The sequence below is a fragment of the Physella acuta genome, unplaced genomic scaffold (assembly GCF_028476545.2).
Source record: "Physella acuta isolate Inbredline_101_S28 unplaced genomic scaffold, ASM2847654v3 ptg000386l, whole genome shotgun sequence".
Taxonomy (NCBI): domain Eukaryota; kingdom Metazoa; phylum Mollusca; class Gastropoda; family Physidae; genus Physella; species Physella acuta.
The window spans coordinates 473,246-545,334 of NW_026731905.1; the positions used below are offsets into that span (position 1 = coordinate 473,246).

General features: G+C 38.7%; 5 protein-coding genes and 1 long non-coding RNA gene across 6 annotated transcripts; 5 read left to right on the plus strand and 1 right to left on the minus strand.

Annotated features, from left to right (window-relative positions):
* Positions 1-24,493: 24,493 nt before the first annotated feature.
* LOC131942082 (uncharacterized) lies at positions 24,494-26,463 on the minus strand. The gene has a single exon (XM_059301790.1). The coding sequence runs from the start codon at positions 26,456-26,458 to the stop codon at positions 24,560-24,562; it is 1,899 nt and encodes a 632-aa protein (XP_059157773.1). The 5' UTR covers positions 26,459-26,463; the 3' UTR covers positions 24,494-24,559.
* Positions 26,464-32,771: 6,308 nt separating this feature from the next.
* On the plus strand, positions 32,772-34,139 carry LOC131942074 (uncharacterized). The gene is made up of 2 exons (XM_059301782.1): positions 32,772-32,823; positions 33,663-34,139. The coding sequence occupies exons 1-2, from the start codon at positions 32,772-32,774 to the stop codon at positions 33,962-33,964; spliced, it is 354 nt and encodes a 117-aa protein (XP_059157765.1). The 3' UTR covers positions 33,965-34,139.
* A 64-nt stretch (positions 34,140-34,203) lies between these two features.
* On the plus strand, positions 34,204-35,463 carry LOC131942075 (uncharacterized). Its single transcript, XM_059301783.1, has one exon. The coding sequence runs from the start codon at positions 34,297-34,299 to the stop codon at positions 35,461-35,463; it is 1,167 nt and encodes a 388-aa protein (XP_059157766.1). The 5' UTR covers positions 34,204-34,296.
* A 184-nt stretch (positions 35,464-35,647) lies between these two features.
* LOC131942077 (uncharacterized) lies at positions 35,648-36,621 on the plus strand. The gene is made up of 2 exons (XM_059301784.1): positions 35,648-35,782; positions 36,476-36,621. The coding sequence occupies exons 1-2, from the start codon at positions 35,648-35,650 to the stop codon at positions 36,611-36,613; spliced, it is 273 nt and encodes a 90-aa protein (XP_059157767.1). The 3' UTR covers positions 36,614-36,621.
* Positions 36,622-40,980: 4,359 nt separating this feature from the next.
* Positions 40,981-43,029, plus strand: LOC131942083 (uncharacterized). The gene is made up of 4 exons (XR_009386706.1): positions 40,981-41,269; positions 41,898-42,010; positions 42,297-42,354; positions 42,593-43,029. It is a non-coding gene; the product is annotated as an uncharacterized LOC131942083 (long non-coding RNA).
* Positions 43,030-50,304: 7,275 nt separating this feature from the next.
* LOC131942078 (uncharacterized) lies at positions 50,305-56,493 on the plus strand. Its single transcript, XM_059301785.1, has one exon. It carries the CDS (start codon positions 50,305-50,307, stop codon positions 56,491-56,493), a length of 6,189 nt encoding a protein of 2,062 aa, XP_059157768.1.
* The last annotated feature ends 15,596 nt before the right edge of the window (positions 56,494-72,089 follow it).

Here is a 72,089-nt window from a genome sequence, read left to right on the forward strand (position 1 = left end):
TTTCGTCGAAATTTTAAAATTAAACTGCTTGTTTCTTAACATTCTATCCGTCATTATAAAATTTAAACCATATTCGACAACCATTAAACATTTAAATTAATTCCATCGACCGCTATAATTTTCTTCCAAGCCACATATTGATTAAAAAGTTTATTTTCTCCTGAATTCCCGATAAAAGAAATTCCACCTGATGTTCACAGTTAAGACATGCATCTTTCACAAATCCTTCTTGCGGGTTCCTTTATATCGGTAACCATGACAACAGTGTGCCCAGGTAGCCAAGGTGTGTAATTAGTGCGTCACGTTGGTCAGTGGACACGAGCTGTGGTGACCTGCTCGTTAGGACCGTCCATGCTAATTAGCGTCCACAGCAGATATCAAAGCGACCGTGGTCAGTGTGGTCGATACGTCAGCTGACCGCCAATAAAGACAGGTCACTAATTAGGGATGATTGTGGGGTTTTTAATGAGCCGTTGGTTGTTTGTGAGGCGGAGTGAGCTGTTGAAGTATTTATTAGACGCGGGGAAAGTAGATTTACTCTAAGCTTGGAAGTACTGGAATTAATATAAGGTGGGAGGTGTTTGTTTTTTTATCACTGAAGGACAGGAAACACCTAATTGTCTGTTTAGAATGTGTACAGAAAAAAAAGGAAAAAAAGTTGTTTGAACTAAAGTGGTTATAATAACCGAGCAGATTCTTTCGGCGGCAGTAGCTGTCGAATTAATTAGAGGTTGTTTTTTTTTTATAATGTAGGGAAAATTTGTTTTTGTACTTTCACTTGACTTTTGATCTTGTACGTCAAATGTAAATGTCAGGCAGGGTCGTCTATAAATGGCGTTGCTCAGGCTAAAAATAATTATGTATAGACCTACTGCTCTGTTTTTAATTTTTTATTTTTTTATTTTTGTATTTATAATTTAATTTTCTTTTTTAAGATTGTTTAATTGTTTTAAAAATTAATTACTAAAAGTCTTGACGTATCGTTATACAAAACTACGGCAGTAGGGGTGGGAGGGGGATCCTTTAAACACTTTTTTCATAATTTGTTAAATTCAAACTAAATAAAGTTTCACTGACGTTTAATGCTTGCTATGTGAGATTGAAAAAAAAAATGAAATTTCGCCTTAGGCGGCCATTTTTTGTGTATGATTTTAACAGGTGTGTGTGCCTACCTGTCAGATGTAAAGATACGTCACTTCCGCTACCTGTTGTCGTGTTTATTCTATCACATTGATCAACCCTAACCTTCCCATAGGGTAACCCACGGCTAAAGCACCACATCCACGTCCACACCACCACATCCACACCCCCACATCCTCACCACCACATCCACACACCCACATCCTCACCACCACATCCACACCACCGCATCGACACCACCACATCCACACCACCACATCCACACCACCACATCCACACCACCACATCCTCACCACCACATCCACACCACCACATCCACACCACCACATCTACACCACCACATCCACACCACCACATCCACACCACCACATCCACACCACCGCATCCACATCCACCACATCTACACCTAGCCAGACAGAACATCAAAAATGGGGAACCTGCATTGCGGCTTTGTGCATGTGGGGGGGGGGGAGGGGCTGACTCCAAATTTTAAAAAGTAAAAAATTTACAAAAAAAGTCTGATCTAGTTAAAAAAAGATCAAATGGTGAAGGCTGAAGGCTAGAGGATGGTGACACCTCGGGCTGATGGGTAGAGGATGGTGACACCTTGGGCTGATGGGTAGAGGATGGTGACACCTCGGGCTGACGGGTAGAGGATGGTGACACCTTGGGCTGAAGGCTAGAGGATGGTGACACCTCGGGCTGAAGGCTAGAGGATGGTGACACCTTGGGCTGATGGGTAGAGGATGGTGACACCTCGGGCTGATGGGTAGAGGATGGTGACACCTTGGGCTGATGGGTAGAGGATGGTGACACCTTGGGCTGATGGGTAGAGGATGGTGACACCTCGGGCTGAAGGCAAGAGGATGGTGACACCTTGGGCTGATGGGTAGAGGATGGTGACACCTTGGGCTGATGGGTAGAGGATGGTGACACCTTGGGCTGATGGGTAGAGGATGGTGACACCTCGGGCTGAAGGCTAGAGGATGGTGACACCTTGGGCTGATGGGTAGAGGATGGTGACACCTTGGGCTGATGGGTAAAGGATGGTGACACCTTGGGCTGATGGGTAGAGGATGGTGGCACCTTGGGCTGAAGGCTAGAGGATGGTGACACCTTGGGCTGATGTGTAGAGGATGGTGACACCTTGGGCTGATGGGTAGAGGATGGTGACACCTTGGGCTGATGGGTAGAGGATGGTGACACTTGTTTAGCACAAGGTATCTCTGTGCAATAGGATACTATGTGTACTTTAATTTGAAACAGTTTCAAATCTTTCTTCATTAAGTTTTGCTTCAATTATTTAGTAAAAATGACATGAATTTTGTGAAATTTAGCAGTCTACGACATGAATTTTGTGAAATTTAGCAGTTTACAAACTTCAAGTCGATTTTAGACTGGTTCATCTTTAGAGTATGTATAGTCAATAAATGGCTAGCTCAAGTCAAGAAATGGCTTATTGAACTCAATACCTGCTAGATAAGCCGAACTTAAGTTTGGCTTAGACGATTTTCGTGCTGTGGTAATTATTAAAAATTGAGAATAAAATACTTAGAGTTTGACTAAAAGACCGGCAATTCTAAAATTTGTCATCTATTTTCAGCAATTACTCAATAAATAAAGGGTTTATACAACGATAACATGAGAAAATACCCAGTAAATAAAGGCTTTATACGATCACATGAGTGACTAAATGATGATGTTGTTGTGTGTAGTGGTAAATTGATGTTTTATTTGATGCCGTTTTATCAATGAATACCGACACACAATGTAAAATAAAATTAACACAACGATTTCAATATAAAGACAGTGTCACGCTTTTCATCCAATCTAGAGGTATAGCTTGTTCATGCTTCTTCAACCTAAATTATAAACTGAGACGGTTCAGAAAATAAAACGAATATTTAATTTATTTGACAGTAAAATTTATCTGTACTGTTTTTTTTTAAACATCTTTTTAAAATAATTATTGTGTCGGTATTGTATTTTAAATAGCGGGTTAATTGTACTAATTTATCTAATTAAATTGGGAAAATTTAATCTTCGCCGGCAGGAAATGAAAACTTAAAAGATGACGTTCGTCATTATCTGTGGACGAATGTTGACTCACGTCAAAAAAAAAAAATTCTTGGTTATCTCCGCGCGGATTAATTTATTTTCGATTCCGTGATGGACTTTGGATTTCTTTCATGTCCATCACAAGTTATCTCCCATTTTTCTTTTCATGGTCATTATCTCCCTTTGTTTGCTCGCGCGGGCTGGCTGTTTAGGTAGTTGGGGCCGTCAGCTCGGGTCGCAAATTGTCCAGGTGAGGGGCCGAAGGGGGTGGGGGGCCCGGTCATGCATACACTGGACCAACGTCTTGAACGGCGTGGTTGTCATGGCAACGGATGTAATTATAGCCATAATAAGGAAAGATAGCAAACTGGGTCGCGGTGAGAGAATTTTTTTTTTTAGAGGAGTTAATACTCACCCTGACCACGTGACGGGTCGATACACGCGAGGAGATAGCAGGGTGGACAAAGGCGAGTGGTGATAGCACCCGGGGAGGTTTTATGACAGCTCACGCGGGTACTCAAGGGGACCTAACCCGCCTGATTATTTTATACGTCTTAAACTCATGTGCTGTTTATGTTTTATTGTTGGTGTTTTTTCTCGCTGGCTGTGATAAGGGAGGGGTGGAGAGGTGGTTAGATGAGGTGTGGTGGACGTGTGGTGATTTTGCTAGAGAGGGATTAGATAAATAGTAAGGGGTGGCTCATTTTATTGTAGTGTTGACTTAGAAAAGTAGTTAGGCCTGTGGTTAGATAGGTATTCATCTGGTACCGTTGGAGCTCAAGACTTCCTGGTTATTAGTACTAGGCTCTAACAACCAACCACATCGTACCTTAGTAATTGGTGAATTTTTTTTAAACTTCAGCATGGAGTTTACTGTTCAACGAATTAACGTGAAAAAAAATCAAATATTGCTATTACTGTCACAATTTCTGTTTTCTGTTTCCTAAACCTTTTAAATTGATTTTTTTTTCTATTCTTAGATTTGAAGGTTCAAATACTACAGGCTTTATTTATGTCGAATTAGAAAAACGAAAGTAACCTTGTGGTAAAATAGGTAAACTTTACTTCACCTGCACACAATGAAACGTCTCTGTACGAAGTTAATTGAATACCGATACTACCCATACTAGAACATAAACTACCTTTATTGCCTTGAAATAGATATACTCTACTTCACCTGTACACAATGAACCCTCACTGTGTGCCCCATGTAAAATACCGATACTACCCATACTAAAAACATAAACAATCTTTATTGTCATGAAATAGGTCTACTCTACTTCACCTGTAAACTGTGTACACAACTTGTAGAATACCGATACTACCATTCTACAAAAACGTGAAGTATCTTTAAGCGTCGTCAGTGCCTAGTGTGCTGAGTCATCCCCCCCCCCCCCCCATCCCCTCCCTCCTCTCGTGGAACTCTGACGATGAATCACTCCGCGAAGCCGCGGCACTATTTTCAAATCGAGGCGCCTGCTAAACGTCGCTTGATTAGGGCGCTTATTACATCAAAACGAGGCACACAAAAAATCCGTGTAAAGTGTTACACATTTTTTTCTAATCATTCCTCCGTGCGTGCATTAAACGGGATTTTCCTCGACTAACATAATGCATTGCCGTTCTCGTTTTACTAATCCGCTTGGCGCGGTTAAAACACAAGACAATTTTTAAAAACATCTTAACGCTATAATTCTAAACGCACGATTTTTAAAGACGTTTAGTTTGGTTTTTTTTTCCTTAACGAAGCAGACCGTATTCTCGAATTGTCAAATGCCTACCAATAAAACGTTTTCAGTGTTGGTATTTTTCTTGGGGATAATAAATCGAGACGGGGATATTTGAAGAAGGTTTTCCATGTTTTTAGATGGACCCCTAAAAGCACGACAGATCTAATTTTTTAAAGTGCTGTGCACGACTTGTTTCCCTTGAATAAAAGACTCACTTGTCAACATGGCAAGGAACAACTTACAAAAAAAATAACATTATTAAAATGCCAAATTGGCAAGTCTGTTTGCATCAGGAAATAAGTCACCTGTACACAACGGTTTAATAACCGATTTATCTGGCCAGATTTTTCAGTTCGTTTCTCGGTAAAACACATACTAAATCTTAGCATACAGCAAGTTTATTACCGCTATACCGTAAGCCGATTTGCCGATGGTTACTAATCCAGCAAATGAGGGGTTTACCTCGCTCCGCTATCTTTAGCCGGTTGTAATTATTTTAATCCCAAACACACTGCTTCCCGACAGACGCGCCGGCTAAAAGTAACCGCTAATCCAGTCCACGGGTCATGTGGATGAGTATCCAACTCCAATCCATCAAAATTATCAGCCATTTTCCTAAGCGCGTCCATTTTCGGGTCGTACGGCCGTGTTGATCCTTTGGCGTTAATTTGAGGATCGCAATTTATCAGCCGTCTGCCCAGAAAGTTTCCCGGGACCCGCTGACAAAGACCAACCTTCCGTTGGATATTTTGGCGCGAACATCGGCAGACGATGAGCGGAGGGATACCAACCGGAACTTGTTTTATGGCGCGCGGCGTGTGTGATCGGGCTACTGTTTCGGCTTTAGTAGCCTAAAGCGGCCGTAAACTCTCACAACTGTCTAGTCAAAGTCCCAAGGTCACACACTCAAACTCTCAAGGTCGCCCAGTAATAGTCCAGTAAAACCGGCATAAGGCTAATGTGACTGTAACACTTGACTTTATGACTTTTGTAAAGCTCCATAAATTCGCTGCTCGTGTCAACTGAAGTCACCTCAGCCGGTGAGGAAGATAACCGGAAGTGTTTTCTGGATACACAAAGAAAACCTGCCGCCATTTTTTAAGGAGTTTGGATTGTAAACATAAGCAGAGAAATGTTGAAAGAACCTCATTAATAAATGTTAATGATCATGTTTTAATTAGATTGTAGCTCATTTATTGGTAAAAGCAAGTCAGACAGTCAAATATTTGTGTGTGTCTGTATGTGTGTTTGTATTTGTGTGTGTGCGTGTTAGTGTGTGTATCTGTGTGTATTTTGTTGACCTTCTGTACATAGCAGATATATTGTAAGTATATATCAAAAGCTCAGGTTATTTGACATACATGAGGCATATGCCCCTATTTATGCCTATTTGAAAAATGCTAGGCATATGTCCCAACCTTTGACTATTTAACGAATGTTAGGAATAAGCCAAATTGGACATTCAATGGATTATAGAACTATCTATAATTCAGGTTAAAGTTAGATGAATAGCTTGTTAGTTCCCGTGATATCAACTCTGTTTCATATTTATTTTTATTTTATTTTTTGCCTCAGACATGTAATTTACAGCGTCAGATGCGTGTGTTCGCTTTAGTATTACAGTTTTCATCACCGGCTTGTGAGGACTGATACAGATTTTCATAAAATCATTTATCATTTCATCCACCAAAAGGTCTGACATTATCGTTGTTAAACTGACTCACAATGTTCTATTGTATTTTAGCTGTCAGTATCTTATAGTGTTCTTTTTATAGAAAGTCATGAGTCATGATAAGGGTTATGATCATTATGTTAAAACATAAAAAAGTCTGGTTTATTATGTTAAAACATTAAAATAGCTACAAAAAAAATAGTATGTCTTCCAGTGCGTTTATCAATTTACTCAAAAGTTTAAAGTATAGTCAATTTATGAAGTTGTCTCCCTTTTACGATCCACTATGGTTTTTACAGCAACAAAGAACGGAGTTATACTCTCTACCTGATTGACCCCAAGGTTAATCCTAGGACAAGTTCATCACAATATTAAAACTGTCCGGCAATTATCGGATTAGCATTGACAAGAGAAACTACTCTGTCTGTCTTACTGATATAATTATAATAAATGTTCCTTTTGTAATTGAAAGTGATTTGACCAATAACATTAGCTGGATTTACAGGGTGGGGTGGGGGTAGTTATTGCGTCCACGTGTTCTCAGTATGGACATGCGAACTGTTCTTTATGTGATGTTGTGTACAATGTATGTCTCCATCTACGTATATGTCCTTTTTTTTCAAATGTCCTTATGTCTATTTGACCTTTTGTTTCCTTATGTCAAAATGTCTTTGTCTTAATGACCTAATGTCCATAATATGTCATTTTGTTCTTCTTTCTTCTTCGTCCTTAATTTTATTGTTTGAAGGGATCCCTTCCAGCACAATTAAGTATACGTGTCAACTGAGGCGATTGACGCCGATTTCAGCCTGCTTTTCTTTCCAATTAACAACAAACGACAAGGCAGCAGTTGGTTGGTTTTGGAGTTGTCTCTCATAGAAGAGTGGCTGTCCCCAGCTAACGGGCCTACTCTGCCCTGGGGTTCAAACTCGAGACTTTTTGGTTTAGCAGCCATGAGCCTTACCGACTCGACCCTTTCATTTTGTTCAAATATCCTTATGTCCAAACGTCGTTTTCTTCAAATGTCCTTATATCCTAATGTGTTTATATCTATATATCTTTTTGTAAAAGTATTTGTATGTCCTTAAGTCTAAAAAGACATGTTCATACAAGCCTATGCCAATGTGTCCATATATATTCAAGTGTCTACACATCCAGATATCTATATGTTCATACGTTCAAGTATCTATATGTTCATGTCCATATGTCCATGACACTTGACTGACAGTACGTGTATGTGGCTGAGAACTAACATTGTACATCGGCCATATCAGCGTCAGTACAATATGGATGTCAGAAATCTTAAGCTCATACCGACTAATTAGTTATGTCTAATTAGGAATAAATTAACACGGATTCAAACACACGAGTTAGACACAGCAACACCCTCCACCCACACCCTGCAGTTTAACAAGTATAAAGGCTTGTCAGTCTCTATCCCGATGTGAAAAACAAATCTAATTCTTGCTGGGGTGGTGAAATGAGGAGGTGAAGAATGGAGGGTGTTGGAGGCAAGAGGAGGAAGAGGTTCCTCGGAGGTTCCTCGGAGAAGCCCAGCTTTCACACCTTGCCAGCCGGGCTAAAGCTGGCAGCCGTAGATCATGTATAATTAACCACCGGCTTTGTGTGAAGATTCAGGATTTCATACCTTGATGTCAGCAAGAGCCGGTGCTAGAACCGTCGGATACACTAACGCGATTAGCTCTGGCGTCACTTACGTGAGTCTCATGCCAGTGCTAGTTAACAACAAAATATGTGAAGTTAGTTTTAAGTGTTGTGTAGATGGTGGGGGAGGGGAGGTTGTGGAGAATAGGGGTGGGGTGCGGTATTAAGTTGGTTGGTATGAATATAAGCTAGATGGTGGGTATTTCGAGTATAATTTTGTATAGGGTGTGATGGTGTGTGTGGTGTGATGGTATGTATGGTGTGACGGTGTGTGTGTTGTGTAATGGCATATTGGGTTTGATTGTAAATTCGGTTTGATGGTATACGGTATGTCATGGTATATGATGTGTGATTGCATATGGGGTGTGCTAGTATACGGGATGTAATGGTGTATGTGTTTTGATAATATATCGGGTGTGGTGGTTGGCGAACTTGAACAGGACCTAGGACCTGACAACTGTCACAACATTAGATGTGATCATTTACCTGTCCTCTTATAACCTACAGGTCAGTACGTCTAACACAATTGAACGTTTCAGATCAGCTGGTGATTAGAAAGAAAATGTTCAACGAACCGTGGACTTTGGAGCCACTGAAGCTGAAATACAAAACAGAAATGTACTTCTGTTGTCTTTATGTCGTGATATAAACCTACAGGTTTTCAGGTTTGTTCGTGTTTGATCGTGTTTGTAGCTAATTCACGTCAAACAAGAAAATTGAACCTGAGTTGGGTTTTTCTAAAAAGTTTTACCTAGATAACCTCTGTTTACCATATTTAACGAAACGAAATGAATCCATGCTTATGCAGCAGAAAAATGTTTCCTTATACCTGAGCAAAATGATGCGTTGAGTACGTTTGATGTTTACCTGAAGTTTTCCTCTAGGTTGGTAATAAAATCGCAAATTACTAGCTACTAACGAACTGCGTCCAAATTATTTATAATTTGAAGGCGTAGATCTGGATACCTGCCTTAGGGTAGTGGGAAACTAGGAATTATATTTTATGCCAGAAAAACAGGTTTTTTTTTTTATTTTACTTGTGTTAAACTTCCTAATTTTTAAAAGAGTTAAATTTAGACCAGTTTCTATTTTTATTTTAACATTATTAAGCACAAGCTTTTAAAACTACTATAAATTATATAGAAATTATGTTGACAAAATGGACAGAAGAAGACAATAGTGTTTCGTTGAAACAGAAAAAGTACTCAGCTACGTGGTGTTAAACCCAATGAGCAGATATTGTGAAATTTGTTGACGTAATTAATCATGTCCAACCACTACCTGGTTTTACGTTGAGCTGATTAGTTCAGGTAGATAAGTATCCAGAACACCAATTAACTAAAGCTAGGTAATTAGTAAAGTAAAACACATCTCAGAGTTATGAGTGATGAAAATTGGACGGGGTCGAGTCCTTAACCAGAAGTCTACTAGATTTAGAGCCGACATACCCACTCTAAGTAGACATGCGACACAGGCTATTCATCCGGTATCAAAAGTAAATGGTAATTATCCGATATAAACAATAAATTAATAGCACCAGTATTGTAAATTTTAAACTTGTGAGTATTAATTCAGTAAAGTATTATACATTTTTGTATTGAATATTTGTTGGTTTTAATAGAACATGGAAATTTGACCAAAAAAAATGGTGGCCAAACCAAATGAAGAGGATTTTCTTTCTTTTCAAGCACCATGATTGATACACCGTCCGCCTAAATAGCCATGGTACTAGCATCCGTTAGTCATCTTTAATAAGGCGGCCCAAACGGCCCTAATGTTTATATTAACTCCAAACGGCTCCCACACTCACGACGGTGGCGCCTACTCAAATGGGCCGCTGGGGACCCGGGGGGTGGGGATCAAGTCAGGCGTTAGTGTACGGAATGAGTTATGAAACTTTTCAAAAGAGGACTATCCATTTTAGGCCGGGGTGCCCAGGGACGGGAGTGAGTACCGGACTACCGGGGAACCCCGCCGCGTGCTTATGACCGTTATGCCAATAGAAACCAGGAAACGGAACGCTTGGGCGTAGGTTTGCAGATCAATCAGGCTAAATTTAGCATCCTACTAATCCGTTTAGAGCCTCTAAAAGTTCAACATTTGCAATGCAAATTAGCAAATGTGATTGTTTTACATGTCGTAAATCTAACCATCTTTAGGGTGGAATTTTTTTTTTTTTTTTATTTATTTAGGAGCCATCGAAAGCGTTAGAAGAATAAATATTTATTTTTAAAAAAGGAATTTTAGAGATATTCCTAACACAATGAATAAAGCTATAGAATTAATAAGAAAAAAGCAACATTTTTATAGCATTCACATGGCAACTAAACAGTGCTACACAGTTTTGGCGGCTATCATTTGACATTTAAATGTAGTTTTCTTAATTTTATAATCGAAAACAAAGTTATAAGAGAGTTCAAATATTTTAGAAGTCTCTCAGACAAACAACAACGTTTGGAGAAGCTTATAATAAAAAAATGAGCGAGATTTAAAGCATGTGAATTTTAAAAAGTGTTATGTATGAGTCATACACACTAGTATAAAAATTATTTTATTCTTTGTCTTAACCAATAAAAAGAGCTGTGACCGTTAAGTCATACACTGACAAAGGTTGATCTTGTAAATAAAGCTGATTGAATTTTGAAGTCTGCCTCATATAACAACAGCAACGTCTGCCCCATATAACCACACATCACAACAGCAACGTCTGCCCCATATAACCACACATCACAACAGCAACGTCTGCCCCATATAACCACACATCACAACAGCAACGTCTGCCCCATATAACCACACATCACAACAGCAACGTCTGCCCCATATAACCACACATCACAACAGCAACGTCTGCCCCATATAACCACACATCACAACAGCAACGTGTACCTCATACAACCAACCACTATAACAGCTAAAGCTTTCTACAAGAACTTAAGCAAATCATTCACTAATTAACAGAAAATAGAGTTGTGTTGTGGCATAGTTGACACCTTTAAGGGCAGAGGAAACTAAAACAGTAAACCAAGCAAGAATGTGTCTACCACAACAACATTATATATATATATATATATATATATATATATATATATATATATATATATATATATATATATATATATATATATATATATATATATATATATATATATATATATATATATATCCTCATCTGAATGCTCCTCTGATACTAGTGTGAGACAGATGTACCATCACAAGAACTAGCCCTGACAAGGCCACCAGACGACTGATTACGTGCTGACTATCTCTAGCCCGCACGGCTATCTGTTGGCCGATCGCTAGCAGCCCCGGTACTCTCGCGTACCGCGGCGAGATCTCGTGAGACCCACGGCGCTGCCCCACCCCCAGACCTCTTAAAGGCCATTAGTGCGGCCTCAAGAAGATGGCCTCGCTGATGCTGGACACTGTCTGATATGAAGGGGGTGAGGGTAGGGGGTGGAATTTATTTCCATTTTAACCCAATCGCTTCTGTCATGAATGAAAAGAGTATCAGTCCCTTTACTGTGGGCGATAAAGGGTTGATTGTCGGTACAACTTGTGTACCACGTGACTCACAATGGCGTTGTCTGCATAAGCCAAAGGAACTGTCTATTTCAATAACCATATCCTATTGTTTGTCCTTGAGGGGGGGGGGGGGGCGGAGGTTAGGGTAAACAATTCTTTTTGTTTTATTTTTTATTTATTCATAATCATACATAGCCAATAACCTGAAAATGCATTTTTATTTGCATATGTATTTATATGATATATATATTTTACTACTATATATATATATATATATATATATATATATATTTATATATATATATATATATATATATATATATATATATATATATATATATATATATATATATATATATATATATACAGTGGCGTAGCGAGGTCGGGTGTCACCCGGTGCGGCACTTAATGGTGTCACCCCCCCCCCCCCCCCAGAGGCATAGAGACCCTTCCCAGGGACAAACTTTCAAATTTTCGATTTGCACCCTCCCCCCCCCCCCCCTCAAACTTTCGATTTGCACCCCCACCCCTCAAGTTTTCGATTTGCACCCCCCCCTCAAACTTTTGATTTGCACCCCCCCCCCCCCACCTCAAGTTTTCGATTTGCACCCCCCTCAAACTTTCGATTTCCACCCCCCCCCTCGAGTTTTTCTCTATATATTTTGCTATTTTTTGCCTTGGTGTCACCCCCCTAAATGGTGTCACCCGGTGCGGTCCGCACCCCCCGCCCCCCCCCCCTCGCTACGCCCCTGTATATATATATTTATATATATATAAATATATATATAAATAAATATATATATATATATATATATATATATATATATATATATATATATATATATATATATATATATATATATATATATATATATATATATATATATATATATATATATATACAATTTGATTAGAATTGTTTTTATGCCGCTTCTTTCGACGTATACGAAGTTAGGTTGCAATCAAATCCCATTTTTATTGAGGGAAAAAACAAGGGCAATAATTTTCACACACAAAAAAAAAAAAAACTAGTTGTGATCTGGGAAAATAAAATAAAAAAATGTGTGTTAAGCAAACTAAACTTGTAAGAAAACTATCTGGGCTTGAAATTGTTCTGGCAAAGTCCGGGAAACCTCAGAAATACGAAGGTGCCCGATGATTGCCGAGCTAGTTTCAAAGGCTTCCTGCGTCTCTCTTGCTTGTTGCAACCCATTAGAAGCATTCCACACCCAGGCTGGATATAATTAAATAAACTAGTAAACTCCAAGTGGATGCCATGCAAATGGGAAAGTTAAAATTGCATTTAACATTAGGAATTAATTGCTCGTTAAATTAATTATTATTATTCTTGATTGCATTAATTGTTCTCCATAAAATATAATCAATGCCTTGTTGTTTTTTATCTTTCGAGTTTTCGAGCAAGTTGATACAGGAATTTTTTAAGGGAAATTTCTGAATTTTCGGGTTTGTCTCTTGAATCTTTTATTGTGTCATTTGACCCAATCTCCGGACAAAATTAGAATACTTGACAAGGTCCAAAAACTTTTTTCGAAAACTCAACCACAACATCATCACATTTTTCGAAAACTCAACCACAACATCATCACATTTTTCGAAATCTCAACCACAATATCATCACATTTTTCGAAAACTCAACCACAACATCATCACAAACATTTTTCGAAAACTCAATCACAACATCATCACATTTTTCAAAAACTCAACCACAACATCATCACATTTTTCAAAAACTCAACAACAACATCATCACAAACATTTTTCGAAAACTCAACCACAACATCATCACATTTTTCAAAAACTCAACCACAACATCATCACAAACATTTTTCGAAACTCAATCACAACATCATCACATTTTTCAAAAACTCAACCACAACATCATCACATTTTTCAAAAACTCAACCACAACATCATCACAAACATTTTTCGAAACTCAATCACAACATCATCACATTTTTCAAAAACTCAACCACAACATCATCACATTTTTCAAAAACTCAACCACAACATCATCACAAACATTTTTCGAAACTCAATCACAACATCATCACATTTTTCAAAAACTCAACCACAACATCATCACATTTTTCAAAAACTGAACCACAACATCATCACAAACATTTTTCGAAACTCAATCACAACATCATCACATTTTTCAAAAACTCAACCACAACATCATCACATTTTTCAAAAACTCAACCACAACATCATCACATTTTTCAAAAACTCAACCACAACATCATCACAAACATTTTTCGAAACTCAATCACAACATCATCACATTTTTCAAAAACTCAACCACAACATCATCACAAACATTCACGGACATGAGACAAACGTTAATCATCAGCAGGAACCAGTAGCGTAGGGGCTGGAGTGGGGTTCTAAAGCCCACAACAAAACAACCCCACTCCCTCCCCGTGGTCCCCCAAAAGCGTTACCTTACGGTAAGCTACAACTGTTGGCGGCGGTGCACTCCTGTCGCATACATGAGGACATATACACCTTCATATATGTATACCCCCTCCCACATGAATGACAACATCTTGCCTACGCCCCTGGGAATAACTAACCCCACAACAGCCAACTACAAGACTTAAACAATCCTCTATCATAGAATAGTGCTCCCGCCAAGACAGACCTTAGTTTCGTATTTTACCACGTTTTTCTTAACTCAGCTTCGCGTTTGTTTATGGATTTGTTTGTTGTTAAAATTGACAACGAAAATTAGCCCACTTCTGATTGCTCTAGAGATCTGAAATTCGGCATGCAGGCTATTTTCGCCTAACAATTTCAGATGCAATCATAAAAACTAGCAATTAGAGACCTAAATTAGCTTAATTAAATTACGCCCCTTCTCTGTTTAAAGCGTATCGGTCGCTCAAGATTTGAAAATGGGCCTTTCAATAAAAACTTTTTAAAAACCACATTTTTCATGTGTAGCAACGGACTAAAAAGGAGAAAATAAAATACTTAAAAAAAACTTTTTAAAAAACCACGTTTTTCTTGTGGACTAAAAAGTAGAAAATAAATTTTTCTTCCGACCCTAGGGGATCTACCAATGACTGCTCGTAGATTTTGTGCTTCCTCGAGTTGTGCAGGTTCTTGTGATGACTGTTCATACATTTGATGACAAAAAACGTGGGTCGGGCAGATTTATGATTAAAGCGAAAAGCACACAACACACGAATTTTGGAAATTTGATGGTGAACGTACCCACGTTTTTTGTCATCAAATGTATGAACAGTCATCACAAGAACCTGCACAGCTCGAGGAAGCACAAAATCTACGAGCAGTCATTGGTAGATCCCCTAGGGTCGGAAGAAAAATTTATTTTCTACTTTTTAGTCCACAAGAAAAACGTGTTTTTTTTTAAAGTTTTTTTTAAGTATTTTATTCTCAATATTTATATCTACATGCAACTATTTTTGTAATTTAAAAATTTAGCTTGGTTATTGCTCTTGTCCCCTTTAACAAAGTCCAAATGTCTCTTGAATATTTGAGTGAAGCATAGTCCAAAACCTTCAAATAAAATTAGTCCGAGTGATACCAACGCCGCCAGCTACTATACCACTGATGTCATTTACATCCTGACATCTGCTGGCATCTAGAACAAAGGTCCAGTCAATGTGTCATCATCTAAAATGGACACCGTCAATCCAAACTCCCCGGGAGATCTGAGACCTCGGTACTGGGTGTCGGAAGGAAAAAGTTAATGTATGACCGGCGTACGTACTTCGTCAGCAATCCTCACAAGGGGCGGCAACCTTGGTGTTATTATACACGTCACTTCCTCTCACCAAAGACGGCTGGTGGATTGTGGGTCGTGGTTATTAATATTAGCAATTAGTAGCAGATTATTGGCTTCATTGGACGTTAAGATTATACTGGCGTAGTGACAGGCGTTTTAATGGTGCGCTAATTCGCGCGTCAGTCCGTCTGTCATGGGAATTGAGAGTTGGTCCGGCAAATTACGCCGGACGACTTTGTCCGGGTTATTTTTATAAGGTCGGGGAATAAAGTTTAAATCAATGTTTATTTTAGGGAGAATTTTCTTGTTGTTTTAAAGTAAGACAATTTAATTAGATAATTGATTTTGTGTTAAAATTTATTAGGATACTGATCAGATTTACGATTAATGTTCTGGATTTGATATTTTCCTTTTTTTCTGTTAATCAATAATTAAAATCTGATATGTAGGGACAAGGTGAAACAAAGGTCAAGAACAAACCGTGACTTACAATACTTATCTACCACACCAGCGGTTGCACTCGTTATACGACAAACGTTGTTACTTAAACTGTAGTCATAGCACACGATCTGGCCTAACAACGCGTTTACATTTGCGACATATATAGTGTACATGTCTATATACATGTCTAGAAACAAAAACTTCGCAGTAAGTGAGTTCCCTCTGTAGGCCCTACGTGTTCTGATAAAATCATCTTACGACGAAGTTTATTTTTTGTTCTAGACGAGTATTGCATACATGTCGTAAGTATAATTGCGGTGTAAGTTCGCTTCACATGACAGCATTCAGCTACCTAAGCTCAGGCTTATTAGATATACTTTAGGGCTATTTTAGCTCTATGTAACTACATTGTGCTAAGTAGACTCTCAAAAGAACTTCATTAGAGTTTGTAAGATCTCTTTGTGATATACAATGTGAAATTTAATCTTTTCGTAGGATATATATTCAGCTTTTAAATTTCTAGTCGGGACATAACCAAGTATGTTTGCCCATGAGGTAATACTCACTACTATTTTAGCTCAGGATAATTCTATTTCACTTAAGATGATAGTCTGGTCAGACTTGTGGACCCAGGTAACATAGACTAAGTGACCACCAAACTTTAGACATCTACACCTTAAACATGAAAACTTTAATTGTTTATATCATTTTCTCATGTCCAAACCTAGAAATAATAAAAGAAAAACCCCTATTAAATGCGTTTTGAAACTCCCACCATCCATCTCATATTTTCACCTGATATCCCACCATCCATCCCATATTTTCACCTGATATCCCACCATCCATCCCATATTTTCACCTGATATCCCACCATCCATCTCATATTTTCACCCTATATCCCAACGACGTGGTCAGCACCTGTCATTATGACAGCAGGCTAATTACAAAACGGTCAAGCATCATCGCTATCGTGTGATGAAGTCTCAATTTCCTCCATCGTAATTCCAGAAAACTATTCAATTTTCTGCTTTAGATTATTTGCCGCTGAGCTTGCGACGCTTCAGTTAACAATTCGAGGCCGTACAGGGTTCAAATCCAAGTCGGCGCGTGGGACGTGAGTGATCGAGGACCGATGTGGGACCTGGGTGGAATTAAAACCAAAAATTAGCCGTATCGAATGTACTCCCCCGCCCCACTCACACACACATCCACATACGGTGTGAGCACGCGGTGAACTCTGACCTTTGACTGCACCATCTGGCAGTCGTGTACTCACATCTTGCCAATGACGTCATAGAATATTCAACGTCTGATGAAGATGTATGCTGTCACGTGGTTCAGAGACCGGAAGTGGGATACTCCCCGGGCTGCCCGGGGGTGGGCTCTAGTAGTTACACCAGTAATTGCTGGAAGATTGCAGTAGAGTGGCGCTGGACGGAACAGCCCCGGGGGTAGAGGGATCTCTCACCATCTTTCACTGTGACCTCATGTCTTTGACCATTGTCCGAGTGAGGCTTTGTTATCATTGACCATTGTCCGAATAAGGCTTTGTTAACTGTCTTTGACCATTGTCCTAGTGAGGCTTTGTTAACTGTCTTTGACCATTGACCGAGTGAGGCTTTGTTAACTGTCTTTGACCATTGTCCTAGTACGGTTATGTTAACTGTCTTTGACCATTGTCCGAGTGAGGCTTTGTTAATTATTTTTTACCATTGTCTGAGTGAGGCTTTGTTAAATGTCTTTGACCATTGTTCCAGTAAGGCTTTGTTAATTAAAGCTCTTTTATCTTTGATCACTGTCCGAGTAAGGCCATTGTCCTTCCAATCATCTGTCGTCTCGTGATCTATATAAATAATCAATCGCCCAATATCGATCAAGTGTATTGATTTTGGGTTTTTAATTGTTGGATGTTTTATTATGTAGGACTCTTCCTTCTTTAAAAAAAATGTCTTTATTTTCAAAAGAGCTAATAAAGACGTTAATATCAAACAAATAACCTTTTATTTAATTATTTTTATTAATTATTAATATATCTTATTATCTGAATATTTACATCAACGCTAACTGATGTTTGTGAAAAACTTCATTTTGATGTTAAACAAGTTCATATTTAAGTTGGTTTTCAGATATTAATAAAAGGTATTTACATCAATTATGACCTAGTGGTGGAGCGCTAGACTGCTAACCCGAAAGTCTCAAGCTCGAATTTAGGTTCAAGTCAGTCAAAATGTCCCTGAGTCCACCCAGCTTTAATGGGTACCTAACTCACATTACGGAAAATAAAGGTGGCTGGACATAGAGCTGACCACAATATTTCTTCATAGCCCGAGGTCAATGAAACAGTTTAACTCTACTTCATCTGCCCCATGTGTCTTAACCACGATCTGAAAAAGATGATGATATACATAAATTAGGCAAATGTTAAAATAACGAGTAAACCTACCCTTTAGAACCTGGTAGTCTATGGGGGCAGATGAAGTCAAAGTGACGTGTTTATGAACCTTGAATACGCCACAAAGGCAAGTTCTAATCTGCTCAAGTTACTGAGAAACATGAGTTTGTTAATTAACAACTGATTTTAATTAATTACATAATTAAGACAACGTTTGTCATCATACTATATGGAAGGGGTGGGGGTAAATTTTTAAGATAGAACAATTCAATACACCACCACGCATAACACAACACCATCCACAACCGCTAGTTAGATGGCTAACACCTGGATTTTCCGAACCGGATGACACATTACCTAGACACGCCACTGTATACAATAGCACATCGGGAATTTTAAATAGTGGGAATTTAGCTGTTTATAATCGTTATTTAATTTCAATCGATATCAAACTTTATTTTCAAATGTTTAGACTTTAGATTGTATTTACCCTGCTTCCAAAATTACTCGACTTTCCTAAACAAGTCCGATAACTTTTGGAGCAAAACCGACCTCGTCTGCTCAGTGACGTCACTACCGGTTTACGGACCCCCGGTAATTTCTGTAAACAAACAGCGCGCGCCCTGTGTACATTCTCATCCAACCGTTTACACGGTAGACGTGACTCGGACTGGCTGACACCTCGTCAGATACCTCGCGAATGGCGCGCGCGCATGCGCGAGTACGTATCACTTGACATTGTTTTTGTTAGTTTTATCTGGCAATATTTTTTTAAACAAATATTTATTTTACCGGTATTAGTACACGCAGGTTAGCCGCGTGATGTATTAGTATACACAGAAGAGTTGGTAAGGGTCTCCGTAAATGGCGTCACACGTCGTATGGAGTGTTTTTAATTTGTGAAAACCAGAATCCTCAAAGATTATATGAGGGGAGGGGGGGTGAATGTGATGTAACCGAAAAGTTCGTAAGAACTAGATTTTTTTTTTTCTAGAGAAAACGATATCAGGAAAGCGGTAGTTGGTGTATGGCTAACTGTAAAAGGGCAGGGATGGTTTCGGTTTGATTAACGTTTAATTTGGCCCACCTTAATTACCGTTCACATCTTATCCCTTTTCTTAACCTCACACTATGATCGTCGCTATACCTAAATTTTATCTTTAATCTGATAGTTGTGGTTAGGTTTAAATTTGAAATGGGGTTAGACTAAGGTTAGATTAAAGTTAGATTAAGGAAGACAATTATATTTAGGGTAGACACACAAGCAAAATATAATCTACTTCGCCCTACTGGAATCAGTACAAGCGCCAAAAAAGTTCTGGTGGGATTGGACCTCTTCAATGCTGCATCATGGGAATCAGATTCCAGACCAAACGTTATGTTACGTGGGACACCAAACATAATATTACATGGGACAACTGCAGGGTGCCATGTTTTCAGACGACATTGCCTCGTTTTGGCTGAAATCACGTAGACTTAAAAAAAAAAATTGGAAAAAAAAAACTTTTTACCCCCCCCCCCCCCCCCCACCTCCCGGAGCCCATGTCAGAACATCTTGACCTCCTAATGATTCCGGCTGAGAGTTTCGATGACATCTTCTTGCATGCCCTCCTCCATTAGCTCTACATTACAACTGGCGTTAATGAACAACATGGCTGACCACGTCACGTCATTAAGCCAGATTGTTAATTGCGATTGTTCATCTGTATCCTATCTCAAAAGAGAAAAAAAAATAACTGTCATATTTTTATTTTTAAATGACAAAATTAATTTTTAAACAACTCTCATTTTAATTAAACCTAGTGTTAATTTTTTCATCGGTTTTAATTTCATGTTTTTAACAAATTCGAAGCATATAAAAATTATTTTAAAAATTACTTGACTGTTATTGTATAATTGCATGTTAAAGATAATTGCAAGGAATTATTTTCGGATAAAAATTAAGCCACTCCAGAGAGCCAACACAAAAATATCTTGTGAAGAATGAATTTTGATTGCTGGCGACTGTGTTTCGGTTGACAAAGAGAGAATACGACTACGATTACATTTGTGAAGGCGGCTAGAGGCGAATACGACTACGAATACATTTGTAAAGACCGCATCTGCTTTAAACATGTACCTGTCTGAACTACGAAAAGTCTCGAGTTCGAATCTCGGACTCCATATTTAGGACGTCACTGAGTTAACCCTGCTCTAATGAGTACCTTACCTACATTATGTAAATGAAGGAGGCTGGATATGTGAGCTAAACTATCTTTTCATGTGTACTGTTTACGTAAACAGATTAACTCTACTTCGTCTGCCCTGTTGACCTTCAAATTTCGAAAGATTAACTTTACCGTTTGATTGAAACATGAATTTATTCTTGTGTACAACTTAACCGTTAGACCGAGGAATGAATTTATTATTGTGTAAACTGTTATTGCAAGTAACCGGACGTAGGGCCTTAATTAATCATAGCCTGGGTAATCAATGCAATCAAATGTTTTAAATCACCTTCACCCTCATCTCATTAATTATGCACATTTCATCACACCAACTGGGAGTGGTTCAATTTTTCATTTATTCACTAAGGTGGGGGGGGGAGGAGTGCCACCAAATATTATCATTACAGACTTTAATTACACACTTTTGTTTCGTCCGGTCAAGATGACCCAATCAGCGGCCATTGGTCTGGTGGGCGTGGCTCCACTCTCGACCGCACGAACATTGGGCTCTAGGGACCCCAGACTTTCACGATTCTTCCTGTTTCTTCGGGCTGAAAGTTAAGCGAAAATTGAAAAACTATCCGGAAACGCGAATTTCAGATCCTCGACACGTTGCGTTAAAAAAAATTTCCGCGACTGAAATTTCAAACGTTTTAAAATGTCAAGTTTTTTTTTATGATGAATGTTAGGGTTGCCACTTTTGGACTAGATTGTTCTTTATAGAAATGAAAGCTGGCTGCGTATTCCAATAGCTGAGTCATAAGAGAGACACCCCGATATACATTAAAGTATATTAGAAGTGAGATTTGAACTCACAAAAAAGATCAGACTTAATATTATATTGAAAAGATTCAAAAAATGAAAAAAATAAATGTAGGCGGAAATAACCCACAAAGAGGCCAAACGGATGTTATGTTGATAATATATTCAAAATGGAAACAGATATCGAAATTAGTGCTAATTAAATCTAATTTGCATTTGCACTGTTTTAAGATACTAGAATTCGACACTTTGAAATAAATCTTGCGTGGTTACTACCTTCAAAAGGTTCTAAATAGGATTCCAACTCCAAAACCAGGAGACTGGACACTCTACTGACCAGTCTAAAGGTGCCAACAGCTTTGGGCAGAATGAAATCTGGCATATATTCCAGTCTGACCTTTGACACCCGGCTCCAGAGCTGTGGAGAAGGCCGAAACGGATTTAATCAACGGTCTTGGTGACCTCTGGCTGGAGCAGTTTGGTAATCAGGTTTTTAAAGTGCAAGGATGGGTAACTCTCCCCTCACAGTGTCCCTGGAGTTACGGGGCTTTGGGGTCAGAGGATTTGATGAGGTCCACTCAGAGTTTAAACACTTGGTGAATAATTACCTAGGACTGGCCTTGGTTAATGTGAATTGGTTCATGTGAATTGGTTTATGTGAATTGTGTTTATGTGAATTGGTTCATATGAAATGGTTCATGTGAATTTGTTCATTTAAATTGGTTCATGTGAATTGGTTCATATCAATTGGTTCATGTGAATTGGTTCACATCAATTGGTTCATGTGAATTTGTTCATGTGAATTGGTTCACGTGAATTGGTTCATGTGAATTGGTTTATGTGAATTGTGTTTATGTGAATTGGTTCATATGAAATGGTTCATGTGAATTTGTTCATTTAAATTGGTTCACGTGAATTGGTTCACATCAATTGGTTCATGTGAATTGGTTCACGTGAATTTGTTCATGTGAATTTGTTCATGTGAATTTGTTTATGTGAATTGGTTTATGTGAATTGGTTTATGTGAATTGGTTTATGTGAATTGTGTTTATGTGAATTGGTTTATGTGAATTGGTTCATGTGAATTGTTTTATGTGAATAGGTTCATGTGAATGGGTTTATGTGAATTGGCTTATGTGATTTGTTTTATGTGAATTGGTTCATGTGAATTGGTTCATGTGAATTGATTCATGTGAATTGATTCGTTTGAATTGATTCATGTGAATTAATTCATGTGAATTGTGTTTAATAGTTTGTTCGGGTTCTTTAGTTAGTTAATATAGAAGTCTAGAATACGGAGTTCAAATAGTCAGGATAAAGATGTTAGGATAGTGAGGATATGTGACAAGATAGGTGAGTAGGGTTAGGATATCCAAGTCTCTACGGTCTAGAATATGGTGTGGTAGGGTGTGGCGAGGAATGTGTGGTTAACTGTGGTCAAAGAGGCATGGCTAGAAGGGTGTGGTTGAGAAGGGCGTTATTTTGTGTTGCTATGGAGATGGGATTGGGTTTATCAGATGGGAGAGTGGAGATGAAGACGTTTGGCACGGATGAAGTGAAGTTCATGCAAATTGTTTCAGCTGCTTTAATTTTGGTATATCTTAGTTTTAAGCAATAATATATATCAATCTATGGTACCGCTAGTCTATGATTACCTGATAAACTAATACTGCCTAAACAAATACTTTTATTGATTAAAACAATGTTTATTTTATTGCGTTGTTTTCCATTGAAATTATTTCTTTCTCAAACATCCCTTCTGCAGTCGTGGAGATCTGTTATCGCCTCCCCTCATCATTCTTGTCGTTGTCCGTTATCTTGCTGAAGCCATTAAGGTAACCTAAACAGGTCACTGTGACATTACACGAAGATTCCCCTTCCCCATTATAACAATGTGTGATGAGTTTCTAAAAATACACGATGTGTGATGTCATGAAGCCCAGTACAGTATTTAAGTAGAGTGAAGGGAGCCGTGTGACCCCCCCCCCCCCCACCACTCCCCCAGTCACACACACACACACACTCACCCACACAAACTCACACCCAATCACTAGAATCACTAAATTTCTCATTTATATTTTTAAAATTCATTAAATAAACTTCAAAACCAATAAAACCTAATGAAATATTAGTTCATAAGCCCTCTCCCCCACTGGTCCTGCTGTTACTTCCCCCTCCCCCACCGGTCCTGCTGTTACTTCCCCCTCCCCCACCGGTCCTGTTGTTACTTCCCCCTCCCCCACCGGTCCTATTGCGACTTGGGGAGGTAACGCCAGGCGGCAATAAACATGTGCAACACCATTTTTGCGCGCCACATTTAGGCCTAGGTTGTATCTATAATTTACTGTTATTTATAATTAAACCATATTTTTCTAAAAGCATCAACTCGGTTACACTTTTATTTAAAATTATGTTTAATTTATTTTTAGTTAACAAACAAACAAACAAAGACACACACACACTGAAGCACTCTTGCGCCAAGTTTTATGAGACAACTATATACTCCAGCACGCCTGTCGTATGCACCTTGAACCCGGATGTTTCTTCTGTCGTCCTTACCTTGGCATATGAATAATTTTAACATGGCAGCAAAACATTATGTGAGCTTTAAATTATGTCAACAATTTACCTGGCCAGGTGGGTTGTATCATATGAGTCAGATTTTCCACGAAATGAATAGACTACTAAATATGTACGCAAAGAAGCGTTGTTGTTGTTTTTTTTTAAATATCTTTAATATTTTTTGTAAAGAGCTTGTGACAAATAAAGTTTGAAATATTTACTGATATAGTTCATATCTACTGACATTTCATTCGTCATTTTTTTTTTTCTTTTAATTTGATTTTACAATATAATTGTAGATACACAAACTGCTGATGTTTTTAATTTACATTTCATTTTATTAGAACCAATTTAAATATTGACATAGGCTATTTAACTTAGGTAATCGTATTTATTAGTAGTATTTTAGCCCCTAAATAAAAATAAGATTCAATTTCTTGAATAATTATTGTATTATTTAAATTTCTTCTTTATTAAAATTTAAATTTTTAATTTGTTATTCAGTTTTTATTCATTTAAGGTTATCTTTAAAATGTACATTTTTATTTAGAAATGTTACTATTTATTCGAGTAATTATACAATAATTACACATTTTTAATAACAATTCACATCAAGGTCCCGTGTGTTAGAACTTATCAACCGGATGTGGTCAACTTCTCCAACTCGCCACGGTTCCTCACCTTTGAGTTGACCACTGGGGGAACCAGCTTGACCACAGGGGGAACCAGCTTGACCACTGGGGGAACCAGCTTGACCACAGGGGGAACCAGCTTGACCACAGGGGGAACCAGCTTGACCACAGGGGGAACCAGCTTGACCACAGGGGGAACCAGCTTGACCACAGGGGGAACCAGCTTGACCACAGGGGGAACCAGCTTGACCAGAGGGACGTCGTTGGGACCGGCCTTGGCCACGTGGCTAGACTTCTGGAAGATCTCATCCGGAACCTGCACGTGACGGTCGGCCGCTCGCTTGCGTAACGGCACGGAGTCCCAGCGGAACTCGGCGTGTTTGCCGATGACGTCATCAAACATGCCGGAGACGGTAAAGACGTATCTGTTTTCATCGCACAGGTCGTCGATTAAACACTGTGCGTTAGGGAACGCACTTTTCATATCGTTCCACATCCAAGGATACGCGTTGGTGTTGCTCTGTCGCCTCAGTGCCGTGTAGAAAGGAGTGCTGGAATCGCCGAATTTGTATTTGAACGTTGGTCGATTTCCAACACCACGATACTGGTAATAGTAATTGGTATCGTTACTGCCAGCACGTCCATTATAACGCAAAAAACCTTGATGTTCTAAGGAAAACTTGGCAATAACAGTAGCCATGTAGGTTGTAAAGGTTCTAGTTTTGGAGAGTACAAGACTCCACTTTGCTGCGGTGTATGGTCTCAGAGTTTTTGACGTGATGACTAGCAATTTCCGTGTTTGTTCTGTCTTGTGTTGGTCAGATGTTGCGGTTCTGTTCTCGTAGTTGAACGTGTAGCCGACAGACACCCCAACGCCACCAATCGCTGAGGGAGGGGTGTAGCTAATTTTAAGATTGAGTTCTTGGCCATTTTTCCACGAACTGGTTGTGGTGTGGGTGACGCTACGGATACTGGTCTCTAATCTACTTATATATTTTGTCACCTCCATTGGGTCGTTGTTGTATATCATTCCAGAGTCAATCGTTTCCGGTGCCAAGTCTTGCGTGATAGGAGTGCCGTATCGGATGTCCTTGACCGCAAAGCTCCAATCACCATAGGTCATGCTTAGACGAGTCTCACTCTTGTAGCCCTCGCAGCGTCCTCTCGTATCCGCCTCCCAGCGGTAGCCATTTCTTTTAAAATCTTCCCCTACGTACGGTGACCTACAGCCCGAACACCAGGCAAACCCAAGATAGTGCGCCAACGTTGCCATCTCCTCCATTGTGGTATCCATGATGCGACTCTTCACATCGAACACCTCATCCAATGTTTCCGGCGCCGATGCCGTCTTACAACAGTGAAGCGTATCTAAACAATTAAGCTGGTCGCAGTTACCGCGAAACAATCCTGTGATGTAATAGCCCGTATTACATGTACACCATCCCATTTCATCAAAACAGCTGGTGGTATCTTGGTCGTAGCAGTGTCCGTAGAATGTAGGGTGATCTGCGGGCTTGGAGCATCGCCCCTCTTCTATGTTACTCAACAGTCCCGTCGTGTTTTCACTCCGGTACACACCACTAAGGAAATAACCAGCCGGACAGACGGCCCAAGAGTTATTTCTATCCAACAGGTACCACCAGTCGGAGTAGACAGTTTGGGTTGTAGAGTTTGTCCAGGGCGCGTTTCTAGCGCAGCACTCCGCCAATTCTAACAAATTCAATGGGTCCCTGTCCCAGCTAGTTCTACCGTTTCTATAGAAACCATAGAGGAAGTCCTTCCCGTCGTTACATTTTGAGACTCCCTGTAGGTCCAGACTCCGCCCCCAGTCAGAAATACTGCAGTCAGCGTCAGCCACATAGACAAGCAGGGCTAGACACAGGGCTGTTATGGTCAAATACATTGTCAATGACAGCCCTGTAGAGATGAAAACAATTATGTTTTAACAACAAAAGCGACAAGACTATGGACTAAGGACAACTGGTTAACATTGTTTACGTGTATGGTGGAAACGTAGGCCCTATAGTGCTGAGTAAATTGTATTTCCACAAAATAAATATAGCAGTAGTTAGCAGTAGTTTGACTATCACACGAGGACATAGGTGGTCGGCATTATTTCCAGGCCACGTTAAGTTTAGTAACACAGCGTTCTCGTATTTGCTTCAATTGTCAACACTGGAATCCCATACATTTATACTCGCTGTTAACTTCAAATAGCACGGGAAAAAATTTTCAAAGAAATGTTTTTAAAAAATTTAACTGTATGTAATGGCACATACAGCTTTTTCAATTGACACATTTCTCGAGCGTGCATAGTTAAACATTTGATACACCCATTTTAGAATAATTTTTTGCAAAAATAAAAATAATTAAATGTTACAAACCCAGGGGCGTAGCGAGTTGGGGGGCGGGGGGTGCGGACCGCACCGGGTGACACCATTTAGGGGGGTGACACCAAGGCAAAAAATAGCAAAATATATAGAGAAAAACTCGAGGGGGGGGGGTGCAAATCGAAAGTTTTAAAGTTTGTCCCTGGGAAGGGTCTCTATGCCTCTGGGGGGGGGGGGGTGACACCATTAAGTGCCGCACCGGGTGACACCCGACCTCGCTACGCCACTGTACAAACCTCCTAAAAATGTTTAATTTTTATTAAGAATAATACAAAATGTGTGTTTGTGTGAAAATACTAAAAATGTTTATTAAGGTGTAAGATAAATTTAACATACCGTCTACTCAGGGTCTGACTTGTAATGATGTAATTTAGAATATTAGCCGGAAAGTTAAAACCAAAAGCATACATCTAGTCTACGAGGAAGTTAAATAAATATTCATAAGATAAACAACAACAACACAAACATGTAGCCAGCATGACAGATATTCTAAGTACAAGGTATTTTTATTTAAATAATACATTCTCCATTTTAACACAGCTAGACGTTAATATATATATATATATATATATATATATATATATATATATATATATATATATGTATATATATATATATATATATATATATATATACATATATATATATATATATATATATATATGACGTGATGTTATGTGTGTGTGTGGTTGTGGTGTTGGTGATGTGATGTGTGTGGTTGTGGTGTTGGTGATGTGATGTGATGTGTGTGGTCTTGTTTTTGATGATGTGATATGTGTGTATATCTGCGGTCTTGGTGATGTGATGTGTGTGTCTGTGGTGTTGGTGATGTGATGTGATGTGTGTGGTCTTGTTTTTGATGATGTGATATGTGTGTATATCTGCGGTCTTGGTGATGTGATGTGTGTGTGGTGTTGGTGACGTGATGTGTGTGTGGTGTTGGTGATGTGATGTGTGTGTGGTGTTGGTGATGTGATGTGTGTGTGGTGTTGGTGATGTGATGTGATGTGTGTGTGGTGTTGGTGATGTGATGTGTGTGTGGTGTTGGTGATGTGATGTGATGTGTGTGTGGTGTTGGTGATGTGATGTGTGTGTGGTGTTGGTGATGTGATGTGTGTGTGTGGTGTTGGTGATGTGATGTGTGTGTGGTGTTGGTGATGTGATGTGTGTGTGGTGTTGGTGATGTGATGTGTGTGTGTGGTGTTGGTGATGTGATGTGTGTGTGGTGTTGGTGATGTGATGTGTGTGTCTGTGGGGGTTGGTGATGTGATGTGTGTGTGTGGTGTTGGTGATGTGATGTGTGTGTGTGGTGTTGGTGACGTGATGTGTGTGTGTGGTGTTGGTGACGTGATGTGTGTGTGGTGTTGGTGATGTGATGTGTGTGTCTGTGGGGGTTGGTGATGTGATGTGTGTGTGTGGTGTTGGTGATGTGATGTGTGTGTGTGGTGTTGGTGATGTGATGTGTGTGTGGTGTTGGTGATGTGATGTGTGTGTGGTGTTGGTGATGTGATGTGATGTGCGTGTGGTGTTGGTGATGTGATGTGTGTGTGGTGTTGGTGATGTGATGTGATGTGTGTGTGGTGTTGGTGATGTGATGTGTGTGTGGTGTGGGTGATGTGATGTGTGTGTGGTGTTGGTGATGTGATGTGTGTGTCTGTGGGGGTTGGTGATGTGATGTGTGTGTGTGGTGTTGGTGACGTGATGTGTGTGTGGTGTTGGTGATGTGATGTGTGTGTCTGTGGGGGTTGGTGATGTGATGTGTGTGTGTGGTGTTGGTGATGTGATGTGTGTGTGGTGTTGGTGATGTGATGTGTGTGTGGTGTTGGTGATGTGATGTGTGTGTCTGTGGTGTTGGTGATGTGATGTGTGTGTGTGGTGTTGGTGATGTGATGTGTGTGTGGTGTTGGTGATGTGATGTGTGTGTCTGTGGTGTTGGTGATGTGATGTGTGTGTGGTGTTGGTGATGTGATGTGTGTGTGGTGTTGGTGATGTGATGTGATGTGTGTGTGGTGTTGGTGATGTGATGTGTGTGTGGTGTTGATGATGTGTGATGTGTGTGTCTGTGGTGTTTGTGATGTGATGTGTGTGTCTGTAGGGTTGGTGATGTGATGTGTGTGTCTGTAGGGTTGGTGATGTGATGTGTGTGTCTGTGGTGTTTGTGATGTGATGTTTGTGTCTGTGGGGTTGGTGATGTGATGTGTGTGTCTGTGGTGTTTGTGATGTGATGTGTGTGTCTGTGGTGTTTGTGATGTGATGTGTGTGTCTGTGGTGTTTGTGATGTGATGTGTGTGTCTGTGGTGTTTGTGATGTGATGTGTGTGTCTGTGGGGTTGGAGATGTGATGTGTGTGGTATTGATGATGTGATGTGATGTGTGTGTGGTGTTGATGATGTGTGATGTGTGTGTCTGTGGTGTTAGTGATGTGATGTGTGTGTGGTGTTGATGATGTGTGATGTGTGTGTCTGTGGTGTTAGTGATGTGATGTGTGTGCCGGACAAAACCCTAAAAGAAATTTTACTTATTTCAGAGACATCACTCTATATCGCCATATCACCACACCAAATGGTAATTTTAAATGCTGTAACTAGTGTCACAAGCATACAACATACTAACATATGCACACAAACGATCTATGTATAGCGTATGTTATTGCCTTTTCGTCACAAAAACTTCCGAACACATAGACAAAATCTGATTTCCAAACACGCGATAATTGTTCGAAACACGCATGCGTAATAGCACTCATCCGCCCTCTGTTAAAATAATCATATGCTAATATTACAAGGGCGAGATTTTTAAAACCCCGAGTCGCTCCCATGGAGAGGGCGATTCAACAATTATAGACCTCGCTTGATGTCAAATAATGACAAAGTGATAGCACTATGATTTCTATTTCTCGTGGGCTAAAATCTTCATCAGTTTCGTGTCTAAAAAAATACATAATGTGCTATGTTGCTAATCTAATTGTGTTCGTATATTATTTCAGAGTTGAGAAGGCGCCCTGGATACTGGATTTTTATAAGTGATAGCAGCTTGTTAATGTATTGATCGGCTTTAGATTAAGTGCGGAATTTACATCTTTATACAATTAGAATCCGGTATTTTTTTTATAAAACGATTGAATGAATTATTATAGATCTTTTAAATTCGATTAAAATAGAGCACACTGGCTATGTAATGCTGCTCTAAGTATAAAATAAAATTGCCACTAGGGGCGGGTACCCCCCTTCACCCTACCATAGCAACGCCATAGGTTCTGAAGCTAAAAGAAGACGATGGAAGCTTCACCACCAATATATATGTCTATCTAAAAACTTAATATATTTTTAGAAAACATCATTTAAGCTCAAATATAACTAGCGTGATGTTGTACTGAAACTAAAGCGGGAGTTACCACCCCTAAACTTTCTAGTATATTCTGTATGACTGTGAGGAAGATGGCACTATCAGTGCAATCTGGATGAAGAAGTGTTTCTTTTATTAATTTTTACAAGTTTTTACTTAACTTGCTTCCTCGTCTGTCGTTCTTTTGTCTGTTGTTTGTTGTCCGTCATGCATCGAAATTGGTGAGAAAAATTTTGACAACTTCTAACCAACAAATTTATCTGAAACTTCGTACGTGGGTTAAACCCGATGACAATGCAATCTGACACCAAATTGGAATTTATTGAGGGTTGTTTAATTTTAAATAAATAATTGAAATTTCCTACATGAAGTGCTATTTACCTCTCCATTATATTATATGCACATTTATCGTATGTTCATTTGTTGAGCAATTGTTTTTAGTCATGCAGCTCTATTGTATTAAAAAATTTAAAGTAGGCCTACACAAGCTTTTATTTTTTGGGTATTTAGATAGTAGTTCATCTTTATATATTTAATGAAAATCATTTACTTTCTGCTTTTTAGTGCATAATTATATAAAAGCTTGTTATTATAAACGGTTTCTTATGCATTGTTTTAATACTTGAGTTGTTGTTGTTGTTCTTGTTTTAATAAATTAGAATTGAGCAGAAATAGTAGCGGACTAGCAATTACATGGGTAGGGGTGGACTAGCAAATATATGGGTAGGGGTGGACTAGCAAATATATGGGTAGGGGTGGGCTAGCAAATATATGGGCTGCGGACTAGCAAATATATGGGTAGGGGCGGACTAGCAAATATATGGGTAGAGGTGGACTAGCAAATATATGGGTAGGGGTGGACTAGCAAATATATGGGTAGGGGTGGACTAGCAAATATATGGGTAGGGGTGGACTAGCAAATATATGGGTAGGGGTGGACTAGCAAATATATGGGCTGCGGACTAGCAAATATATGGGCTGCGGACTAACAAATATATGGGTAGGGGTGGACTAGATAATATATGGGTAGGGGTGGACTAGATAATATATGGGTAGGGGTGGACTAACAAAAATATGGGTAGGGGTGGACTAACAAATATATGGGTAGGGTCGGACTAGCAAATATGGGGTGGACTAGCAAATATATGGGTAGGGGTGGACTAGCAATTACATGGGTAGGGGTGGACTAGCAAATATATGGGCTGCGGACTAGCAAATATATGGGTAGGGGTGCACTAGCAAATGTGGGGTGGACTAGCAAATATATGGGTAAGGGTGGACTAGCAAATATATGGGTAGGGGTGGACTAGCAAATATATGGGTAGGGGCGGACTAGCAAATATGGGGTGGACTAGCAAATATATGGGTAGGGGTGGACTAGCAATTACATGGGTAGGGGTGGACTAGCAAATATATGGGTAGGGTCGGACTAGCAAATATGGGGTGGACTAGCAAATATATGGGTAGGGGTGGACTAGCAATTACATGGGTAGGGGTGGACTAGCAAATATATGGGCTGCGGACTAGCAAATATATGGGTAGGGGTGGACTAGCAAATATATGGGCTGCGGACTAGCAAAATATGGGTAGCGGACTAGCAAATATATGGGTAGGGGTGGACTAGCAAATATATGGGTAGGGGTGGACTAGAAAATATATGGGTAGGGGTGGACTAGCAAATATATGAGTAGGGGTGGACTAGCAAATATATGGGTAGGGGTGGACTAGCAAATATATGGGTAGGGGTGGATTAGCAAATATATGGGCTGCGGACTAGTACTACAAGAGTTGCGAAAATATACATTAGAGCAATATATAGGCCTAATTTACTAGATGTTAGAAATAAAACATTAATATTTTAATTTAGTAAACATGTATACATTTAAAATACAAATGGGAAACAACCGATTGCCCAGTTTTAAAAATACACCAAGGTTAGATAGTAATACAATGTAATGGAAATCAGTGTTTGTTTGTTTTGATTTTATGCATAAACTTTTTAGAAATTATTAATGTTGAATGTGAATGTTTTTCTAAAGCATTTTTTTATTTAACTCAAATCTTAATTTATAAAACTATTAGCTGAAATACAAACAGATTTTGTACACTATTGAAACTTTTAGTATACCCAATACTTTCTGAGGTTTAAAAAAAATTATCATTTCACCTTATTTTGGTCCAGTTGTTATGCCATTTTAATTTCTCCATTCAATTACTAATATATACATTTGATGTTCATATCTTTTAAGCTGTGTAAAACTACCAAGTAAAGTATTATTACCATTTTAATTTTTTAAAATAAATAAATAATTTTTTTTTAATTTAAAAAAAAAAGAGAAGAATGTAAGATTTGATGTGTCTCGGTTCTCTCAGGCCGATGATGAAAACTGTAATACTAAAGCGAAAATGCATGGCAAACTGACGCTGTAAATTACATGTCTGAGGCGGAAAAAAAATATCATTTAATTTTATATTTCTGACCATGGGTCGCCACAAAGTCCAATTTTGGCTTCAAAGAAGAGGAAAGGGCAACAGTGAACATAGCCCTCGGAAGTAATAGAGTTTCGCGTTTGATTGGTTGTCTCATTTTACTTGTGTTAGCCGAGGCGAGAAATTTTAAACCGATATGTGGAGTATAATAATGCATAGGGGCAGTGGCGTAGCGAGGTCAGTTGTCACCCGGTGCGGCACTTAATGGTGTCACCCTCCCAGAGTCGTAGCGACTCTTCCCGGCCCCCGGGGACAAACTTTCTATTTGGCGCGCTTTCTGGATCAACCTTTCCATTTTCAATTTGCCCCACCTCAGCGGGCTTCGTCAAATGTGCTCTTAAAAGACTTTTTAACACTCGAATTAATCACTTCATTAAGTGGAATTATCATTTTTCTCTATATATTTGCTATTTTTTGCCTTGGTGTCACCCCCGTAAATGGTGTCACCCGGTGTGGTCCACACCCCCTCCCCCCCCCCCTCCTCGCTACGCCACTGGATAGAAATAGTTAACTTAATAAATGAAATAGAATATTAATAATATTTTATTTAGTTATCATTTTTTATTAATTCTAAATAAATAAGGGAAACAACTCACAGCGTATCTCCGTTAAAAAGTTTAAAAAACAAAACCCCCAAAACTAGACAGTAACAAAGTAGAAATGTAAATCGGTGTTTATAATTTTTGTATACATAATAATTAAATGTTTTGAATGAGTTTTCTTTTTTAATTTGTTAAGTGTTCGAGTTGTTTTTTTACTTAAACTTTTATTGAATAGCGGTAGCTAAATTAAAATTCTAATTTGTAGAGTTGTAATAATTTACTTGAAATAATTACTACGCATAGTCCAGCCAACTTATATTTAATCATATTGTTTATAAAAGAGACCACAGAGCCAATTGTAGCAAAGACAGTTGAAGATGTGAAAGGCAAAGTTGATGAGGCTGATGCTGAAGCAGAAGAACAAACAGAAGAAAACACAAAAACAGAAGATTCAGAAGAAAATACAAATGAAAATGCTAGCTCAGAAGAGACAGAATCAAAAACAGAAGAAACAACAGCAGAAAAGCGATCTGTAGATGAAAAAGAAAGTGAAGATGCAGAAGATGAAAGTCCGAAGAAAAAGGCAAAGACAGACTCAAATGAATCATCGAATGGCACCACAGAAACAACTGAATCTGCTTAGTTCTATTATATATATAATTTTTTTTTTCCTTTTCATTTTGAACTTAATCACAAACTTGTAAAAATGTGTTTATCATCATGTTCAGGAGAAAACTGAGATATTTATAGTCAGGTTGTACACTTCATCATGGTTCTCATCATTTGTACTGTTCTTGTAATAAACATCTTAATGTAAAAAAAAAAAAATATATAAACAATTAATTAGATTTCAAGATGGATGCGCCCTTGCAACGGGAGTGATAAAAAAAGGACGATATTTTGAGTCCCTCTTTGAGTCATTTGAATCCCGATCAGAACATCCCCCCGGTGTGGTTTCAACCAACTGGCAGTATTATGAATACTACACAGTTGACCACTTCTGCGTTTATAAAATTATCAAGGACCACATTGCTGCAAACATATTGTAAAAGCTCAAATTATGTGACCTGCGTGTCACAAGGTCATACCACTAACTTGTTAATTGGTAAACACAATCCGTCCATTGCACTAAGATGCAATCAGAGACCATTCTCATCAACACACAGATCATCAGCTTTGTGGAAAAAAGAAAATCCAGAAATAAACACAAGCAATGCGGTTCATGATGGAAGAAGTTTAGTTGATAGATATATTTTTGTTAAGCTATTAAGTAACTTTTACCAAGATATTCCTGATGGAATTATATTAGACACAGCATACGCAGACTCTAGACCTGGAGAAGATTTTGACCCTCATGTACCTGTAGTGCTTGGTCTACATGACACACCTGGAACTCATCATGACCTTTTACCCATTTTAGGAACTTTTGCCAAATTAGGATGTCGAACAATAGCTCCTACTTTTCCAGGCCATGGAGAAACGTATGGTCTTATGAGAGGTTTTGATGACATCTTTGCCCATTCCACTATAGAAAGGGCCATGTCCATTCATAATTTTCTAGCCAATATTGACATTGAGAAAGTTGATGTTGTTGTTGCTGTTGGAGCAGCCTGTTACCCAGCCATGCGCTTGTGTGTGGGGGAAGACTCCAGTAGTATGTACAAGTCCATGGCTCTCATCTCTCCTTGGCCATTCAAGAGACCCAGGTATGACACTGCTACAGATGCAGCTAGAAAAATTCAGTTCTGCTGGGACAGACCGTTGTTACGACAGCCTGCCAAATTCTTGTTGCTGCCTAAATATAAGATTGGTAAAACTACCAGGGAGAAAGTGACTGCTGTTTTTTTGTTGAACAATCTTGACCTGAGTGAGGCTTCAGGGTTTGCACTGGCTATGAGTGTGGCAAATACTCCTCGCTTAGTATTCTTTGGAGAACAAGACCAGGCAGTTGAAAAAGAATTGTATTACGATGTGGTGGATAAGCTTGATATTCCTAAAAGCAGTATCACTGTATTCAAAGGAAAACTTGATTATCCTTTAATGCCAGGCGTTGTTGTCTTCCCCAACGAGTCCTATGATATTCATAAAAAAACAGTCTTAGAAATGGTTAAACTTTTCCACCCAGGTATACGATTATTGTAAGTTAGATTTGTCTGCATTAAAAGCCCACATCAAGAAATCTGTATAGAAAGTCATAAACAGGAGTGTCTTAGTAAAAAAAAGATTGCTAATTAAATTATGCCACAATTTAAAAAAAAAAAAATATATATATATATATAAACAATTAATTAAACATTAGCTACCCTTTTATTTTAGGATAGCAATCATGGCACAAGGAAAATACAAGGCCTCAAAACATCAAGTAGGAGGCGAAAAGAAAGAAAAGCATGGCAAACCTAAAGGAGTTATGAAAAAGGGTCACGTACAGATAGCACCAAAAAAGGCACGCCTAGTAGAAGCTGCAAAGTTAATAAACCGGTAGTGATCTCCCCTAAACTTTCTCGAATATTCTTATATAAAACAACAGGGGATGGTAACTGGGGATATAGTTATGATTTTTAATCCATTGTAAATACTTAAACTTTTAAAAATAGAATAGAATCTCATAAAAAAAACATTGCGCACCAAGCAAACGCCGAATAAAAACGCGTATAATAGTGCGCAATATTATTAGTACTTTAAAAATTTACATTAGTTTTTTGAGAAATCGGAAGTAGCGTAAATTACTACTTCCAGTCAACGGAAATTACTCAAAATTTAACAGAAGGTAGGGAATTAGATCTTTTACTTACATGTGAAATTTCATTTATCTATCTGAAATAGTACTCAAGTTATAGGCTTTTGAAAAAATTCAAAGTAGGAAAAGTACCACTTCCGGTTATCGGAAATCGCTCAAAAGTTGATACGGATCTACGATTTTGATAAAATACTTATATATGAAATTTCATCAACCTAGCTGTAACGGTACTCAAGTTATCGTGTTTACACACAGACACACACACGGACAGACACACACACACACAGACATACGGACAAGATTGCAAAATTATGTTTTTCCGTATCAGTGAGGTGTAAAACGTCGAGATTTGTAAAAATCTCGATTTTTTTTTTTTTTCACGATTACAATACTTTCTCTATACTACGTATATACGAGAAAGTAAAAAAGGATTTGGAGAAGGGTATCAGAGCATGTATTGAAGAAGTTACAGCAAAAACAGTTTCATTGGAACCACGATCTTTAGCAATGTTAAAACCTTCCACATCAAAGAAAGCAAAGAAAAATAAATCTTGATTTTAATATTACTCAAAAAAAAAATTATATTAACAATTATAAAAAAAAACTTTCTTCATTGCACAATGTCCCCATGCTACTGACATTTATTTTAGATTTAGTTGAAAGCCAACTCACCCCCCCCCCTCCCCCCCCCCCCCACCGAAATAAAAAAAAATGCCCTTAAATTTTATTTTTTTTAAATTAAACAATTATTTAAGCCGATTTAATTCAATTATTATAACGTCCAGGTAGTGCTTTATTAACTGTCTACGGTTTAGGCACTTTAGCTTCGCCTAAATGCAGAAGGTATGTAGAAGTCGTTATGAAAGATCATTCAGGTCGAAATGTGTATGTTAAAAAATATCATAAAGATGAAATGTGGATTTTAACAGAAAAGATATCCATATGGAAATGTCGATCGAAGTTTCACACATCAAAAAAGTAGATGTCAGTAGAAAAATAATGGTGACTGAAATGTGGGTGGCACTTTACAGAGGGCACACATAATTATATATGTCACATGGGTGTTACCTCGAGGTTATTTAGGTCATGCATGAATGATTACCTATGTGGCTGAAATGTGGGTGGCACTTTACCGAGGGCACACATAATCATACAAGTCATATGGGTGTTACCTCAAGGTTATTGAGGTCATGCATGATTACACATGTCATATGGATCTCACGTTTATGCCGCATCAGTGAGGCCATACATGCTTACAAATGCCATACGGATGTGACGTGGATATCTCAAAAAAGAGGTAATGTCTGCTTGTATGTGTCATATGGATGTCACAGGTACGTCATGTTAGTGTAACGGGACTTTTACGTACGTCACTAAAGTTATTTCTCATTATTTCCAGGTGTATTGTATGTGTCACGCATGTATCAGGCCTCAACATAATGTACTGTAGTGTCACATGCACACACATATACCAGGCCTCAACATAATGTACTGTAGTGTCACATGCACACACATATACCAGGCCTCAACATAATGCACTGTAGTGTCACACACACACACACACACACACATACAGCAGGCCTCCACATAATGTACTGTAGTTTTTCTCCGGGGGGGGGAGGGTACTTGATATTTTCGGGGGTGGGGGCGGACAACATTTTCTGGGGGGGGGGGGGCGGATACTGGTTAAAGTATATGTTTTATATATAAATTCCATTTCGTTCTGGGGGAGGGGGAGGCGAAGAGATGCCTGGAAGAAACTCTGACTGTAGTGTCACACACACATACACCAGGCCTTAACATACTGTACTGTAGGAGCACATACACACACATACAGCAGGCCAACGTATCAGAGGCGTAGCGACCCTTCCGGCGCCCGGGGACAAACTTTTCGATTTGCACCCCCCCCCCCCCCCCTCGAGATTTCGATTTGCACCCCCCCCCCCCTCAAACTTTCGATTTGCACCCCCCCCCCCCTCGAGATTTCCATTTACACCCTCCTCAACCTTTCAATTTATTTTTCCAACCCATTTTGGCGCCCCCTAAGGTCGGCGCCCGGGGACATATGTCCCCCCCGCCCCCCTCGCTACGCTACTGCAACGTATACTGTACTGTAGTGGCACATACACACACATACAGCAGGCCTTAACATACTGTACTGTAGTGGCACATACACACACATACAACAGGCCAACGTATACTGTACTGTAGTGGCACATAACGACCGATTGGCAACAGACAAGGACAACATTTACGTACTTATCAATTTCTCAACTATATGACGTAGCCTTCCCACTAAGCCACCCCCCCCCCCCCCCCCCAGTTTACAACAGGCCATTCTTCCCTCCATCATACTGTCTGCCTATGCCTTCCCCATCAACTACGTCATTATTACTTACCTCCCCCCATAATCGGTGAATTCATCCGCTCTCTGCAGAGATCTATATCCCCCACCCCCGTTCCTAACCCACCCGCCCCCCCCCCCCCCCGCCTCTCGATTCCACTTGACGCCCCCATGTCTTCATCATCAAATTCTCCAAATCCACTTTATCCGTAATCCAGCCTCCATTCATGCCTCCTTGCCCACCCACCGCGCGTGTTCCTGCACATGCAAACACGTGCATTTTTTAACTCACAACCTTAGGGTTGTACATGTTGCTGTTTTTATTTATATTTCGGTTTATTTTATTACACCTCCGTTTTACCATGTGATTTGTAATCAATTAATGTGCGGTTACATAAACAGATAAACTCTATTTCATCTGGCTTAACATAACACTGACCACATAACTGCCGTACACGCCGCCGTTACATAAACAGATAAACTCTGCTTCATCTGGTTTAACATAAAACAGACCATACCACCTTCAATACGCCGGCGTTAATTAAAAAGATAAACTCTACTTCACCTGGTTTAACATAAAACTGACCATACCACCTTCAACACGCCGCCGTTAATTAAAAAGATAAACTCTACTTCACCTGGCCCAATATTCCAAGAGTACCTATCTTTTAAGAAAAGCACTAAGACATCAGAAGTGAACTCAATGTACTACTGCATGTATGCATTAGATGGGTGTATGTTCATTAAAAGAAATAACAATCTTGTCGGATTAATTCAGTATAAAGTTTACCATTTTAGTCAACTATCCTAATATATAAATCCCCACGTTCGCACATCTCTCTCTCTCTCTCTCTCTCTCTCTCTCTCTCTCTCTCTCTGTCTGTCCGCAAACACCCCATGCGAATGGCTATCTCTGTTTTTGTCAATGATCAGATCACTGAGTAACTAATAGATATACCCGCACTTCCTGTGTGGATCAGCCGACTAACTCAATGATAATTGCTCCGTCTCTAAGCAGTTTGAATCTATAAATAGAATAACAAAAGGAAGGAAACGCAATTTTAAACTGATTTCCGCCATTAAAAAAATAACTTGAAACCTACAGTTCACGACACATCGCATAGGAATTTAAAATAAATATTAGGCCTATAGGTTTAATACATATTGCATAGAATATAGAAATTTAGATCTAGTGTTTTGGTTAGTAGTTATTTCATGTTTATTAGAATATAGTCTAGAATCTAATCATACGGCTGCATAAAAAGAAAGTTTGAAGGAAATAGAATAGGAATCTAGAGAAGCGGAGGTAAGAAGGTTAAATTAGTAATTTACATGATTTTTATTGTAGTTTCACTGTTTGTTAGGCCCAAATATTAAATCTTTAGATCAGAGGTCCAGCTTGATCATGTGTGGTATCTATTGTGGTGCATTGGAATGAAAAGCCCACATACTTAAATATAGAATCTAGATCTAGTAGGCCTATACTATAACTGTACTGCCCTATACTTTAAATTTGTTGCCACAAGAAAAAAGCCTATTTACCATTAGGCCTATTAGTTATAATTTAATTAAATTGAAATATTTGATTATTTTTATAGTTTATAGTGAATGCATGCTAATGAGCATTATTCAAGCTGCTGTTATATTTAGGCTCATAGGCCTATATACTCTATAGCTTAGGCTATATACTATAGACTATATATTATCAGGGGCGGAACTACAGTGCCGCCAGACCCCGCAATGCGGGCGGGCCCACGCCATTTAGGGGCTCCAGCCGACCAAAAGAATTATTTTATATTTAAAAAAAAATTATTTCCTTGCTTTTTTGACTTGATGGTTGTTTTTTTAAAAAGATTACCGTAGCTTAGTTTCTATAGACACCATCCCACGCTCTTGTATATTTTTCCCTTTGTTTTTAAACCACTGTGAAAGCCACGTCCTCTTTCTCCTACAATCAAACTTATCAAAGCTAAGCAGACGTTCAAACCACTTCCATGACTTATTTCCCTTTTTTAAATAGTCAAATAAGGGTGCTCATAAGCTCCTTTTAATAGATTTGTACTAAACAAATTAAAAAGCAATTACTTCTCTTAATTATTACTTTTTTGTAAAGTACTTACTTATGAATGACAATGTATAAAAAGGAAATGTATTTAAAATTAATAATATAAATTCGAAAAAAACATGAAAATAAACATAACACGAGACACCATAACTTACATACAAAGCTGTCAAGTTTTATATTCTTTTGAACGACTAGAGGTTAAGAGGTATTATAGCAGAGATAAAATAAAACTGATTTTTACAAAACTCACTAATGCACTTACACACATGGCATGATGTAATTTGTTTTAAGTGAAAAAAAACACATTTTTTTTCAAAACCCGAACAGGCCAGAAATGAATATCCTATGTTTGTATGTCGTGTTTGATAAATATATATATATATATATATATATATATATATATATATATATATATATATATATATATATATATATATATATGGGGGGGGCCTAAAAAATTTTTGGCGGGGTGGCCCTTTTTTTCTAGTTCCGCCACTGTATATTATATACCAATATTGTGCATAAAACTTAAAGCATGTAAGCATACACAATAATAATTATCATTAGACCTATAGTAACTTAGACTCGTACTATTTAGTACTTCTTTAATAGTACCTTTAAACTATTAGGCATAATGAAATAATGATTAATGATTTCAGTGTTTTCCGCACTCGAGAGGAAAGAGGTTGCAGGGAACTTAGAGACTAATCTTTGCCAACATACTGGATTTCTGGTGATGACAATAGCAGCAGATAGTATGCGGCTCAGTTAATACTAAAAAAATTGATTTTACTAATTAGTGGTAAGCTCTTTTTTAAAATAATATATTATAACGTGGTATCGCAAAGGTTCAGGTTGTCCAATAAATGGTAATTAGAGTCAGGTTTAGGACTATAGTTTAATGCTTGGTTAGTAATATGCATCAAGTTGGGAAAGACATAGAAATGGAAATACATAGAATTTAATGTGTTCATTCGCAAACGTTACTATTTAATTTTTTTTAGGGCTGCTATTTATTGCTGAATAATAAAATCACTATACTTATCCACTATATTATGTTTAAATAAAGTGAGTTTAGATCAGTCGAGTAAATAAATTTAATAGCAAGACATAGCTAAAATTTACAATGAATATATATATATATATATATATATATATATATATATATATATATATATATATGTATATATATATATATATATATATATATATATATATATATATATATATATATATATATATATATATATATATAATTTGATTGCTATTTTAAAAAAGTATGTAAATCACAGACCAAACATTACTTTGTATTGTGTCTACAACTTAACGAAAAATGCTACTACTTTGATGGTTTGCACTAAATAGGGGTTAGCTTTAATTTAATAATTTGTGAGATATTCTTTCTAATCTATTTGTAAATTGCTTTTCAGGACTATGAGTGTGTGTTTGGCCATCCAGATTTCATAACTACAACTGATGTTCAATTACAAGGGATATTAATCAGTCTCTGTGGACTATACACTGTGCCTAGTTTCATCCTCAGGTAACTGTACTATAGGCATAACCCATTTTTTAAAGTAATTATTATAACAAGAGATAGCATTGCATGTTATAATAAATATAATGGATTTTAATCCAAAATATTTTATTAATTATTGTCTTTTTTAAAATTCTAATAAATCAGTGAGTGTACAACATAGAGGGTATTATATTTGAATGATAATTGAAACACATATTGTTATAGAGCTCAAAACTATGTACTTATCTAAAATAATTAATATACTGAAACAGTTTTATTGAAGCATATTATTTCATATTTTACCACACAGAGACTGATGTGTAAGCTTAAAGTAAAGGCATCAAATCAAAGTATCAGCCATCAAGAGGGTAAATATTGATAGTCTACTTCATTAATCTTCAATATGAATGAACACAATTTTAAATCTATAATCTTTGCTGATAATGTTTGTTTCTTGTTATTCATCATGTTCAGTGCTTTATCTTTTCAAAGTAATTAGTTATAGTAAAGAAATATTAGAGATAGTAATATAAATTTGTAATTTATTTTTCTTGCAAGTTCCACAAAAGAAAGTATCAAAATATTTTTCCTTTATTTCATTTACAGAAAAACATTCAAAATCATATTGTGATACACAAGTCAAGCAAGTCTGACCAGCATTTTGATACAGGCCAAGAAAAAGCTGGATACTTGATTGGAAGGGTTGCACAAAAAACATGGGTTATCACTAGGGAAACAAGCTCGCAATACAGTTCACTGTTAGGACAGCAAGCCAAATACTTCTAAACTTATTTGAATCATTTTTGCTGTTTATTATAATTCATCCAATTGTCTTATTAAATATATAAATTTATATATATACACAATTCCTAATATAGAATTTCTAAAAATGTTTTATTATAATATTTAAAAATGAAACAAACATGTTCCCAGAACACAGCCACATAATGTCAACATGTTCCCAGAACACAGCCACATAATGTCAACATGTTCCCAGAACACAGCCACATAATGTCAACATGTTCCCAGAACACAGCCACATAATGTCAACATGTTCCCAGAACACAGCCAAATAATGTCAACATGTTCCCAGAACACACAAAATGGCAACATGTTCCCAGAACACAGCCAAATAATGTCAACATGTTCCATGAACTCACAAAATGGCAACATGTTCCCAGAACACACAAAATGTCATTATGTGCCCAGAACACACAAAATGGCAACATGTTCCCAGAACACACAAAATGGCAACATGTGCCGAGAACACAAAAAATGAAAACATGTGCCGAGAACAATGCCCCTTACAGATGACATGTTCCCAGAACACAGCTGTAGTTGGTCTGCCATAAAAACTTAACAATACTTTACTTTTTCCTTAACAATTTTACAAGCAGGTAATAAAGCCTTATATCTTTACTGTGGATATAGCCAATAAATAGGGTAACCTTCACTATATGCAATTTGTAGTTTTCAATGCCTGTCCCATGCATATTATTTAGCCTATTGTTTTGGGCCTTGCTTCATTTACTCAATAAATTATATAGGCATGAGAATTTCCATTTTAATCTGCAAAAGCTACATTCTGTACATTATTATTTTCAAACTACATCATATATTTTTCTCTTCTCTGATAAAAAATATTCCTCATATTGTTTGTGTCAAGTATTTTATTTTTATCTATGCAATGCTATATTCTTATTTTATAATAATTAATTATATACAAATTCTTTTGAAAACTGTTCTTTATTGATTTGTATCATTTTCTTTATTTCTGAAAAATAAAACTTTGTTTGGGAATCCTTTTTTTTGTTTCTGTACAAATTAATAAACATAAATACCTGCCAGGCTTAATATCCAGCAACATTAAACAATTAAGTAGGGCCTATTGTTAGTAATGGTAAATTATATACTAATTAATGTGATTTCTCCTGGCCACCTTGTTCTGAATACCTTCAACTGTGTCAATGTTGCTACCAACTCAATAATTAAAACTGAAGCCATTTACTATGAAGTAAAACTTGGGTGTAATCCAAATCCACCCAGTTGCCGGGGGCAAGGTACCAAACATGATGTCCAGTAGAGGGTTAAGAAAGTATCATTATTAAATCACTATTAAACCCCTCCTCGCCTACGCCATTGCTTGTATGCATATGGACGTTATCGGAATTTACTGTATTGCTTATAAGTCGAAAATGCGAAAAAGACACGTTTAACATTACTAGTTTGAAGAATAACATTCATGTTAGCCGAAACAGGTGTATTCTAAAGTTGTTTAAATTCATTTTATTGTTCATTACGATTATGATGTCGTAAAATATAGGCCTATTTAAAAAAAAGCATAACTAAAAAGTGTTTAAACGCATTTTCTTCTTAGAAAAGCCGCACATGCATGATATCATTAACATTACGGCAAATCAAACCCTTGAAGAAGCACCATCAACCATTCAATTATTACGATGGGCAACAAATAAAACGCCCGCATCAAGGTACAGTCCTTATGCTATCGACATTAGCTCAACCCCGGCAACTAACGTGTCCCAAAACCAAGAATTGAAATCTTGACCCATTATTCTGATTAATTAGTGGTTAAACATCTTTAGGCATCTGAAAACGTTAGTTTTTAATCTAGTGTACTCAAAAAGGAACAACATAAAGCTTTATGCCGCCTTAAAAACCCAATCCCATGTTACGCAAGGCGTCGATAGAGAAAGAATAAGGCTTTGAGTCAGAACAGGCAAGGGCTCAGATAACTGCCAAAATACCTAATCTGTAGACCTCACAAGTCTAGACGATATATTTGTGCCTCTGTTTTTAGACTTTCAGAACAAATGCATGTGATGTGGTCAGTAGGCACATAAAAGAGAAAAGTAGTTTTAATCTAGAGACTTCAAACATTTCTGAAGGACCGAATTTGAACTTGTAGGCCGTGGTGTCGATGCCAAAGTTTAGCGTCGTCCGCAAAGATAAGCTATCGTTATATCATCTCTATGCCCATATTGTGACAGATATTTACAAATGTGTCTAATATAGGACAGAATACATAGCTACTCAACAGAGATAAGCGCAATCACTTGTCCACGACTTAAGAAACCACTGTACTGCAAAACCCACCTAAATGGAAAATGTCTTAGATGTGTTTTAATACAAATGTGTACCTCGTCGCGAGTTAGGACCTGTAGGTAGTCTGTTACTACTCTATATCTAAAAACAATAAAAAAGATAACGTGAATTTTATTTGTTCAATTTCTTGGTTAACTGTATTTGTTGCATCTTGTTCAATTTTGTTAATATTGATTAACCTAAAGGGTTCAAATGTAACAAAGAAAATTGTGACTAAGTTTCCGGGTCTGGGTATGCGGACACTAGTTAAAGTAGGCCCTATATATCTATTTATATTTATAGAAATGAAAGTATGTTTATCTGTTTGTCCTATATGAATTACTACATCTTTTTCATCGGACCGCCATAAAACTATGTGAACAGAGGTTTTTCCAGGAATCTATTCGGAGGGGGGGGGGGGGGGGGGGGGAAGCAGAGCCCCCCCACCCCTCCGAAGAAAGTCTATCGACCCCCCACCCCCGAACGAAACGGAATTTATATAGAAAAAAATACTTTCAACAGTGTCCGCACGCCCCCCCCCCCCGGAAAGATTTCGCCAGGGCGGCACCCTAGCAGGAAGCAGAAGCGTAGCAACCTATTCCGGCGCCCGGGGCGAACTATCAATTATGTGCCAACCCTATTCAAACGCTGGCAAAAAGGCGCCCATCCCTACATACACTCCCCTATATAAAATAATTGAGGATATCAGCCATGTATAAATCTGTTTTCTTAAATTTTACTGAAGAATGAGGATTTTTTTAAAAATTGTCTACCCCTTTTGGCGCCCCATTCGATCTGGGGTCTCTGACAGGAAGCAATGCAATTTTTCTCCATAAAAATAAAAGCCAGATGCAATTTGACACTGTTCGTACGAGAGTCATAAAATTTTGGGTAGTTGGTGAAAAGGGTTTCGAGAAAGAAAAAAATTCTTAAGTGTGGCACCCTGGGAGGGTTCGATTTTTCTAATTATACGATTATGAGCTCAGAATCCAGAGGGGAATCCAGAGGGGCTATCTCATCAATTGCGGTCATAGGTAATACTAGATTCAGCAGAGGCGCAGCGAGGGGGGCGGGGGGTACATATGTCCCCGGGAGCCAACCCTAGGGGCGCCAAAATGGTTGGAAAAATTTTAAAGCTCATTTTAGCTATAGTTTTGCATTATAAATATTTAAAAAATACGGGGGGGGCGCCAAATTGAAAGTTTGTCTCCGGCGGGAGGGGGGAGGGCGCCAAATTGAAAATTTGTCCCCAGGCGCCAGGAATGGTGCTACGCCTCTGAGATTCAGTGATAAAACTACACCAGGTTCATCCGCCAGCTCCCCGGCGGTTGAGTGGCCCAGAGCGGCCAAGACCCATCTCGGGCGACCCTACGGTTTAGATGGGCTACTATAAATGTTCACTAAGTAGCATAATGAGCGCCCGCCGGCGCCCTGGCAGTTGGCGACAGCGAGCGCCCCGGCAGTTGGCGACAGCGAGCGCCCCGGGCTCTACAGAGAGTGCCTCCTTAAAGAGCACCCTACAATAGGGACACGGTGGCACACGACATTTTATAATTAAACCGAATTAGGGGCGCCCTGGCAGGGTTCCATTTAGCTCCCCGGGTTTTCCCGTGAGTACTATGGTACCTTTGTTCGTTTTAATAATTGCAAAACGCTATGAATATGATGGGCTACTATAATCGCTCACTATACCGAGTGAGGCGCCTTCCTACCTACGCCCACCTACCTACATACCTAACTCCCTGCCTACGTACCTACCTATCTACTAACCTGCCTGCGCTGCTGTCTGCCTACCTACTTTCCTACCTACCGTTATTCCTGCCAAACTGCTTTCCTTCCACCCCGCCTGTCTACACACCTCACATCCTACTTACACACACACATATCTTCGTATGTATATATGTATGTGTTAGTGTGCTCTAGGACTATGTATTTTTACATTTTTGTTGTTACGTAGAACTATTCAGTATAAAGGAGTTTCCTTTTTTTTTTTTTGACGTTGTAACTGCCGCTAAAATATTCTTTTTTGTATGTGTGCATAAAATAGTGTAGGTTTATTAACAAAAGTAAATTTTAGTATGTATTTAAGTGTATATAATCATTTTCGTCAAGCTAATGTGTTCACAATCTTAAATTTAAAAACCCATGAAACTCGATAGCCAAAGATTTAGAATGAGAATAATTGCTATTTAACCAGTAACACCTATTCTAATTATTGTAATAATATTTTTTAAAAATAAATATACACAGAGATAGATTATTTTCTTATATAATTTATTTAAAAAGTCAACTGTATTTCATACCGAAAAATTAACACAAAATACATTCGAATAGAAACTGTCAAGGGAGACTACTCTAATATTTGTAGGAATAATAGTTTTTATTTAGATTTTTTTTTATTGTTAGAAGAAAAGTTAATCATGTAGGTTCTATAAAAGATTACCTTGCATTTAAAAAAAAAAAGATATTCGATAGGTTTAGAATGAGAAATAGTCAAAATTATTTATTACATTCATTAGTTGTGTTTTTTTAATAATATAGTACAAAGACCTGTTTTAATTATTTTTTAAAAATCTTATTTTAATTAATAAATTATAAATGAAGATCGAGGATCTATATTTAAAAAAAATAGTTTAATTGTCCCTAAACAATTGTATCAATCGCTGAGAAATTAAGAATTAGTAATTACGTTTAACGCTTTATTAATTAAACGAGTTGAATTATTTCCGTTTTGATAAACTCTCTCTCTCTTTATAACTACTAACGCTTTATCATTGAGTTTCTTAAGAGAAAAATACAGGAGAGCGGTAGTTATCATTGACTCTGTCATTGAAAATTTCATTGAGTCTTTCATAGAAAATAGTGTTTGATCGGCTGCCGCAAAATATTTTCGCCGGACATCACGTCAGAATCGGCAGCGATATATGAAGAACTTTTTACGGACTTTTGTTGAAAATAATATGTTAGATGTTTTAAATGTATAACCACAATTTTAGTTAAAGAAGAAAAATAAAAATTAAAGGCGTATTCGAATGTAGAGAAACAGTATTATTTATGCAACCGGAAAAGCATTAATATATGTGAAAAAGAACGCATAAAACTGTGACGTCACTATTGCTTATACATTAACTAATGACGTCATCTGCCGTGTTTAGAATGAAAAGAAATGAACTATTTCATTCAAATTTGATTTAGATCTACGTACACTATGAAATGTATACAATACAATTTTTCCGGCCTAAACTCATAAAATTTATTTTATGTATTTGGATTCTAGATCTAGAGATTCTAGATCTAGACTAAATCTAAATCTAAATCTACGCAATAACTAGATCTAGACGCAGACGCTAAGATCTAGATTTAGACTCTAACTTCTCTAAAATCAATTCCAAAAATAAATTTCTATATTAGGACTAAACTATTTCAAGACTTATTTATTTTATACAAAATCTTTGTTTGGAACTGGCTAATTTGGGATAAAAAATTAATTTGAAAGAATAGGCATATTCGCGTAAGTGAAGATTTTAAAATACGTGTTTCATTCTCCGTATTTTATAAGGTGCCTAAATAGCGGAGATGTTAGTGTACATTAAACCACGCAGGTGGTGCGGGTTCGAGACACAGCAAGTCAACTTGGTTAATGTACTCTTTTTAGCGCAATTTCCATTCTGGAGAATTGCGTTTATTAACCCGTCATTTCTGGATGTATGAATGAATGGATGGATGGATGGATGGATGGATGGATGTGTGTCCGCAGCTTTAAGTCGTATCTCCTCCTCAACGAAGCAATATCGATGACTAGTTCCAAAAGCAATTTTGTTAAGCAAGTTACGAGAATGAACATAGGCCATAAAAATTCCGGGTTTCTTTCATGGATTTCCCAGAAACGCCAAAAAACCTCGAAAAAAATAAGTTTTTGGCCCATATCTCGGCAACCAGACCACTTAGCGACTTGAAACATGTACCAATCGATTCCTGCCATAATTTAGAACAATATTGCCGAAGAAAGTTTTCAAAAATATCCTTTCGTTCGGTCACAATTGTTTTTTAATTAATTAAAATTTGGACCGAATTAGTAGGCATTTTTTTCCAACCACACCACACGCGTCATCACGTTCAATAGCTGCGCCATCACGTTCTATGGCTGCGACATCAAGTTCGGTAGCTAGGCGCGCAATGGTTTTTAGTCATGTAACTCTATTGTAAATAAAACATGTAAAATACTGAAAAAAAAATTAATAAAAAACGTTTTAATAACCAACCAATGGTTTTACTAACCCTGCTCTTGATTTACGCTACGACAGAGCTATTTTTAGATAACATAAGGAAATTTTCCAAAAGCAATTGTGTTAGGCAAGTTACGAGGATGAAGATAGGCCATAAAAATTCCGGGTTTCTTTCATGGATTTCCCGGAAAAGCCAAAAAACCTCCAGAAAATGCAGTTTTTTTGGCCCATATCTAGGCAACCAGACCACTTAGCGACTTGAAACATTTACCAATCGATTCCTGCCATAATTTAGAGCAATATTCCCGAAGAAAGTTTTCAAAAATATCCTTTCGTTTGGTCACAAAATTTTTTTTAAACTTACATTATACAGAATACACTACAGTACTATATAGCAATATATAGATATCTATTTTTCGCTATCTTTTAGATCTTGCTATAAGTTTATTTATTTATTACTTATTTACTTATTAATTCAAACGTTTACCCTATTAATTTATTTATAATTTATATGAGAGTGATAGGGAGTTACAATTACAAGGTTTTGTTTCGCTAGGCCTAATCGTTTTTTCACATTTTTTAAAAACAATAGAGTTATATGACTAAAAACCATTGCGCGCCTACTTTTTAAAAACAATAGTTATATGACTAAAAACCATTGCGCGCCTACTGTTTAAAAACAATAGAGTTATATGACTAAAAACCATTGCGCGCCTACTGAACGTGATGGCGCAGCCATGGAACGCGATGACGCATCTATTGAACGTGATGACGCGTGTGGTGTGGTTGTATATACATGCCGGAAGTAGAGATCTACCATCTTAATGATTATCATGTTGATAATCAAGTTCAACTAATCAATGGTTTTAATAACCCTGCTCTTGATTTCAAGGTACTTAGTTTAGTTAGTAGTTAGTAGTTAGGTTTATTCCCTTATTGCCTTTGGGCAACTTGTACACAGCCCCCGCCCTTCTGCTGGTCTCTATAAAAATGCCTAAGAAACGCTCCTCATCACTCACCAATCGGAAAAAGAAAGTATACAAGTCATATCAAACCAAAAATGTTTCGCTTCCTGATCTAAGTCACTTGGTGGATCCTGAGGATGACGATGTAGCAACTCAACCAACTTCCAATGAGCAGCCGGCATCAATTCAAGCTACTGTGTCACTTCATACGCTTTTTCATCAAGACGCTGGTCCAAGCAATATTCGACGATCCTCTCGAAAGTCTGTGCCTACAACAAAAGCAGCTGAGTCATGGAAGCAAGCAGAAGCTAAACGAAAGGCTGAGAAGCGGGCAAACAATCCAGAATATCGAAGTGCTGAGAGGCAAGCAAATACACGACGAATGGCTACCAAAAGAGCAACTGATACTGAATATTATGAGGCCGAGCTGGAATCAAATTCTAAGCGTCGTGCAACTTATCGTGAAGATCCCGACTATTTTGAGGCCGAGCTGGAATCAAATTCTAAGCGTCGTGCAACTTATCGTCAAGATCCCGACTATTATGAGGCCGAGCTGGAATCAAATTCTAAGCGTCGTGCAACTTATCGTGAAGATCCCGACTATAATGAGGCCGAGCTGGAATCAAATTCTAAGCGTCGTGCAACTTATCGTGAAGATCCCGACTATAATGAGGCCGAGCTGGAATCAAATTCTAAGCGTCGTGCAACTTATCGTGAAGATCCCGACTATTATGAGGACGAGCTGGAATCAAATTCTAAGCGTCGTGCAACTTATCGTGAAGATCCCGACTATTATGAGGCCGAGCTGGAATCAAATTCTAAGCGTCGTGCAACTTATCGTGAAGATCCCGACTATTATGAGGCCGAGCTGGAATCAAATTCTAAGCGTTGTGCAACTTATCGTCAAGATCCCGACTATTATGAGGCCGAGCTGGAATCAAATTCTAAGCGTTGTGCAACTTATCGTCAAGATCCCGACTATTATGAGGCCGAGCTGGAATCAAATTCTAAGCGTTGTGCAACTTATCGTCAAGATCCCGACTATTTTGAGACCGAGCTGGAATCAAATTCACAACGCCGTGCTGCTTATCGCGCAACTGAACAAAAAGCCGACACTGCCGCTAAACGTCGTAAACTAAAACACCTCATGCCGTATGACGTCGCTGCAGACATTTACAAGCTCAAGATTAAGGATGGATCGGACAAAACGTGCATAAGCTGTGACTGTCTTTTCTTTTCTCATCAACTTACAACGACGACACATGATAAGCTCTTCGAGAAGCTCGTCAACAAGCTGATGTATCCAAGTAAAGAAGCTGAGCAGGCGGCAAAATCCAAAGCTGTCAATTTGAAGTCGAATGTTTCGAAGGCGAATACAAATGCTAGCAAGGCGAAAGCAGTGGCTGCGATGAACGCTCACGACAAGGTTGTGCAGGAAGCAAGAGCTAAAGTCATTCCAGAGGCAGATACCTACATTAACAATATGATTCTCGATGACCATCTCAATGACGTCGAATACAAGTTCTGCCACACATGTTGGAACTACATCAAGAAAGTGGAATTCCCTCGTGTCAATATCAAGCATTCTAATCTTGCCTTCCCATATGTTCCTGAGATAGTCAAGTCGCTCACTGATCTTGAAGAACGTTGCGTGTCACCAAGAATCCTGTTCATGAAGCTGCGGCCTCTCGGATGTGACAGACAGCTTGGACTTAAGTCTGGTGTTGTCAATGTTCCAGTCAACGTCCCAAATATGCTAAAGTCAATTCCTGCACACCCAAACGCTGCTGAAGTTATCGAGCTGGAATTCATGCGTGCCATGAGTCATCGACATTTCACATGGAAGGAGAGAATTGAACCACGCAAGTTATACAAAGCTGCCGAATATTTGTGCACAACTCCGCTCTACAAGAAGTATGATATCACACTAAACAACGACTACGAGCTTTATCTTTACATCTACTCATTCTTCGTATGCATGCTTGTCATAGCAACTGCAATTCATCTCGAGACCACAAGGCTCCTGCCAAATGATGATGATGTTGAGATGCTGGATATCACCGAGCTTCAAGAATGTGCAAAACAATCAATCTCAATCGATGATGCTTCATCTACTTCCACGACTGCTTCACCAAAGAAGACACATCCTGATGTTCTTGCTCGTATGTGCGAAAAAATTCCTGATCTGACACATGACGAAGTCAATGAGATTCTCGCCCTAAAGGACAAGATGGCTAAAAACAATCATTTTCCTTGCCTTGCCGAAATCGATGAGATGGCCACAATGCTTCAGTCGAACCGTCACTACATTGAAGAAGAGACTATGTTAGACTTTACGCAAGGAGTACGATTTGCACCAGGTGAAGGAGAAATTCCAATTCCTCTCCTCATGGATCCTTATTGCGAGGAGTTAATTTTCGCGAGAACTTGGGGTGGCTACATGCGAGAACCGATACATCCAGCAGGGAAAAAGCTTTCATACGCGGAAATAGCAAAGTCGCAGATTCGTCGCAGTGATCGTCGATGTGCTCGAGCTGAAGTTCTCTTCTTCATTTATCAAAAGACGAAGATCGCTCAACTACAGGGACAAATGTCATACGCATTTCGTAGAACTGGCCAGGATCGAGGTGTCACTGTAAGCCAAGCACTCAATAAGGAATTCCTGTTAACGCAGCAGCTTGATGACAACATTTATCGCTTCGCATCGACTGTCACCGGTACACCAGCATATTGGGAAGCGCAAAAGAAAAGCGTTCTCGCACAAGTTCGACAAAATGGTATATTCACCTTCTTCATCACGCTATCTGCAGCTGAAACTCACTGGCCGGAACTGATAGTCTCGTTGATGAGAACTGTGCACAAAAAGGACATCACTGAGGAGGAAGCCATGGCACTCTCATTCAACCAGAAGGCTGAGCTCATTCGAAAAGATCCTGTGACATGTGCCCTTCACTTCGATCATCGCTTCAGAGAACTTCGAAAGACATGGAACACCGAAGGCGGCCCGTTCGAAGATTACAAGATGGAAAACTTGTATTACAGAATTGAGTTTCAACACCGGGGCTCTCCACACGTACACATGCTGGTCTGGCTTAAAAATGCTCCTGCCTTCGATGCGGAAAGCAATGATTCAAAAGAGGAGTGCATAAAGTTCATCGACAAAATGATCACTACAGACACTGTTGCCGCAGACGTCAAAGACATAATTGGATTTCAATTCCACAAGTGCACTTCAACTTGCGATCGCATGAGGGACGGCCAGAATGTTTGCCGATTCAACTATCCAATACCTCCGATGGACCAAACGAGAATGTTGAGCCCGATTCACAAGGAACTTCTAAAAGAGATGCCGAAGGAAAAACAAAAGAAGCTTCGCGAGATTAAGGCTAAACTTCGTGCGGTTCTAGACTTGGAGACGAAGGAGAATACAGTCGGTGACTTTAACGATCTGCTCGCTGTTCTCGAATGTACCAATAAAGAGTATACAGATGCAATAAGTACCACCCTCACTCAAGAAAAGGTTTTCCTAAAGCGTCTTCCAAAGGACTGTCGCATTAATGGATACAACAAGAAGATCCTTTCGCTTATGCGCTCCAATATGGATATCCAGTTCGTCACGAATCCTTACCAGTGTGTCTCATACGTCGTCGACTATATCAACAAGTCACAACGTGGACTCTCCCGCCTTCTTCGTGAGCTTGTGGCTGACTTCAAAAGAGGCAACTTCACGCATAAGGAAAAGCTGAAGAAGATTTCCAACGTTCTGTACAATTGCACTGAGATCTCGGCTCAAGAAGTCGCTTGGATTCGACTCCAACTTAAGATGGCATCAAGCAGCGTCGTAGTTGACTTCATCCCAACAGGACCTCGCAAGGATCGACACAAAATTCTCAAGCCCGATGCGGAGTTGAAAAGAATTCGAGACAAAGATCCCGACAGTCAAGACATCTATCTCAAAGGCCCAGTAGATCGCTATTCACTTCGTCCTGATGAGCTCGAAGACAAATGCCTCGCAGATTTCATCGCCGAGTACACGCATCAAGGCAAAGGCAACAAGAAGGATGCTGAGGATGATGAGCTTGCCGATGATGTTGAAGTTGAAGAGATGATCAACGATGAAGATGAGGGTGCGGCAAAAAAGCTCAAAGTGTTTCAGCTCAAAGACAATAGTGGATCTATCAAAGAGAGAAAGAGGCCGAAGGTCATTCGTTATTGCAGATTTTCTCGAGACAAGGATCCCGCCAATTACTTCCGAGAAATGGTCATGCTCTATTCGCCATGGCGTGATGAAGTCAAAGAAATCGAGGAGGGAAACTGTGAGGCAATCTTCCTCGAGAAAAAAATTGTCATCGATGCCAACTACAAAAATTACAACAAGATCGGTGAAGACTTGAACCAGATTTACATCGACATTCAAGCGGAGCGCGATCAAGAAGAAAATGCGAATGCCGAAGAAACTATTCTCGATGAAAATGGCCAACCGATCAAGCCTGATGTAAATTATTACGACTATGATGACACAGTTATTGTTCCTGATCTGCTAAACGAGCTTGGACAAGACGTCGCAGTAGGCGAGGAAGTCAAACGCTACAAAGTGCCAGGAATGCTCTCCAACGATGATTACAACAAGCTTATCGATTCGCTCAACGCTCGTCAACATAACTATCACCAGCATTTGTTAAGTTGTCTCAAAAATGGCAAACTTCCCTTCTATCACTTTATCAGCGGCGGCGCAGGTGTAGGCAAAAGCAAGCTGATTGAAGCCATCTATCAGACGGTGACTCGCCACTATCGCGGTGAAGCTGGTTCAGCTGAATCTATCGAAGTACTTCTTACGGCGTTTACCGGAAAGGCAGCACACAATATCGGCGGCATGACAGTAACATCAGCGCTCAGCCTATCAGTGACAGCAGGTGCTTCGAAGGCCAAGGAACTTTCCAGTGATGCTCTAAACACGCTGTATTCAAAGTTTCTAAACCTGAAGCTGCTCATTATCGACGAAATTTCGATGCTGAGCTTGGCCAATTTCAATCAAGTCAACTCGCGGCTTCGTCAGCTGTTCAATAAAGATCTTCCTTTTGGTGGCATTCCAGTCATCGTGGTCGGCGACTTTAATCAAATCCCGCCAGTCCTTGCACAATATGTGTTTGAAGAACCTAAAAAGGACCTAGCTTCACTTGCCGGCAACACTCTTTGGCCTCTCTTCGAGCTGTATGAGCTGACGGAAATCATGAGACAGAAAGATGATTGGAAGTTCGCAAAGGCGTTAGGTGGAATCGCTAATGGATCGCTAACAGAGGAAGAAGCCGCAATGTTCAAATCGAGAGAGTTCACCTCAAGCACTCTTCCAGAACGAGGACAAAATGCGATTCATATCTTCTTTCGGAACGAGGATGTTGATGACTTCAACAAGAAACGCAATATTATGGCTCGAGAAAAACTGAGCAAGCTTCCACCTAAACCTTCTGGTAGTGCACCACTTCAACTAGATTTTCCTGCTATCGACAAGTATCCGACGGGCAAGGATCCCAAAGAAACGGCAGCAATTAAGGCAAAAGCCGAGTTTCACATTACTGGAAAGGACAAAGGCAAACGAGTCAAGAAGCCGAAGCCTGTAAAAGATATGGCAGCTCTACCGACAACAAATTACTTCACGGTGGGTGTTAAGTATATGGTGACATCTAATATTGATACGCAAGATGGCTTGTTCAATGGTGCAACGGGTGTTCTTCGCCACCTCGAAATCAAAGACCATCACCTGAAAACCATTTGGTTCGAATTTGCCAACCCGGAAGTCGGTGCGACTGCAAGATCAAAGCGTGGAAGAGTTCACCTTCCAACCGATAATCCTTCAGTCACCCGTCCCATTCCTTCTACTTGGACGCCAATCAATTTGCTGAAAGGAACCTTCAATGTCCTTAAAGGCCTCACAGTGACACGCGAACAATTTCCAGTTGTGTTGGCGGAAGCGATAACGATTCACAAGTCTCAAGGAGCATCGATGGAATCAGTTGTTGTGAGCATGAAAGACTTGACCCGTCAACTTCAATATGTCGGACTGTCGCGAGCCACATCTCTTCAAGGTCTCTTCATCCTCGGCACTTTCACAATCAAGCCTTCGACACCAGGAACAAAGAAATGTCAAGATATGATGGACAAACTTCGTGTGGAAAAGCCACTGAAACTCGTTTTTGATGAACAAGCTTTTATATAATAATGCACTAAAAAGTAGAAAATAAATTATAGACTACTATTTAAATAACTATAAAGAATTATTTTTTTTCAATCTCGTTAATAAATATTTTTTCTATTTTGTTTTGAATTATTAAAACTACTTGTGTTGCATTATTTATTTGCTGAATATATGATTTATCTCAATTTAAAATTGTTATGGATAACATAAGGAAATTGCGCTTAAATTGTCACTAGACTTTTTATTAACTTGTTTATTATGCTCGGGCTAAACTTTAAAAAAAAATTCTTTTAGGAATCTAGATCTAGATCTAGATTGTCGGGTGTCCGATAGGGCACTTCCCGGCGCCGCAGGCGCTTCAAATTTGGCATGATCTTGCCTTGGTGCGACAGAACACGGGGGCCGGTTGGCCGAAAAGTCTACGATGTGGGGGTCAAAACTGACCTCGACTGACCGGTACCTTATATGAGCTATAAATCGAAAAAAAATGTCCACGGAGGAACCTCTACATAACTCTTGAGGTCGTAGACCGACCTTCGGGCGAATTAATTAAGCATTCAAATTCTCAATGTTTTCGAAAGCCTAAGCGAAGCTGGGCAGCATGCCTAGTATATATATATATGACGTGATGTTATGTGTGTGTGTGGTTGTGGTGTTGGTGATGTGATGTGTGTGGTTGTGGTGTTGGTGATGGTGATGTGATGTGATGTGATGTGTGTGGTTGTGTTGTTGATGATGTGATATGTGTGTATGTCTGCGGTCTTGGTGTTGGTGATGTGATGTGTGTGTGGTGTTGGTGATGTGATGTGTGTGTCTGTGGTGTTGGTGATGGTGATGTGTGTGTGTGGTTGTGGTGTTGGTGATGTGATGTGTGTGGTTGTGGTGTTGGTGATTTGATGTGTGGTTGTGGTGTTGGTGATGTGATGTGTGTGTCTGTGGGGTTGGTGATGTGATGTGTGTGTATGTGGTGTTTGTGATGTGATGTGTGTGTCTGTGGGGTTGGTGATGTGATGTGTGTGTCTGTGGTGTTTGTGATGTGATGTGTGTGTGTGGTGTTGGTGATCTGATGTGTGTGTGGTGTTTGTGATGTGATGTGTGTGTCTGTGGGGTTGGAGATGTGATGTGTGTGTGGTGTTAGTGATGTGATGTGTGTGTCTGTGGGGTTGGAGATGTGATGTGTGTGGTATTGATGATGTGATGTGATGTGTGTGTGGTGTTGATGATGTGTGATGTGTGTGTCTGTGGTGTTAGTGATGTGATGTGTGTGTCTGTGGGGTTGGTGATGTGATGTGATGTGTGTGTGGTGTTGGTGATGTGATGTGTGTGTGGTGTTGATGATGTGTGATGTGTGTGTCTGTGGTGTTAGTGATGTGATGTGTGTGGTATTTATGATGTGATGTGATGTGTGTGTGGTGTTGATGATGTGTGATGTGTGTGTCTGTGGTGTTAGTGATGTGATGTGTGTGTCTGTGGGGTTGGTGATGTGATGTGATGTGTGTGTGGTGTTGGTGATGTGATGTGTGTGTGGTGTTGATGATGTGTGATGTGTGTGTCTGTGGTGTTAGTGATGTGATGTGTGTGTCTGTGTGGTTGGTGATGTGATGTGATGTGTGTGTTGGTGATGTGTGTGTCTGTGGGGTTGGTGATGTGATGTGTGTGGTATTAATGATGTGATGTGATGTGTGTGGTGTTGATGATGTGTGATGTGTGTCTGTGGTGTTGGTGATGTGATGTGATGTGTGTGTGTGTGGTGTTGATAATGTGATGTGCCTGTGGTGTTGGTGATGTGATGTGTGTGTGGTGTTAGTGATGTGATGTGTGTGTGGTGTTGATGATGTGTGATGTGTGTGTCTGTGGTGTTAGTGATGTGATGTGTCTGTGGTGTTGGTGATGTGATGTGTGTGCCGGACAAAACCCTAAAAGAAATTTTACTTATTTCAGAGACATCACTCTATATCGCCATATCACCACACCAAATGGTAATTTTAAATGCTGTAACTAGTGTCACAGCCATACAACATACTAACATATGCATACAAACGATCTCTGTATAGCGTATGTTATTGCCTTTTCGTCACAAAAACTTCCGAACACATAGACAAAATCTGATTTCCAAGCACGCGATAATTGTTCGAATCACGCATGCGTAATAGCACGCATCCGCCCTCTGTTAAAATAATCATATGCTAATATTACAAGGGCGAGATTTTTAAAACCCTGAGTCGCTCCCGCGGAGAGGGTGATTCAACAATTATAGACCTCGCTTGATGTCAAACAATGACAAAGTGATAGCACTATGATTTCTATTTCTCGTGGGCTAAAATCTTCATCAGTTTCGTGTCTAAAAAAATACATAATGTGCTATGTTGCTAATCTAATTGTGTTCGTATATTATTTCAGAGTTGAGAAGGCGCCCTGGATACTGGATTTTTATAAGTGATAGCAGCTTTTTAATGTAGTGATCGGCATTAGATTAAGTGCGGAATTTACATCTTTATACAATTAGAATCCGGTATTTTTTTTATAAAACGATTGAATGAATTATTATAGATCTTTTAAATTCGATTAAAATAGAGCACACTGGCTATGTAATGCTGCTCTAAGTATAAAAATAAATTGCCACTAGGGGCGGGTACCCCCCTTCACCCTACCATAGCAACGCCATAGGTTCTGAAGCTAAAAGAAGACGATGGAAGCTTCACCACCAATATATATGTCTATCTAAAAACTTAATATATTTTTAGAAAACATCATTTAAGCTCAAATATAACTAGCGTGATGTTGTACTGAAACTAAAGCGGGAGTTACCACCCCTAAACTTTCTAGTATATTCTGTATGACTGTGAGGAAGATGGCACTATCAGTGCAATCTGGATGAAGAAGTGTTTCTTTTATTAATTTTTACAAGTTTTTACTTAACTTGCTTCCTCTGTCTGTCTGTCGTTCTTTTGTCTGTTGTTTGTTGTCCGTCATGCATCGAAATTGGTGAGAAAAATTTTGACAACTTCTAACCAACAAATTTATCTGAAACTTCGTACGTGGGTTAAACCCGATGACAATGCAATCTGACACCAAATTGGAATTTATTGAGGGTTATTTAATTTTAAATAAATAATTGAAATTTCCTACATGAAGTGCTATTTACCTCTCAATTATATTATATGCACATTTATCGTATGTTCATTTGTTGAGCAATTGTTTTTAGTCATGCAACTCTATTGTATTAAAAATTTTAAAGTAGGCCTACACAAGCTTTTATTTTTTGGGTATTTAGATAGTAGTTAATCTTTATATATTTAATGAAAATCATTTACTTTCTGCTTTTTAGTGCATAATTATATAAAAGCTTGTTATTATAAACGGTTTCTTATGCATTGTTTTAATACTTGAGTTGTTGTTGTTGTTCTTGTTTTAATAAATTAGAATTGAGCAGAAATAGTAGCGGACTAGCAATTACATGGGTAGGGGTGGACTAGCAAATATATGGGTAGGGGTGGACTAGCAAATATATGGGTAGGGGTGGACTAGCAAATATATGGGTAGGGGTGGACTAGCAAATATATGGGTAGGGGTGGACTAGCAAATATATGGGTAGGGGTGGACTAGCAAATATATGGGTAGGGGTGGACTAGCAAATATATGGGTAGGGGTGGACTAGCAAATATATGGGTAGGGGTGGACTAGCAAATATATGGGTAGGGGTGGACTAGCAAATATATGGGTAGGGGTGGACTAGCAAATATATGGGTAGGGGTGGACTAGCAAATATATGGGTAGGGGTGGACTAGCAAATATATGGGTAGGGGTGGGCTAGCAAATATATGGGCTGCGGACTAGCAAATATATGGGAAGGGGCGGACTAGCAAATATATGGGTAGGGGCGGACTAGCAAATATATGGGTAGGGGTGGACTAGCAAATATATGGGTAGGGGTGGACTAGCAAATATATGGGTAGGGGTGGGCTAGCAAATATATGGGCTGCGGACTAGCAAATATATGGGTAGGGGCGGACTAGCAAATATAAGGGTAGGGGCGGACTAACAAATATATGGGTAGGGGTGGACTAACAAATATATGGGTAGGGGTGGACTAGCAAATATATGGGTAGGGGTGGACTAGCAAATGTGGGGTGGACTAGCAAATATATGGGTAGGGGTGGACTAGCAAATATATGGGTAGGGGTGGACTAGATAATATATGGGTAGGGGTGGACTAACAAATATATGGGTAGGGGTGGACTAACAAATATATGGGTAGGGGTGGACTAGCAAATATATGGGTAGGGGCGGACTAGCAAATGTGGGGTGAACTAGCAAATATATGGGTAGGGGTGGACTAGCAAATATATGGGTAGGGGTGGACTAGCAAATATATGGGCTGCGGACTAGCAAATATATGGGTAGGGGCGGACTAGCAAATGTGGGGTGGACTAGCAAATATATGGGTAGGGGTGGACTAGCAAATATATGGGTAGGGGTGGACTAGCAAATATATGGGTAGGGGCGGACTAGCAAATGTGGGGTGGACTAGCAAATATATGGGTAAGGTTGGACTACCAAATATATGGGTAGGGGTGGACTAGCAAATATATGGGTAGGGGTGGACTAGCAAATATATGGGTAGGGGTGGACTAGCAAATATATGGGTAGGGGTGGACTAGCAAATATGTGGGTAGGGGTGGACTAGCAAATATATGGGTAGGGGTGGACTACCAAATATATGGGTAGGGGTGGACTAGCAAATATATGGGTAGGGGCGGACTAGCAAATATGGGGTGGACTAGCAAATATATGGGTAGGGGTGGACTAGCAATTACATGGGTAGGGGTGGACTAGCAAATATATGGGTAGGGGTGGGCTAGCAAATATATGGGCTGCGGACTAGCAAATATATGGGAAGGGGCGGACTAGCAAATATATGGGTAGGGGCGGACTAGCAAATATATGGGTAGGAGTGGACTAGCAAATATATGGGTAGGGATGGACTAGCAAATATATGGGTAGGGGTGGGCTAGCAAATATATGGGCTGCGGACTAGCAAATATATGGGTAGGGGCGGACTAGCAAATATAAGGGTAGGGGCGGACTAACAAATATATGGGTAGGGTGGACTAACAAATATATGGGTAGGGGTGGACTAGCAAATATATGGGTAGGGGTGGACTAGCAAATGTGGGGTGGACTAGCAAATATATGGGTAGGGGTGGACTAGCAAATATATGGGTTGGGGTGGACTAGATAATATATGGGTAGGGGTGGACTAACAAATATATGGGTAGGGGTGGACTAACAAATATATGGGTAGGGGTGGACTAGCAAATATATGGGTAGGGGCGGACTAGCAAATGTGGGGTGAACTAGCAAATATATGGGTAGGGGTGGACTAGCAAATATATGGGTAAGAGTGGACTAGCAAATATATGGGTAGGGGTGGACTAGCAAATATATGGGTAGGGGTGGACTAGCAAATATGTGGGTAGGGGTGGACTAGCAAATATATGGGTAGGGGTGGACTAGCAAATATGTGGGTTACAGGGGTGTACTAGCAAATATAAGGGTTACAGGGGTGGACTAGCAAATATATGGGCTGCGGACTATCAAATATATGGGTAGGGGTGGACTAGCAAATATATGGGCTGCGGACTAGCAAATATATGGGTAGGGGTGGACTAGCAAATATATGGGTAGGGGTGGACTAGAAAATATATGGGCTGCGGACTAGTACTACAAGAGTTGCGAAAATATACATTAGAACAATATTTAGGCATAATTTATTAGATGTTAGAAATAAAACATCAATATTTTAATTTAGTAAACATGATATTTAAAATACAAATGGGAAACAACCGATTGCCCAGTTTTAAAAATACACCGAGGTTAGGTAGTAATACTATGTAATGCAAATCAGTATTTGTTTGTTTTGATTTTATGCGTAAACTTTTTTTAAATTATTAATCTTTTGAATGTGAATGTTTTTCTAAAGTATTTTTTTTTATTTAACTCAAACCTTAATTTATAAAACTATTAGCTGAAATACAAACAGATTTTGTACACTATTGAAACTTTTAGCATACCCTATACTCTTTGAGGTGCATTGATTTGGTAAATATAAAAAGAATTATCATTTCACCTTATTTTTGTCCAGTTTTTATGCCATTTTAATTTCTCCATTTAATTACAATTTATACAATTTGATGTGTAAAACTACCAAGTAAAGTATTATTACCATTTTAAATTATAAAAAATAAATAAATTTTAAAAAATGTTAATTTAAAAAAAAAAGAGAAGAATGTAAGATTTGATGTGTCACATTGTAATCATCATAACATTTCCGATTGCTTAAAATTTGTATTATTTTAATTTTCTGTAATCCCAAATTTATTTCAGCTCTACTTAAAAGCCCAAACCCCTTCACCCACCACGCAGATGGGGAAAAAAATCCCTTGAATCATCATTTAATTACACATTTGCATTTTCAAGTTTAAAAAAAAAATTGTAATTAGATCTAAACCATCTTGAATGAAAGTAGGCTACAAGTAAGAAAGAAATATTACTATTGTAAATCTCTATAGGTTCTCACAAGCCGATGATGAAAACTGTAATACTAAAGCGAAAATGCATGGCAAACTGACGCTGTAAATTACATGTCTGAGGCGAAAAAAAAAATAATTTAATTTTATATTTCTGACCATGGGTCGCCACAAAGTCCAATTTCGGCTTCAAAGATGAGGATAGGGCAATAGTGAACATAGCCCTCGGAAGTAACAGAGTTTCGCGTATGATTGGTTGTCTCATTTTACTTGTTACATGAGGCGCGATATTTTGAACAGATATGTGGAGTATAATAATGCATAGGAGCAGTGGCGTAGCGAGGTCAGGTGTCACCAGGTGCGGCACTTAATGGTGTCACCCTCCCAAAGTCGTAGCGGCGCCCGGGGACAAACTTTCTATTTGGTGCGCTTTCTGGATCAACCTTTCAATTTTCGATTTGCCCCCTTCAAACTTTCAATTTGCACCCCCCTCCCTCAATCTTTCGATTTGCACCCCCCCCCCCCCCCCTTCCACCCCTTGGCGGGATTCGTCAAATGTGCTCTTAAAAGACTTTTTAACACTCGAATTAATCACTTAATTAAGAGGAATTATCATTTTTCTCTATATATGTTGCTATTTTTTGCCTTGGTATCACCCCTCTAAATGGTGTCACTCGGTGCGGTCCATACCCCCTCTTCCCCCCCCCCCCTCCTCGCTACGCCACTGGATAGGAATAGTTAACTTAATAAATGAAATAGAATATTAATAATCTTTTATTTAGTTATCATTTTTTTTATTAATTTTAAATAAATAAGGGAAACAACTCACAGCGTATCTCCGTTAAAAAGATTAAAAAACATAACCCACAAAACTAAATAGTAACAAAGTAGAAATGTAAATCGGTGTTTATAATTTTTGTATAAATAATAATTAAATGTTTTAAATGAACTTTCGTTTTTAATTTGTTAAGTGTTATAGTTGTTTTTTTTACTTAAACTTTCATTGAACAGCGGTAGCTAAATTAAAATTCTAATTTGTAGAGTTGTGATAATTTAGTTAAAATAATAACTACACAAAGTTCAGCCAATTAGTATTTAATCATATTTTATTAAACAATTATAAAAAAAACTTTCTTCGTTGCACAATGTCATCATGCTACTGACATTTATTTTAGATCTAGTTGAAAGCCAACTCACCCCACCCCCATCGAAATAAAAAAAAATGCCCTTAAAATTTATTTATTTTAAATTAAACAATTATTTAAGCCGATTTAATTCAATTATTATAGCGTCCAGGTAGTCAGTGGCGTAGCGAGGGGGGGGGGGGGCGGGGGGTGCGGACCGCACCGGGTGACACCATTTAGGGGGGTGACACCAAGGCAAAAAATAGCAAAATATATAGAGAAAAACTTGAGGGGGTGCAAGGGGGGGGTGCAAATCGAAAACTCGAGGGGGGGTGCAAATCGAAAGGTTGAAGGGGGGTGCTACGCCTCTGGGGGTGACACCATTAAGTGCCGCACCGGGTGACACCCGACCTCGCTACGCCACTGCAGGTAGTGCTTTATTAACTGTCTACGGTTTAGGCAGTTTAGCTTCGCCTAAATGCAGAAGGTATGTAGAAGTCGTTATGAAAGATCATTCAGGTCGAAATGTGTATGTTAACAAAAAATATCATAAAGATGGCATGTGGATTTTAACAGAAAAGATATCCATATGGAATTGTCGATCTAAGTTTCACACATCAAAAAAGTAGATGTCAGTAGAAAAATAATGGTGGCTGAAATGTGGGTGGCACTTTACCGAGGGCACACATAATCATACAAGTCATATGGGTGTTACCTCAAGGTTATTGAGGTCATGCATGATTACACATGTAATATGGATGTCACGTTTATGCCGCATCAGTGAGGCCATACATGCTTACAAATGCCATGTGACGTGGTAATGTCTGCTTGCAGGTGTCATATGCATGTCACATGGATGTCACAAGTATGTCATGTTTGTGTCACGGGACTTTTACGTACGTCACTAAAGTTACTTCTCATTATTTCCAGGTGTAATGTATGTGTCACGCATGTATCAGGCCTCAACATAATGTACTGTAGTGTCACATACAGACACATATACCAGGCCTCAACATAATGTACTGTAGTGTCACATACAGACACATATACCAGGCCTCAACATAATGTACTGTAGTGTCACATGCACACACATATACCAGGCCTCAACATAATGTACTGTAGTGTCACATACACACACATATACCAGGCCTCAATATAATGTACTGTAGTGTCACATACACACACATATACCAGGCCTCAATATAATGTACTGTAGTGTCACATACACACACATATACCAGGCCTCAATATAATGTACTGTAGTGTCACATACATACACATATACCAGGCCTCAACATAATGTACTGTAGTGTCACATACATACACATATACCAGGCCTCAACATAATGTACTGTAGTGTCACATACAGACACATATACCAGCAGTAGCGTAGCGAGGGGGGCGGGGGGGACATATGTCCCCGGGCGCCGACCTTAGGGGGGGCGCCAAATTGAAAGTTTGAGGGGGGGTGCAAATGAAAAGTTCGAGGGGGGGTGCAAATCGAAAATTTGCTCTCGAATGGGCGCCAAATTGGAAGTATGTCTCCGGGCGCCGGGAAGGGTCGCTACGCCTCTGTATACCAGGCCTCAACATAATGTACTGTAGTGTCACATACACACACATATACCAGGCCTCAATATAATGTACTGTAGTGTCACATACACACACATATACCAGGCCTCAATATAATGTACTGTAGTGTCACATACACACACATATACCAGGCCTCAATATAATGTACTGTAGTGTCACATACACACATATACCAGGCATCAACATAATGTACTGTAGTGTCACATACACACACATATACCAGGCCTCAATATAATGTACTGTAGTGTCACATACACACATATACCAGGCATCAACATAATGTACTGTAGTGTCACATACATACACATATACCAGGCCTCAACATAATGTACTGTAGTGTCACATACGCACACATACAACAGGCCTCCACATACTGTACTGTAGTCAGTATTTCTTCCAGACTTTTTTCTCAGGGGGGGGGGGGCACTTGATATTTTCGGGGGTGGGGGCGGACAACATTTTCTGGGGGGGCGGATACTGGTTAAAGTATATGTTTTCTATATAAATTCCATTTCGTTCGGGAGGAGGGGGGGGGGCGAAGAAAGTCTACCCCCTCCCGAAGAGATGCCTGGAAGAAACTATGACTTTAGAGTCACACACACATACTACAGGCCAACGTATACTGTACTGTAGTGACACATAACGACCGATTGACAATGGACAAGGACAACATTTACGTACTTATCAATTTCTCAACTATATAACGTAGCCTTCCCACCCACCACCCCCCCCCCCCCAGTTTACAACAGGCCATTCTTCCCTCCATCATACTGTCTGCCTATGCCTTCCCCATCAACTACGTCATTATTACTTACCTCCCCCATAATCCATGCATTCATCCGCTCCCTGCAGAGATCTATAACCCCCACCCCCGTCCCTAACCCACCCACCCCCCTCTCGATTCCACTTGACGCCCCCATGTCTTCATCATCAAATTCTCCAAATCCACTTTATCCGTAATCCAGCCTCCATTCATGTCTCCTTGCCCACCCACCGCGCGTGTTCCTGCACATGCAAACACGTGCATTTTTTTTACACCACAATCCAGTAAGGGTTGTACATGTTGCTGTTTTTATTTTTATTTCAGTTTATTTTATTACACCTCCACGTTAACATGTGATTTATAATTAATTAATGTGCGGGTACACTGATGGTAAACTCTACTTCATCTGGCTTAACATAACACTGACCACATAACTGCCTAACACGCCGCGGTTACATAAACAGATAGACTCTACTCCACCTGGTTTAACATAAAGCTGACCATACCACCTTCGGCACGCCGCCGTTAAATAAACAGATAAACTCTACTTCACCTGGTTTAACATAAAACTGACCATACCACCTTCAACACACCGCGGTTAATTAAAAAGGTAAACTCTACTTCACCTGGCCCAATATTCGAGGAGTACCTATCTTTTAAGAAAAGCACTAAAACATCAGAAGTGAACTCAATGTACTACTGCATGTATGCATTAGATGGGTGTATGTTCATTAAAAGAAATAACAATCTTGTCGGATTAATTCAGTACAAAGTTTATCATGTTAGTCAACTATTTGCTTATGTTGTTCTTAGTCATTGTATGGGGTCATTGTGGCCATCTGAATTGGAGTCATTATGTCTTTTGGAGTCACTGTGTCTATTTTTATTGGAGCATTAGGTATATTTATTTTTTTATACATTATATCTATTTGAGTTGAAGTTAAATTTTAATCAATCCACTGTGTGTATAAAAAGTATACGGCACATTATAGACTGTACTCAGCCTATCGAGATGTGTTATGTGTAGTATAGACTCCACGCTTTTTTTTGCATGAAGAAACTCGTTAACAGACCGCTTCAGTGGCCATAATTTCTACAACAAATAGAAAACTTCTTCAGAACTGGAAAGTCTTACCAACCCACCCAACCGTTTCCTTTTCACGTATTGGTGAAAATATATTTAATTTCTCATTAACATATCTATTTAATCAACCCCACCCTCCACCATTCCTAGCGCAGTCAGCCCTGGCCAAGTAGATTGTGGGTAGATAAAGTCATCGATGAAGTCATCGATGAAGTCATCGATGAAGTCATCGATAGTCATCGATAAAGTCATCGATAAAGTCATCGATGAAGTCATCTATAAAGTCATCGATGAAGTCATAAAACCAACAAACAATGGGAACCAGGGCCAATACACTGTGTTGGTATCACAGCAACACATTCTCAAAACACGTAGTTGAACACAACACATTCTCAAAATACTTGATTGAACACAACACATTCTCTATACAAGGTACTAAACACAACACATACTCTAAACACTTTATTGAACACAACACATTCTCAAAACACTTTATTGAACACAACACACTCTCAAAACATTTTATTGAACACAACACATTCTCAAAACATTTTATTGAACACAAAACATTCTCAAAACACTTTATTGAACACAACACATTCTCAAAACACTTTATTGAACACAACACATTCTCAAGATACGTTATTGATGTGTTGTTCTGGCCTAATGAAGGCGGTCATATCAAACATAATTTTAGAGTTTTGTCAAAACACAAAACACTTTCTTTAGAATTTTTGTTATGTAAATCATAAGGTAACAGGACAAATTACTTTTTTTGCAGTGGCAAATTTTGAACTGTAAATTGTCTTCCTTGTCTCTCACCGACATGTCAAGCTGAAGTTAAAGAAATAAATTCTAAACTTTTTTTTATTCCCTAATTAAATAGGGAGTCAATTTTTTTTTTAAATTGTGGTTTTGCTTTTTAAAAAAAACAAAAGAATATGTTTAAATTGTCCATTTTGAATAGATCTATATCTAATAGTAGGGTGTAGTTGATCAATGTTGAAATTATGTCTACAAAAGTCTACAAACTATAATTATATTTTATCTAATGCTTTTCTGTGTAATTTTAAGTAAAATAATAACTCTAACTTTTAAAAAATTATAGAAATTAGACAAACATTCATATGATAAATTGTAATTTTTGTGTTTGTATGAAGTAATAAACAATGAGTTGCATTACTACTTTTTTACTGTCTAGTTTTTTGTTTTACTAGCTCAGTATTACAGTTGTTTCCCTTGGATATTTGAAATTTATAATTCGCAACTAAATTAAACAGCTTAATATTCAATGCGTTATATTTTTTTCCCCATGTTATTTCATTGTATATTTTCGTTGAAATTTTCGCGCCCCTACTCATGTATTTGCTTGTCTGCTCCACCTCCCTCCCCCCCCCCCAACCTCCCCCACAGTTCTTACAGTCTCGACGAGAGGTAAAAACAAATGAAAATAATAAAATTAAAACAAAATGGAGCCGACTCTTGAAATGTCCAGGCGCCGAAATCCCCATGTCGAGGCCAGACGCGAGCCACCTCCTGGAGCCGAGACGTTCCCAGTCTTTGTCACAATTTGATTACACCAAACGTCTCTTACACAAATTAACGCAATTACACATTTCTAAAACAGAACGTGATTTTTTTTTTACCCTCATGAATATCCAGTTTGCACAACGAGCCGAAAGAATTGATTTTTTTTTTTTTTTTTTTTTTTTTTACAAATTCACTTTTAGAAAATATTTTGAGAGTTCAATGAAGGCTGATCCTTCAGACTCCAAAACTTCCGCCCTAATTTTTTTTATATTTTTTAATTCATTGTTTTGCTCTAACAAGATCTACATGGGCTCGAAAATATCAGATCAAAGAAATCAATAGTTTTGCATAATGTCACACCTTATACGATAGAAATTTGGACTTTTTAGAAGAGCTTACACAGACAATCATTGACAGACTAAATGTAGACGGACACAAAAGTATACACATTTCACCGCCTGTTATTTCAACTCTACTGCACACATCCGATATCCCGACTGCCAGATAGTCAGCCTGATCGATGATCTGATTGGAAAAATTACATGTATACAGTGGCGTAGGCAGGGGGGTTAGGGGGGTCATAACCCCCCCCATAGACCCCTCGATATATATATAAAGTATCAGGGGGGTGCAAATCAAAAGTTTGAGGTGGGGGGTGGGGTGTGCAAATCGAAAGTTTGAGGGGGGGGGGTGCAAATCGAAAGAAGTTTGAGGGGAGGGGGGTGCAAATCAAAAGTCTGAGAGGGTGGATGGAAATCGAAAGTTTGTGCAAGGGTAAAAATTGGACCCCCCCCCCCCCCCCCCTTGAAACGATCCTGGCTATGCCACTGCATGTATATCTAGACTTCTAGACATTTATATCTAGACATCTAGACATTTATATCTAGACTTCTAGGCATTTATATCTAGACTTCTAGACATGTATATCTAGACATCTAGACATTTTTATCTAGACATCTAGACATTTATATCTAGGCATCTAGACATTTATATCTAGACATCTAGACATTTATATCTAGGCATCTAGACATTTATATCTAGACTCTAGACATTTATATCTAGACATCTAGACATGTATATCTAGACATCTAGACATTTATATCAAGACATCTACACATTTATATCTAGACATCTAGACATTTATATCTAGACATCTAGACATTTATATCTAGACATCTAGACATTTATATCTAGACATCTAGACATTTATATCTAGGCATCTAGACATTTATATCTAGACATCTAGACATTTATATCAAGACATCTACACATTTATATCTAGACATCTAGACATTTATATCTAGACATCTAGACATTTATATCAAGACATCTACACATTTATATCTAGACATCTAGACATTTATATCTAGACATCTAGACATTTATATCAAGACATCTACACATTTATATCTAGACATCTAGACATTTATATCTAGACATCTAGACATTTATATCAAGACATCTACACATTTATATCTAGACATCTAGACATTTATATCTAGGCATCTAGACATGTATATCTAGACATCTAGACATTTATATCAAGACATCTACACATTTATATCTAGACATCTAGACATTTATATCAAGACATCTAGACATTTATATCTAGACATCTAGACATTTATATCTAGACATTTAGACATTTATATCTAGACATCTAGACATTTATATCTAGGCATCTAGACATTTATATCTAGACATCTAGACATTTATATCTAGACATCTAGACATTTATATCTAGACATCTAGACATTTATATCTAGGCATCTAGACATTTATATCTAGACATCTAGACATTTATATCAAGACATCTGCTCCAATTATTGCTCATCCAGCAACCTCCCATCCAAGGCTCTACAACTAAATCATTGAGTTCATTCAACCTTCTTCCCAAACTACATTCTGCACATGTAACCTTCTAAACAACAGGAAATTCTGCCTATCAGAGATTCTGTTCATTCAACATCCTATCCTTCCAAACTTTTCATCTTTTAATATTCTCTACATCTAGAACTTTCCCTCCACCTCACCCAATAATCTCACCATCCAGCAAACCTCCACCTCACCCCACCTCATCCAATATTCCCCGTATCCACAATCCCCAACCTCTCCTAATATTATCCCATTCCAGTAGTCCCTACCTTATCCAATATTCTCCTCATCCCACAATCCCCCACCTCATCCAATATTCCATGAATCCAACAATCCCCCACCTCACCCAATATTCCCCCATCCCACAATCCCCCAACTCATCCAATATTCCATGAATCCAACAATCCCCCACCTCATCCAATATTCCATGAATCCAACAATCCCCCACCTCATCCAATATTCCATGAATCCCACAATCCCCCACCTCATCCAATATTCCATGAATCCAACAATCCCCCACCTCATCCAATATTCCATGAATCCAACAATCTCCCACCTCATCCAATATTCCCTGAATCCAACAATCCTCCACTTCACCCAATATTCTCCCAAACCAACAATCCCCAACCTCACCCAATATTCTCCCAATCAAATATTCTGCCTATCTAATCCTATCCCTTGTTTCCCCTCTCCAAAAAACCCACCAATAAAAAAATCATAAATACAACTCAACTTTGTTCACTAATGGCAGCCATGTTGTCGAACAGTTCTCGAACAGAAATACGCAATCAAGCAGCAAGCTCGCTACACTCCACATTTTTTAAAGAACAGGAATCTTTTTTTTTCTTCATTCCATTTTCCATGCCAACCTTCGGAGCTAAATTTTTCTGCGGCTTAGTTTTTTTTCCTGGTGATTCCAGATTTTTTTCTTCCCAAGTCGCCATGTTGTCACACTGCTCACATAGTGGTCTCCTTTTCTGCACGACAATTGGTTCATTAAGTGTCTGCTTCTGTAATGAATCGCCATATTTTATTCCGGAATTGACAGAGAGAGCAGTTTTCGATGATTTTGATGATCATCCGTGTAATAATCATTGCGATAAACATGATCATTGTTT

Bases quoted from the DNA above. Each gene is read 5' to 3' on its own strand.
- LOC131942082 (XM_059301790.1), bottom strand. From the start codon at position 26,458: ATGTATTTGACCATAACAGCCCTGTGTCTAGCCCTGCTTGTCTATGTG.
- LOC131942074 (XM_059301782.1), top strand. From the start codon at position 32,772: ATGGGTCGCCACAAAGTCCAATTTTGGCTTCAAAGAAGAGGAAAGGGC. The intron at 32,824-33,662 runs GTGAACATAGCC...TGTTTATAAAAG, and splicing joins AAGAAGAGGAAAGGGCAACA to AGACCACAGAGCCAATTGTA.
- LOC131942075 (XM_059301783.1), top strand. From the start codon at position 34,297: ATGAATACTACACAGTTGACCACTTCTGCGTTTATAAAATTATCAAGG.
- LOC131942077 (XM_059301784.1), top strand. From the start codon at position 35,648: ATGGCACAAGGAAAATACAAGGCCTCAAAACATCAAGTAGGAGGCGAA. The intron at 35,783-36,475 runs GCAAAGTTAATA...CGTATATACGAG, and splicing joins AGGCACGCCTAGTAGAAGCT to AAAGTAAAAAAGGATTTGGA.
- LOC131942078 (XM_059301785.1), top strand. From the start codon at position 50,305: ATGCCTAAGAAACGCTCCTCATCACTCACCAATCGGAAAAAGAAAGTA.